Below are 58,258 nucleotides of genomic sequence, written 5' to 3'. Positions count from 1 at the left end.
TGTTTATAAGGTGAAACGAAGATATCTTTTGTTGGGCTGATGTTGAGAAGACCCACAGTAAGAGGTAGTCCAGTGGGCCTTGGTTGAGAAGTAGTCAAAACACCCGGACTTTGGATTTATTAAATTGAATATTATTTATGTACACAGGTTTTTCATGTGCAAGATGTTTTTAAATGAATAATGGGTATGAATGATGGAATGAATGCGCTAGCTTAGTTTTTAATGTGTCTACACAGGTGAGTGTGTTGTGATGTTTAATAAACGGTTATACATTATGTGATTGTGTGATCTCTCTGTTATGTGATATTATTATAAGTGAATCAGGGAGTATTTGTAATAGTTGCCCTCTGTATTAATTTACTATCTAAAAACAGAGCCGAATAATAATATAAAAAGATAAAATTCTAAAACCAATAAAAATATATTGCAAATTAATATTCATACAATGAAAAAATATCTAAAATCATAAAGATATAGGGATATAAACTCACATGTGTACAGACCCTCAAAAATACAAACATTGATATATAGAGGGTTGCTATAGGTGACTGATTTTATATTAAGAAATCTGACGTGGCCATATTTCGGCATTATAACTTCATCCAAATAGATTGAAACATTGCTAAATTCTCACAAAGTATCAGAAAGGGGTTCTTAGTTTCTTAAAAAGGCAGGGTCATCCTTCCTACTCATAGATCATGTAGACAAAGAAACAGGCCTGGATTTGCCAACAGACACACTAGAACTGTGCTTAGGATGGCAAACATTTGTGAGGGGGAGGGGGACAGCATTTTGGCTGAAGTTTTACTGCAGAACTTCCCAAACTCTGGGATGGGACCCCAGATGGAGTCACAAATACTTTAGTTGGGGGTCACAAGAGCCACAGACAGCAGCGCTCCTTAATAGCAGCAGTAGCATTAAAGTGGAAGTCAGCATGGGGCCTGTAAGCCCTGCAGTGGTCCTGCCCTCCCATGAATTTCTATATAACCGCAGGAATGGGGGCCATTGTGAGCTTGCACTGGCTTGGAGGATCCTTGCTGATTTTTGTTCCTTATGCGGCTGTTGCTTGGAGATCACCGTCGGGGCTTGGCACCAGTCATGAGGGGAGGGCACTGTTTCCTCGAAGCTGGTGTGTGCGGGGTCATGCACAGCTTATAAACTCCTCCCCACCCCCCAGCGCAGGGATAAACCAAACCCCTGCCTGTGGCATCACACCTCCTCCCAGGTAACAGGAGTCGGGTACATCCTAACGTCATCTCCTGCTGCCACAGGGCCGGTCTTGCAGCATGAGACCAGCCTGGCAGCAGCAGGAGATGTTCGGATAAACACGACTCCTGCTACCGCCCACCCCTCAATTCGGCAGGCTGCCGTAGAGCCAATGTTCTCTCTAAGGACTGGGTTGCTCGTGAGCAAACATTTTTTGTTTCATTACCCTGTGTGTACTACTTTCTTTCATGTTAAAAGCCTATCAATTTTATGCTCACAGCAACCCAGTCCTTAGACAGAACATTGGAGCAGCACGCACACAAACTTTCTTACATACACACACTTGCATATTCACTCTCATACTCTCACATATACACACACTCATTTTCACAAACACACACCCCCACTCTCATGCCTCTCATTCACTCCCCAGACTCTCATGTACACTCATTCAGTTCTCCTCCTCTTCCACACACACACACACATTCATCTCAGTAACTGCAAACCCTTCACTGCCAAACACTTTGAGAAGTAACACAAACCCCTGCAAAAAAAAAAAAAAAGACACCAGGACTCAGCCTTATCTATGACCTGGCAGCAATGCAAATATTAAACCATGCCCTAGAACACTAATACACCATCTACTGCTCCAAAGCCCCACAGAAAAACTACATGCCAGTAGCCATCGTGCACCTCAGTCACACATGCAGAACACAGACAGAGCCTTACCCAATACAGAATAAGAGACTACAAATTAGAAACAGAAACAGGCGGACAAAAATAAAATGGAAAGCCCGAGAAACCAGACTCTGAACAGTGGAATACTAAAGAAAGAACAAACTACAAACATGTAATGCACATTCCCAAAGATTATACATATGCCAATGAATAAAAATTCTAAAGAATTTTTTTTTACCTTTGTTGCCTGATCTTATTTCTCTAATTGGATGATCCCAGGCTTTTTTTTCCACGTTCCCTTTTTGGGTCTTTTCCCAATTCCTTTTACAGGATCTCTTTTTTCTCAGTTTCTTCTCTCTACCTTTTTCTTCCCTTCCTCCCTCAAACACACTTAGGTGCTCATTCTCACACATACAGGCTCCCACTCTCACATGCTGTGGCTTACACATGGCTCTCACTTTCACATGATCTCTCTCTCTCATACACACACACACACTGGTTCGCTCACATGCTGTCACACACACAGGCTCTCACTCTCACATGCTCTCTCACATGCACACACCCATACACCGAGGCAAGCTCCCATTCATTCTGTCACACATTCACCCAGGCAAGATCCCATAGACCCCAGACAGACTCCCATTCATTCTCACACTGCTCCCCCCACCTGTTGGAGATGAGCTAGTCACAGGTACTGGCACTGAAGCCTGTTCTACTGCCTCCACTGTGCAGGCCCCGCGCTGCACAGTGGAGGCTGAAACACTTCATCATATAGACATAAATTTGTAATAAAATATTTTTATTGCTTTTAGAATTGTGTCTTCTTATAAGAACATAAGAAATTGCCATGCTGGGTCAGACCAAGGGTCCATCAAGCCCAGCATCCTGTTTCCAACAGAGGCCAAAACCAGGCCACAAGAACCTGGCAATTACCCAAACACTAAGAAGATCCCATGCTACCGATGCAATTAATCAATTTTACTTAGGGAATAGCCACTGCTATTAATAGCCATTAATGGACTTCTCCTCCAAGAACTTATCCAAACCTTTTTTGAACCCAGCTACACTAACTGCACTAACCACACCCTCTGGCAACAAATTCCAGAGCTTTATTGTGCGTTGAGTGAAAAAGAATTTTCTCCAATTAGTCTTAAATGTGCTACTTGCTAACTTCATGGAATGCCCCCTAGTCCTTCTATTATTCGAAAATGAAAATAACCGAGTCACATCTACTCGTTCAAGACCTCTCATGATCTTAAAGACCTCTATCATATCCCCCTCAGCCGTCTCTTCTCCAAGCTGAACAGCCCTAACCTCTTCAGCCTTTTCTCATAGGGAAGCTGTTCCATCCCCTTTATCATTTTGGTTGCCCTTCTCTGTACCTTCTCCATTGCAATTATATCTTTTTTGAGATGCGGCGACCAGAATTGTACACAGTATTCAAGGTGTGGTCTCGCCATGGAATGATACAGAGGCATTATGACATTTTCCGTTCTATTAACCATTCCCTTCCTAATAATTCCTAACATTCTATTTGCTTTTTTGACTGCCGCAGCACACTGAGCCGACGATTTTAAAGTATTATCCACTTTGATGCCTAGATCTTTTTCCTGGGTGGTAGGCTCCTAATATGGAACCTAACATCGTGTAACTACAGCAAGGGTTATTTTTCCCTATGTGCAACACTTTGCACCTGTCCACATTAAATTTCATCTGCCATTTGGATGCCCAATCTTCCAGTCTCGCAAGGTCCTCCTGTAATGTATCACAATCCGCTTGTGATTTAACTACTCTGAATAATTTTGTATCATCTGCAAATTTGATAACCTCACTCGTCATATTCCTTTCCAGATCATTTATAATATATATATATATATTGAAAAGCACCGGTCCAAGTACAGATCCCTGAGGCACTCCACTGTTTACCCTTTTCCACTGAGAAAATTGACCATTTAATCCATGAAAGGACATCGCCTCCTATCCTATTCCCTCCCCTCCATTTTTGGATACGTTTGTGTTGTGGAAGATTTGTCTCTTTGTGTGGTTTACCAGTAATGATCTTCAAAAGCAATCTGCAGTACATCTCCACTAAGTGACTCGCTCATGGCTCACGGCAAGCAGTGATGGTGGCGGTGAGCGTCCAACCCATCTGCCTGACTCATTAAGGCTTTTCTCCCATTCTGTGTCTATGGGAAAATACCTTGATGAATCAGTCCCCAAGGTTCCTGGTTTCACATTTGTGCCAGCTCCTCTGGCTTGCTTGGGGCTTATCATGTGGTTTCCCTGCAGTTTTCCAGAAGCAGGCAGGTTATCCCTGTGTAAGAGCTTGGAGACCTGGAGAGCTCTGGGAAATGCAGAGTGAGGTTGCCCCAGGGAGACTGGGTGAGAAGGCCCCAGGGAAGAAGAATATGCCAGAAGCACGTCCAATTTGCAAGAAAGCCAGCAAACTGACAGGGCCGATACCATAAGAACTGCGGGAGAGCGGGCGCCTCGTGATGAGCGCCCGCTCTCCCGCCTTTCCTGGGCGCGCGATTCTGTATTTAAATGAGGGGGTCAGGCTAATAAAGGAGGCACTAGGGACAATAGCGCATCCCTAGCACCTCCTTATTAGCGTAGTGTGGGCTATGACAACAGACGCTTAATTTTATCAGCATCTGTTTCTGTTAGGAAATCAGATATCTGTAAAATTGAGCATCCATTTTTCTAACCTGCTGACTGGTGGGTAGATTTAAACTAATTTTTAATTTTTGGTTCCTCCGACTTAATATCGCTAGGATAGTTCAGTATCCCGGGTGAGTAATAGCCTCATCGTCATGTTGCGGCCTTGGCCGCACTAAATCCCTTCCAGTATAAAGGATTAATAGAAGCGTGTTGAAAACGTGTGCTAAACAATGCGCTCGGCCAAGTGCACCATACTGTATCGGCCTGTGAGACTGGCTGAGACCACACTAGAAACAGGGATGAGCAGGAAACAGAGAGCATGTGCAGCTGATAAGATAAGAGTACTGGGCTGGAAAGAAAGCACTTGGATTAAAAAAAAACCAAGCAAACCCCAGACCAATCCTCCCCACCCCCCAACCATAAATATATACACACATACACACGCGCTGTGAGATAGACAAGAAAAATACTAGCAAGATGCCAAGGCATTTGCCAAATTTCTGATTTATTATGAGATTGTAAAACTGCTGCAAAAGTGAAATCACAGGCCCAGCTGCAGGATATTTGATCAGTGTTAATATTGTCCATCTTATATGGTTTTTTTTTCTTTATTAAAATGTTTCCAGCTCAGCCTTCCAATTATTGCAAAGTTTGCTGCTGTACAGCACAAGGAAGAGCCAATACAGCCCCCCCCCCCTCCCCCCACATCCTGCTTGGTGGGTATCTCTGTTTCTTCTTCCACCTCGTCCCTCCCAGTATATTGTGGTTCGGGACCTTCGTTTTCAGTTTTTATTTTACCTGCGTTAATTACAACAAGAATTAAAACAGGAGAAACCAGTGAAAAAAAACCCCCAAAACTCATCTTGTTTCAGGTAAATACTTTTGTTCTTGTAATAAACACTGATAAATTCCAGGTACAGATAAAATAAAAACGAAAAACTAAGGACCCCAATTATGGGGTAGAGCTGGAAGGAATTTTTTTTTGTTGTTGTCTGGTGGGGAGGGGATGACTGCTGTACACCATTCAGGACACAACACCATGTCTGTGTCCCACTTGGACAAATGCCTCCACGCAGCGATCGATGTCCTCGTCACTGTGGGCAGCCGAGATCTGCACGCGGATCCGAGCCTTCCCTCTGGGCACAACCGGGTAGCTGAAGCCAATGACATAGATCCCTGTAATGCAAGGCACAAGCAATGTGAGCAAGCGGAAGAGGTGGGTGCGGGCGCCACCCGTGGTCAACCCGAGGGGAGAGGCACAGCCGCTACCCCCTCCTTCCTCTAGTATCTTCTGCATATAGATATCTGCGGTCAGCAAAAAAAAAACAAAACCCAAGAAGAAACTGGCATCGTGCCCAGCCAGAGAATGACAGGGAAGTTCTGGGAAACACTTAAAAATAATCTGTAGTTACAGAGAAGTTTTCATAATGCTCCTTCCCCGTGCAATATCGAAGAAATGCTGGCAGCACACTTCTGCGCTTAGACTATATGAGAGCTTTACAAGGGAGAATAAAACAAAAGGCCAGGTGTACCAAAAGGGGAAAAATGCTTAGTACATCTGGTCTAAAGTGGTGAGTATTACTACTGCCAGGGAGATACAGTGACTTATTTTATTTATTTAGCGTTTTTCTATACCGGCATTCATGATTAGAATCACATCATGCTGGTTTACATTTAACAGGGGGTGTAAATTAAAATAAATAACTGAACAGAACTGAAAAAAAAACACTGTAACAAGTGAAATGAAAAACTCTGAAGTTACAATAAAACAGGATGCTAAAACTGGGTGGAGGAAAGTCTAAAGGAACTTAACAGAAAGAGCCATTATTTACAGTATTCTAAGAATGTCTGATTGTGACTTACCCATGATATCACACACACACACACACACACTCAATATCAGAGGGGAACATGGCTTCCAGGATCTCAATTCTGTGACCCAGGGGTTAGTCATGAGCCACAAACAGGTCAGGTTTTCAAGACATCCATAAGAGCTATATTTTCTTACAATCGGGCCAATTCAGTAAAGTGCGCTCCGGTGGAGTGCACTGTTAGCCCGCGTTTGGCAGTGCGTTTTTGACGCATTATTTTTACCCCTTATACAGTAAGAGATTATAGCGCATCGAAAATGCACGGCCAATCCCCCCGAAACTAATAGCGCCCGCAACATGCAAATGCATGTCGATGGGCCTATTAGTCATTCCCGCGCAATCCAGAAAGCAAAATGTGCAGCCAAGCCGCACGTTTTACTTTCAGAAATTAACGCCTGCCCAAAGGTAGGCGCTTGTTTCGGCAGACACTGGGAAAGTGTACAGAAAAGCAGAAAAAACTGCTTTCCTGTACACCCTCCAACATAATATCATAGCGATATTAAGTCGGAGGTCCCAAAAGTAAAAAAAAAAAATGTAAATAAAAAAATTTAAAGTCTGCCTGCTGGTTGGAAGACGGACGCTCAATTTTGCCAGCATCCATTTTCTGAACCCGTGGCTGTTAGCGGGCTTGAGAACAGACACCGGAAAAATTGAGTGTCTGCTGTCAAACCCGCGGGCAGATTTTAAATTTTTTTTTTTTCTTTTGGGACCTCCGACTTAATATTGCTATGATAGTATGTCGGAGGGTATACAGAAAAGCAGTTTTTTCTGCTTTTCTGTACAATTTCCCGGTGTCGGCTGAAATTAACGCCGCTTCTGTCAAAAAGGAGGCGTTAGGGATGCGCTAGTGTCCCTAGCACCTCCTTTTGCCGTGGGCTCTCATTTCCATAAATTTATTTACTGGATCGCACGCCCAGGAGAGTGGCCTGGGCGCTTGTCCGCTCTCCCGCGAAGTTTTCTGTATCGGCCCGAATGGAAGCAGTTATGCAAATCTATCTCATGCCTATTTATTGAGGATATCCTGAAAAGCAGGTTTATTACTGGTTCTCAAGGACCACAGTTGGACATCCCCGAGCTAACCCCTAGACCAGGGGTGGGCAATTCCGGTCCTCGAGGGCCACAAACCAGTCTGGTTTTCAGGATATCCCTAATGACTATGCATGAGAGAGATTTGTATGCACTCTGCCTCAGTTGTATGCAAATCTATGTCATGCATATTCATTAGGATATCCTAAAACCTCGACAGGTTTGTGGCCCTCGAGGACTGGAATTGCCCACCCCTGCCCTAGACTAAGCATCCTTCCTTACACAAAGATACGGAAATAAGACATTGTGAAGGAATATGCGGAAAAGAGCCTCTGAACAACTTAAGGGACCAGCTCCAGGTATCTGGCCTGGTTCACCTTAAGGCACAGCCCAGATGAGAATTCTAGTCCCAGGACGTTCCCTTGAGCAGGGGGATAATGGAGCAAGACCAGGAGGGAACAAGGAGACCCCGGAAAAGAAAAGGAAGCAGGGAATACACTAAGATTGCTGCGACTTTACTTTGGAAGGTGGCTGAGGTAAGCAGGTCCTTTTCTGCTTGTGTGGTTTGTGTAAATAAAACATTTGTGAAGAACAGCCACAGTTCAGACTGCTCTGTCCTTTAGCACACAGGCCACTCACATGACTTTACAGACACACATGGGCACGGCCCAAATACAAAAGCAAGCATATACATGAACATAAACATGCATGCAAGTTTATACAAATACATGCATCTACAAATACGTGAAACCGAAGATCCCCCCCCCCCCCTTTCTCCCAGAGTTCCTCACATGCGATCAGGGTGGTGGAAGGGGATTAGGCGCCCTAGGCGAGTCTTCTCCCTTGCGCCCCCCCCCCGGTCTCGGCCCTGACTCCTACATCGTTCTCGATCACGCCCACCGACTGAGTGGTTTTCTGGGTCGTGAGCTGGTTGGGCACTGCTCGCGGCCGCCAAATCTCCGCTCCTCTTTGCCGTCGCTTGCAGCCTCATATGGCTCACACCCAGTGGCGCACCAAGGGTCTCCGGCGCCCGGGGCTAATGCATTTGTGTGCCTCTCCAGCATCCCCCCCCCCCTTAATCCTTCTTGTACTAATGCTTAAGGTCACAGAAAATCAGTGGCATCTCTAGACAGAAGAATTTTTTTTTTTTGGGGGGGGGCCAAAATGACATTTCTTCATCACACCCAACTCTACAGCATGGATCCTGCTTTAAAATTGGTTACAAAAAAAAAAAGTGTTAATAAAAAAAGTCCAGAGGGTCTTCTGCGTAATTTTAAAAAGCTGGCCAGTTTCACACTATAAAATTTGATAGCCTCATTCAAGTAATTCTATATGGCTATGAGAGTGAAGTCTGGAATTTATAGGAAGGGACAGAATGTCAATATAAATCCTGCACCTCCAGTTCTCTAACTCTGTGCATCCACTGAAATTCCCCCAAACAATGGAGCTTGGATGTTTCCCTTACAGCTCATCATACTAAAAGATATTTTCAAATTCTGGTGTCACCTCACAGTAACAGCAGCACAAACAGCTTCCACTGCCAGGCACATTGTGAACTAACACAAAACCCCGCAAAAAAGACACTCAAAATCTATACTGCAATCCCATCGTAACATAACAGTAATAACACCAAGGACTCAAACAACAATAACCCTACCTGTGAATAAGCAAGGGTAAATATTACACTGGGTCCTAGAATACCAATACACCACCTACTGAGGAAGCAAAACAAACCCGATTGCTATAGATCCCTATACAGACACTACATGCTAGCAGAATCTCTCATCACGGTCACACACACAGAGCAGAGACAGACTCTCACCAAATACAGAATACAAAATAAAGGAGCACAAATTAGACAAAAACTGAAATGGAAACTCCAAGAAGCCAGACTCTGTATTAGCAATGGAAAAACAGAACCACCATTCCTCATAAAACAAATAAAATAAAAAAACATAAAGCATCAGTTATAATAGTAAAACCACACTAATAAAAGAATATTTTAAAACTACTAATAGAATTTCTATTAATTAAAAATCATATACATTTTTTACAATTTCCCAAACACCAATAACATATTTCAAAACAGCACATATCAAACAACATCCAATAATTAAAATTAATAAGGATTTAAAAAAGCCCCTGCTGCCCATACGTGGGAGCTCTTGATTTCCAGTCACCCTGATATTGTCAAGGATTAGGAGGTTATCCTCTCTCTCTCACTTACTCACATGTCCATTCTCTCTCACACATACACTGTCACATACATACACATTCATGCTCTTATACCCACCATAACCTCTCGCTCTCACAGACTCTAACACTCTCTCCCCCTCCACACCCCCCCCCCCAACACACACAAACACTTACCCCCCTGGATTTTCTCATACACACTCATGCTCTCACTGGCTCCCTCACATACACACAAACACACATCCAGGCAAGCTCCCAATCATTCTCTCTCTCTCTCTCACACACACACACACACACACACACACACACACACACACACACACACACACTTCCCCCCAAGATAGGCACCGATTCATTCTCACACACACATACACCACACACAGGCAGGCACCTATTCTCACACATACAAACCCCAGGAAGACACCCATTCATACACACATACACCCCCAGGCTGACTCCCCTTCATACACATGCACACACTAAAGGCAGACCCCCCTCTCTTTTGCCAGCAACCTCTGAGCCTCTCTCATTCCTCTGCTGCCACTGTCACTGCTGCCACATGGCTATTGGGGAGGTGCCGATTGCTGCTACTGAAGCCCATTCTGCTGCCTCCTCTCTGCAGGCCCCGTGGGCTTCCACGTCCTCCATGCTGATCTCATACATTGTGAGATCCACATAGAGAAAGTGCTACTCTTGCACATTCCCAAAGATTACATGTGCCAATCACTAAAAAGTAATTTATTTTTTGTTTACCTTTGCTGTCTGATCTTAGTTTTCTAATCGGTTGGTCACAGGCTTTTTTGTTCCACCTTCCCTTTCTTATTTTTTTGCCAATTCCTTTTATATTGTCTTTTTTTTTCTATTTCTTTTCTCTCCATCTATCTTCTTCCCTCAAACACACTGTTACGCCAGTCGGCCACGGCCGACCGAGCTCACCTACTGCAGCAGCAGCAGCCCACTGCTCTCTGGGGCCCCGACGCTGGGTTCGAGGGTGCACCCGCTCTCTCTGGGTCCTGTTTCGGCATCGGGAGGCCTCTGTCCGTGGCAAGAACGCCGTCGCCGCTGAATCCCCGCCCCCCCAGTCTCTTAGACGCTTGCGGCGAAGCCAGCCCCTTTCTAGAAGGGGTCAGCGCGGGAAACTCGGGACAACGTGCAGAAGGGACTCCACCTCCAGGGGTATTTAAGTGCTCAACTCACCACCAACAGGTGAGTTAGCAAGGTGTTCAGTTTTAGCTACTCTGACCACTCTTAGACGCTGCTTCACTCCAAGGGCCTCGCTCCTGTAGCAGCTCTAGACACCCGCTCCTCGGGGGTCTCTCGCTTCCAACTACCCTTCGGGGTTTCTCTTTAACTAAGACAACCACTCCTTGGGGGTCTCTCTCTCTCTTCTACATTTCAGGATATCGGACCATCGGGTACTCGCTCCTCGAGGGCCTACCAGCCATTATATCCTGCACCACGGACCTTCGGTCCCACCTTTCCACCACCAGGAAGACGCCATCATTCCTGTGAGTACCTCTATGATCCGGTGCTCCAGCTCCACCCACCAGCAGCGATGTTCCCGCATCGCGGGCTTCCACCTATCGTGAACATCTGGGTGAGATTATACATCTGAGCCTGTTGAACGTACTGGCACTTCTTGGATCAGTGCCTTACCTTCCTGCTTTCATCATCTATCTACAGCAGTACAATAAAGCCTCTATCCATACTGTGTCTGCTATCTGAGTTCAGCCTATCGCAGTGGTTCCCCACGGGGCCCCTCCCCGTGGGCGGAGTCTTCTCCACTGCGACCAAGGGCCCACTATGCCACAAACACAACTCACACAGTCAGGTTCCCATTCTCACATGCTTTTTCTCTCTCTCTCTCTCTCTCACACACACACACACACACACAGGCTCTCACATGCTGTCTCTGCAAACATTCAGGTCCTCACCTCGTGTACACACACACACACACAGGCTCTCACATGCTGTCTCTCTGCAAACATTCAGGTCCTCACCTCGTGTACACACACACACAGGCTCTCACATGCTGTCTCTCTGCAAACATTCAGGTCCTCACCTCGTGTACACACACACACACACACACACACACACACACTCTACAGGCCCTCAGCCTCGCGGGTCACCGCAGGATGGGCTCTGCAGCGGCACTGATCTTCTCGGGCCGCCCGCAATGTGGGATCCGCAGCGGTGGCCCTGCTACTGGGCCTCCTTCTCTTCTCAGCCTGCTGCGACTTGAGATTCACGGATGACTATAAACACTGCTCCTCTTCTGCACGCAGCTGATGCTCCTCCTCGTTCCTGCCTGCACGGCTCCGGCAATGTTTTCTTCCAGGGCCGCGCGGGCAGGGAGGAGGAGGAGCACCTGCAGGTTTGGACGCAACTTTTTTCTTTGGGCCGTGGTGAAATGAGGTCCACCAGGGCCCTGCCGATCTTCCTGCTGCGTGTGTCTGGCACACAGCACAACACAGCAGTAGTTCACTGCTCAGCCGCCAGTGGGATGAGGTCCACCGGCGGCCGCATTGGCTCTCCCTGACCTCCCCTCGATATACCACTGCTCGGCGCCCCCTAATGCTCAGCACCCTAGGCCCAGGCCTAGTTCTCCTAGTGCTCCCACCGGCCCTGACTGCGATACCTTTTTCCAGCATGTCATCTGCTATGGCCGACGCCAGCTTGGCATCTCCAAGCATTACTGGGCAGATGGGGTGATTGTGGCCTGCAATGGTGAAGCCAGAGGTAGTCATCTTAGTTCGGAAACTGCACAGGAAGAGAAAGAAAAAAAGATTAATTCCCCAATAACTTCTTCATCTTTACTGTGGTTGACCAACAGCAACCAAACCCACCAACCCATTCCTACCCTAATGTCAGTATAACAAGGGTTGAATTATTGCCGACTACACCTGCTGAAGAGAACAAGATGGATGTGTTCAGTGGCTAAGGAGCAGCAATAGACATTAAGAGGGACCGCAAAATGTTTATTTCACTTTGGGTGAAACTAATTTCTGAAGAAGAGAGAGTGATAGTCTAATGTCAAGTATGCAAAGGCTGTGTGAGAGCACAACTGAACTTGTAATTGTTCATGTATCGAATTGGTAATTTTATGAAATCTGCTTTGTGCTCACTGGATGGAAACACGGAATATCAGAGAACTTCTCAGGGTACCTTTTACAATTTATTATTTATTTTTAAGGGAATCCCTCTCAGAAAAAATATCCCCCCAACATCCAGTCCAACACTTCCCACATTGCTTCTCTGTAAAGTCAAGCTCTGGCCATAGGGAACGTCAAAGAACACTAAAGATCAAAGTCCATGGAGATGAAAGGGAGAGATATGTTACACCCCAGCTTTGTAGAAACAGGACTATCTTCCTGGGGAAAAAAAAAAAAAAGTCTTTTTAGAATGCGTGGAGGTGGTATCTCCCAGCCACTTACCGCTGGGTCTTGGCAGCCATGGACTGAGCAATGGCGTTGCTCTCCATCAGCAGGTCCAGTGCTTTGGAGGCACAGCCAACAACAGCGGGAGGAAGGGTGTTGGAGAAGAGATATGGCCTAGATCGCTGGCGCAGGAGGTCAATCAAAGCTTTGGGACCAGTTGTGTAGCCACCTGCAGTGGGAGAAGAACCGTGCCAGCATGCAAGAATGAGGCAAGAATACACCACAGAACAAAGGAGAATCTGTTCTTACCTGCTAATTTTCGTTCCTGGAATACCATGGATCAGTCCAGACTCCTGGGGATTATGCCTCCCCCCCTTCCAGCAGATGGAGGCAGAGAAAGTTTCACTGGCACATAACCCAGAGTGCCACCTGCAGTCACTCAGTATTGACCTGTACCCAAGCCAAGATTCATTACATAACAATCCTAATGAAATGCAAACAACGTCCCACAAATGAGCAAGGGGAAAAAGGTAAACCCCACCCCCCCTTGAAAGAAAAACTCTTTGCTACATAACTCCAAACCAGGAGAACAAACTTGAAATCTTAAGCAGCTCTGCAGCCCAAATACAATAACCCCATGACAGAAGTATGAGCGGACTCTCCCCCACACCAGGCTGGGACTCTGGACTGATCCGTGGTATTCCAAGAATGAAAATTAGCAGGTAAGAACCAAATTTTCCTTTCCTGATCATGCCCGGATCAGTCCAGACTCCTGGGATGTACTCAAGCTTCTCTAAATTAGGGTAGGACTGCGAGAGTCCTGCTCGAAGAACACTCTCAAAGTCCATAGTCTCTGGGGCTTGGGCATCCAAACGATAATGTCTGGTGAAAGTGTGCAACGAGTTCCAGGTAGCCACTTGACAAATTTCTTGTGGAGACACCAGCTGACACTCAGCCCAAGAAGTCACCTGAGTTCGAACCGAGTGCGCCCTTAATCCCTCTGGGACCAGACGCCCCTTACAGATATAAGACGAGCTTATTGCCTCTTTCAACCATCTTGCTATCGTGGACTTTGAAGCCTTCTGCCCTTTCTTAGGGCTGCTCCCTAGCACAAAGAGATGGTTCGACACCCTGAAACTATTGGTGACTTTGAGGTAACTCAACAAAGCCCGCTTCACATCCAAAAAACGCAAGTCTCTAGCATGCGGAGTCAACACATCCAAATCAGGGAAAGCTGGAAGTTCCATAGTATGATTCAAATGAAATGCGGACATAACCTTCGGGAGCAAAGAGGGCACTGTGTCCTCAAAGATATCCCAAAATCCGAGATCTTCAGGAAAGGTTCGCTGCACAATAACACTTGAAGTTTCGAAATCCTGCGAGTGGAACAAATGGCTACCAGAAACCCTACCTTCAAAGTGAGATCTTTTACCATTGCCCTTTTTAAAGGTTCAAAAGAAGATACACACAACCCTCTAAGGACCAGACTGAGGTTCCAAGAGGGACATATTTTCCGCACAGGAGGCTGCAAATGGCTCTGCCCCTCGGAGGAAGCAAATCACATCCAGGTGAGCAGCCAACCATATTCTAGGCACCTTACCCCATAAACAGCCAAGGCCACAATCTGAACCATAAGAGAGTTAAAACCCAAGCCTTTAGCCAAACCTCTTTGCAAAAAAGCCAAGATGTCAGCTATCAAGGCCTGCGTTGCAATTATTCCTTGACCCGTGCACCAGGAATCAAAGACCTTCCAGACCCTTATATATGACAATGAAGTGGAAGTCTTTCTAGCCTGCAACAAGGTGGCAATGACATCCTCTGGATATCCTTTGTCTCTCAAATGCCTCCTCTCGAAAGCCAAGCCATGAGACAGAAGCAATCCGCCTGATCTGAAGATACTGGACTTTGTCGAAGAAGCTCCAGCAAATGTGTGAGTCACAGCGAACTGACCACCACCAGGTTGACCAGGTCTATGAACTACGGGCGCCTTGAATCACCTCTCTGTGATGATTTTCTATTCACCTCCAGAATCACCTCTGTATGATTTTCTATTCACCGTATCAATTTTCCCATAAGAGGCCATGGAGGAAACACGTAAAAAAAGAATCCCGAGAACTAGAGCTTTTACGCCCTCTGCTCCGTGCTCTCTTCTGCGACTGAAGAATTGAGGCACCTTGGAGTTAAGTCCAGGCGAGAAGTACCCCACCAGTGACATATCAGAGTCATCGCCTCGTCTGACAGCTCCCACTCCCTGGGGATCCAGCTTCTGGCGACTGAGAAAATCCACTTGCACATTGTCCACCCCGGCAATGTGAGATGCCGCTAGCATAGCTAGATGCTGCTCTGCCCCAAGAAACAACTCCTGAGCTTCCTGGGCTACTGCTTGACTCCTGGTTTCCCCTCGATGGTTGATATAAGCCACCGTGGTTGCGTTGTCTGACAGGATGCGCAACGAGCGGCCGCTCAACAGAAGCCAAAATGCAACCAAGGTGCACTGCACTGCCCTCGTCTCCAAACAATTGATAGACCAGGACTTCTCTTCCTTGGACCACTGTCCCTGGGCTGAATGTTTCTGGCATACCGCCCCCCCCCCCCCAGCTGGAGAGATTAGCATCAGTGGTAACCTCCACCCAGTCCAGAGCTTCCAAATCTACTCCATGTCTTAAATGTTCTTGACCAAACCACCATGAAAGACTGGACCTGGCAGGTTCTTCAAGTGACAGTGGAAAATTAAACTGTTCTGACAAAGGATCCCATCGGGAAAGAAGAGAACATTGTAGCGGCCTCATATGTGCAAAGTCCCAAGGGTCTAACTCCAAGGTCAAGGCCATGGAGCCCAACACTTGAAGGTAATCCCAGACCCTGGGAACTGCAACTTCCAATAGCCTGCACACCTGCTTCTGTAGCTTGAGAATATGCTCTTCCATATGGTGTCGAAGTGCGCTCCCAAGAACTCCAGAACCTGAGACGGAGAGAGATGACTCTTTGGCAGGTTCACTACCAATCCCATGGACCTCAATTGTTGCAGGACCTGAGCCACTGCCTGAGTACCAAGGACTTCTGACTTTGCCCAAATGAGCCAATCGACCAGATATGGATGAATCTAAATGCCCCCCTTTTTTGAGCACCGCCACCACAACCACCACTTTCGTGAATGTTCGGGGCGCTGTTTGCCAATCCAAACGGAAGGGCACAAAACTGAAAATGCTTCCAGAGGATCATGAAACACAGAAACTACTGGTGATCCGGATGGATTGGAATGTGCAGGTATGCTTCAGACAAATCCAGAGAAGCCAGGAACTCTCCCTTGCGTACAGCTGCAATCACCGAATGCAGGAGTTTCCATTTGAAAATGAGGACCCTTGAGAACCACATTCACTTTTCTTTAGATCCAAAATTGGACGGAAGGATCCCTCCTTTTTCAGTACCACAAAATATATGGAATACCTTCCTGTCCCTTGTTCCCCCACAGGAACGGAAACTACTACTCCCAGAGCTTGCAACCGGTCCATGGTTTCCTGAACCACCTTTCTCTTGCAAACGGAGCACAAAGGGAAACTATAAACTAGTCCCACAGTGGTTGCCAGAAATTTTATACATAAATCTTTTATTACGCTGAGAACCCACCAGCCTGACATGATCTTGGCCCATTCCTCATAAAAGAGAGCCAGAAGTCCTCCAATCAGAGGAAGAGATGAATGGATCAGCCTCGCTTCATTGAGAGGATTTGACTCCGCCAGAGCCCTGGCCGAGAAATTCTCTGCCTGATATTCTGTCCCCTTGAAAAGGCTGGTTCCAGGACTGCTGCCTCCCGGTGCCTTGCCTCTGAGCTCCCGCTGAAGGCCTACTTGGATGAAACCACCTTTGTTTCCTCTGGGCTTGTCCTCTGATAGTCTATGCCCTTTGGCCTCTCCGAGACGCTTCACAAGCTCCTTTAAGTCTTCCCCAAACAGAAAGGTTTCGCTCCCAAACGAAACAAACCAAACATTCACCGACCAGTTCCTCAACCAAAGGAGCCTTCTGGCCAGTACCACAGGCATCATGACTCTGGAAGATGTTCTAACGAGGTCATATAGAGCATCCACAACATAAGCTGCTGCTGCCTCCAGGCAGTCCGCCTGCTTAGCCTCAAACGGAGATAAGAACATAGCCATACTGGTTCAGACCAAGGGTCCCATCCTGCCCAGCATCCTATTTCCAACAGTGGCCAATCCAGGCTACAAGTACCTGGGGTAAATACCCAAAAACTAAGTATATCCCATGCTACTGATGCCAGTAATAGCAGTGGCTATTTTCTAAGTCAACTTGATTAATAGCAGGTAATGCACTTCTCCTCCAAGAACTTAACCAAACCTTTTTTAAACCCAGCTACACTTACTACACTAACCACATCCCCTGGCAACAAATTCTAGAGTTTAATTGTGCGTTGAGTGAAAAAGAACTTTCTCTGATTAGTTTTAAATGTGCCACATGCTAACTTCATGGAGTGTCCCCTAATCCTTCTATTATCCAAGGGAGTAAATAACCGATTCACATTTACCCGTTCTAGTCCTCTCATGATTTTAAACACCTCTATCATATCCCCCCCTCAGCCGTCTCTTCTCCAAGCTGAAAAGTCCTAACCTCTTCAGCCTTTTCTCATAGAGGAGCTGTTCCATTCCCTTTATCATTTTGGTCATTCTCTGTACCTTCTCCATCGCAACTATATCTTTTTTGAGATGCAGCGACCAGAAATGTACACAGTATTCAAGGTGCGGTCTCACCAGGGAGGGATATAGAGGCATTATGACATTTTCCATTTTATTCACCATTTCCTTTCTAATAATTCTTAACATTCTGTTTGCTTTTTTGACTGCCGCAGCACACTGAGCCGATAATTTCAATTTATTATCCACTATGATGCCTAGATCTCTTTCCTGGGTGGTAGCTCCTAATATGGAACCTAACATTGTGTAACTATAGCATGGGTTATTTTTCCCTATATGCATCACCTTGCACTTATCCACATTCAATTTCATCTGCCATTTGGATTCCCAATTTTCCAGTCTCACAAGGTCTTCCTGCAATTTATCACAATCTGCTTGTGAGTTAAACTATTCTGAATAATTTTGTATCATCTGCAAATTTGATTACCTTACTCGTCGTATTCCTTTCCAGATCATTTATAAATATATTTAAAAGCACGGATCCCAGTACAGATCCCTGAGGCACTCCACTGCCCACCCTCCTCCACTGAGAAAATTGTCCATTTAATCCTACTCTGTTTCCTGTCTTTTAGCCAGTTTGTAATCCATGAAAGGACATCGCCACCAATCCCATGACTTTTTACTTTTCCTAGAAGCCTCCCATGAGGAACTCTGTCAAGCGCCTTCTGAAAATCCAAATATACTACTTCTACCAGTTCAACTTTATCTACATATTTATTAAGCCGCTCAAAATAGTGAAGCAGATTTGTGAGGCAAGACTTAGCTTGGGTAAAACCATGCTGACTTAGTTCCATTAAACCATGTATTTCCATATGTTCTGGGAGTTTGATCTTTAGAACCCTTTCCACTATTTTTCCTGGCACTGAAGTCAGGCTAACTGGTCTGTAGTATCGCAGATCACCCCTGGAGCCCTTTTTAAATATTGGGGTTACATTAGCCACCCTCCAGTCTTCAGGTACAATGGATGATTTTAATGATAGGTTACAAATTTTTACTAATAGGTCTGAAATTTCATTTTTTACTTCCTTCAGAACTCTGGGGTGTATACCATCCGGTCCAGGTGATTTACTACTCTTCAGTTTGTCAATCAGGTCTACCACATCTTCTAGGTTCACCGTGATTTGGTTCAGTCCATCTGAATCATTACCCATGAAAACCTTCTCCAGTATGGGTACCTCCCCAACATCCTCTTCAGTAAACACCGAAGCAAAGAAATCATTTAATCTTTCCGCGATGGCCTTATCTTCTCTAAGTGCCCCATTAACCCCTCGATCATCTAATGGTCCAACTGACTCCCTCACAGGCTTTCTGCTTCGGATATATTTTAAAAAGTTTTTACTGTGAGTTTTTGCCTCTACGGACAACTTCTTTTCAAATTCTCTCTTAGCCTGTCTTATCAATAATGTCTTACATTTAACTTGCCAACGTTTATGCATTATCCTATTTTCTTCTGTTGGATCCTTCTTCCAGTTTTTGAATGAAGATCTTTTGGCTAAAATAGCCTCTTTCACCTCACCTTTTAGCCATGCCGGTAATCGTTTTGCCTTCCTTCCACTTTTCTTAATGTGTGGAATACATCTGGACTGGGCTTCTAGGATGGGTTTTTTTTTGTTTTTTTTTTTAACAATGATCACGCCTCTTGCACACATTTTACCTTTGTAACTGCTCCTGTCAGTTTTTTTTCTAACTTTTTTCATTTTATCAAAGTTTTCTTTTTGAAAGTTTAGCACTAGAGCTGTAGATTTGCTTACAGTCCCCCTTCCATTATTAATTCAAATTTGATCATATTATGATCACTATTGCCAAGTGGCTCTACCAAAGTTACCTCTCTCACCAAATCTTGTGCTCCACTGAGAATTAGATCTAAAATTGCTCCCTCTCTCATCAGTTCCTGAACCAATTGCTCCATAAAGCTATCATTTATTCCATCCAGTAACGTTATCTCTCTAGCATGTCCCAATGTTACATTTACCCAGTCAATATTGGGGTAATTGAAATCTCCCATTATTACTGCACTACCAATTTGGTTAGCTTCCCTAATTTCTCTTAGCATTTCACTGTCCATCTCACCATCTTGGCCAGGTGGACAGTAGTATACCCCTATCACTATAGTCTTCCCCAACACACAAGGGATTTCTACCCATAAAGATTTGATTGTGCATTTAGTCTCATGCAGGATCTTTATCCTGTTGGACTCTATGCCATCCCGGTCTTATATCCTGCAATTGCTAAACCCAGTGCAAACTGGACCGCTGCATAAAGCTACTGCACATAGCAACCCGAATGCCAAGCGCTGACACCTCAAATATCTTCCTGAGACGAATTTCCAATTTTCTATCCTGCATGTCCTTCAGTGCTATTGAACCAGCCACAGGTATGGTGGTCTTCTTAGTGACTGCAGACACCAAATCATCCACCTTAGGAATCGCCAACAGCTCGAGTGTGTCCTTCGGCAACGGATATAACTTCGCCATCGTTATCTGGAATAACCGCACCACCTTAGGTTCGTCACCTTCAGCCACCAGCACCTGATCCAACCCTCCATCCACATCCAGAGCATCCCGGCTATTGTTGGGTACAGCTGGATCGCTGCTGAGCCCAGGTGGGTACGGAAAAGCAGGAACCCGCAGAGCTCTGTCTGACTCATCGGAGTTGATATCTGGACTGCCTATAACTGTCCTCATCCAGAGGACCCTGGGCGCTGTCCGTGGTACCAAACCACAAAGCCTCTGAGTGCGGTTCGCCTGCTTCCCAGCAGCCTTTCGCACCAAATATGCTTCATGTGAAAGCAGGATGAATTCTGAGGAGAAAGGAGTGGGAGTCCTCTATCCTGATTCCAGAGGGATCCCTCTCCCTGTCCGAATCGGGGTTTCTTCAGTGGGTAACACCCTGGCCCACTGGAGATAGTAGGGGGGGGGGGGGGGGGGGAGAAGGAGGAAGATAGTCACACCCCCGAAAAAGACCCAATGGGATTTCAGCCCCGAACCAGGCCACCTTTCCTGCACCTGGCGGGGGAGGGGAAGCAGATTTAACAGGCACTCCTGCACCTGTTTTCGATCTAGGCTGCCTCTCCGACTTGGCCTCTGACAACCCCGACCCGCCCTCTGCACAAGAGAGGCAGATGGAGTACAGTCTGGCGCATGACAATTGTGGGCATCGCCACACGAATGGCATGCACTGCCGCGCACCATCCTGACCACAAGGCACGCCGACTAAAACCAGGCTCAACCGCGCAGCACAGCCTCACAGGAACCAATCTCGCAGCCTTGTCAAGGTCCGCTGCAGCTTTAATGGCCACTAAAAAATCTTGCTGATCCTCTGCTCTAAATCTTTTTTTTCCTTTAAACTTTGAGACAGAAGAAAGGCAAAATGTACTTCCCTGACAGAAGAACTGCCAGACTCCAATTTGTTCTCCTAGTGGGCAGGGAACTGGCCCCACCAGCTATAACCCCCCCCCCCCCCCCCCGCAACAGATTGAGCCAAACGAGGGTCCCTAACCCCCTGCTCGTACTCCTCAACACCAGGAGGGATTGCCCCACTAGGGCCTAACAACCTCCTGGGAGGGTAACTCCACAAATTTTTAATTCTCTATCCCTTTTTTTTTTTTTCTTCAGACTGCAGGGATTGTACCTCTACCATGTGTTGGAGATAGGGAAACACGGAGGGACTGCAGGTGGCACTCTGGGTTATATGCCAGTGCAACTTTCTCCGTCTGCATCTGCTGGAAAGGAGGCACAATCCCCAGGAGTCTGGACCGATTCGGGTATGAACAGGAATACATATAATATCCTTAGGTCTATGGCAGCCATATTGAAATCTCTCATGTATTTGGGACTAGAGCATGCATGTAAAGTTGTGCTCTAAATATTGAGATGAATATTCTGCAGCGCAGCGAACAGATGATTTATCCAGCTAATATTAGCTGGATAAAGTGTCATAGATATTCAGCAAAGTGCTGTGGATTAAGTGCTCTGCTGAATATATCCCAATAAAGTCCTAGTTAGCTGGATGCTTATTGGCTAACCTTAGGACTGCTCTCTGGCACAACCAGACTTAGGTCTGGATTCACTAATGCCGCAAAGCTTAGTGAATCCCGGCGCTAAGGGGGGGGGCGGTCCTGCTCTAGTTGGCAGCGATCGCACCTCCACGAAATAGGCAGCAAAAAGGTTCTTGCTGTCTTCGTGGATGTAGCTAGTGCACGCCTGCGCTAAGCTTTCCAGCTATCGCACACTTGCGCTGGTAGCGCAAGCGTGCAATAGCCTTAGAAAATAAGGTTCTTAGCCAGATAAGTTATCCAGCTAACTTAACTCTGCACCAGAACATCTTATCCAGCCAACCTTTATCCTGCTAAACAGTTAGCCAGATAAATCAGAGCCATTCAGAGCGGTGGGACATTTAAAACCCATGGTTGTCGGTTATATCCTGAACTTAGCCGGACAAACTGTCTGAATATTGATCCCATTTAAAAAAAAAAAAGCAGTTCTACCAGTACATTTTTAAATAAATCAATAAGCAGTTAGAAAAAATATAACAATAACCATGCAATTTAATTTTACATGGCAGCTTTTATACAAATATTTTTCAAAACACTTTATAGTAACGGAGTCATTAAGACACCCCCATTTTCTGCTTTCTAACATAAGAAATGTTGGAAAGAATTATATAAAAAGGGATCAATGTCCATCTGTAGACAGAATAAGTCTCAAACAAATGGATGGAAATTCACCAAATTTGGCATGCAAAAAGCAAATAAGAGTATCTCTGAAGAGTTTGATAACCAGAAACATCCGGTCAGTATTTTCAAAGACCTAAGCTTCTACAAATATCCCCCACCACACATACACACACACACTTAGAGACAGGAAAAATAACTAATGCAGCTGATGAATGATGATGCCGAAAAGTACTTTTCAAGTCACCTCCCCCAACACTTCTTAAACACACCCCACATATACACCCACCTGCCCCACCCAGACATATCTCCCAAAAGCACCCCATACACACAACTCCCTGCAACACACAATCCTTACCCAAACAAATAATCACATCCATCTCACCATTTCCCCCAAACGTACCTCCATGAATATAACTCCCACAGCCACATCCCATACACACTCTCAAAACCAGCGACATATCCCAAAAAAACATCCCCTGCAACCACCCATACACAACCCCCTACAAACCCACCACGTATCCGAATTCTAAATGCACACCCCTCCCCCCCCCCCCAACGTATACCTCATTAACCCCAAACACCAACACATACCCCTACAATCTGTGCTAGAAAGCATTCCCAAAGCCAAGCTTCTGCATGCTTTTCCTACTTGCTTATTGCACTCTGGAGGGGAGATGGCTTTTAGTCCATAACATTGAGGGCTTCTTGAGTAGGCAGCTCTGAGAGGACTCTGACGGGGCAGCTTGGCAGCGCCTACCAGAAAAGGGATCAAGAGAAAATATCCTCCTGTGGTTTTCTCCTGTGAGAGATAATTAGAAATATATCTTAAGTGCCAGACAATCAGAGGGAGTGGGAACGGGGATGTTGGCACGTCTGAGAATGGGAGACAAGCTGGTGACACAGACTGCTGCTGCTACTGGGTACCAGAGAGATGCTACCAGCAGCTGCAGAGGGATTTTCAAAGCTAGATGTCCCAGCACGACAGGTAGGTTGTAACTAGCATTCTTCACAGAAGACGGTCTCTCCTTGATGGGCATGAAATCTTGCCCTTTTCCATCGGCTGGATGGATTGTGTTGCTGCTTCACTCGCTTACACGTGCAGATTTCATTCCTGCCACACACAGCAGATAGCTGCACCATCACATTCCTTGTGAAGGGGCAGCTCCATCTCCAGACTCTCCAGCACAGCTGCTCTGTACTGCTGACCCCCCTGCGCACTTGGCTTTTGATGTCTTGTACCGCTAGTTTACGGATCTCACACAGACCATGAATAAAATGTTTGCCAATAACTAAGAGGGAGTCACTTTTAAAGTCTAAATAAAATTTAAAAAAAAAAAAAAAAAGTTAATGAACACCACATGGAGTCAAAAGCAAACCTTTTCACTAAATAGTCCTGACCGGACACTCAGCCCTTCTTCAAAGCCTCTGCTATTTCATGATAGGTAGGAAGGAGAGGGAAGAAAAAGATGTGGGGAGAAGTAAGAGGGAGAAGTGATGAAAGTTTTAGAGGGAGAGAAGAGGGAAGGATAAGGAGCAGGGAGGTTGAGTGGGGTAGAGGAGGAGTGTTAAGGAAGGTAGGGGCTGGTGTGGAAGCAGGGATAAGAGGAGAGGATGGAGTAAGAGAAGGGGATCGGAGGAAGCACCAAGTTAGGAGGAGGGAGGGGAAAGAGGATGGTGGACTGACCTGCAGCACCGCCAAGAGCCTTCCCCAGCGTGGAGTTGACAATGGCCACTTGATCCATGACTCCTAGCAGCTCATCCGTCCCCCTGCAATGAGAGGAGATGCCATTAGCACATTTGTACAGATATGAAGCATGGGTCTGTCCTCTTCTCTACACCCGCCTTCCCAGTACCACACCAGCAGAGACACGGAAGATGTTGGCAAGAGCATTTATATTCACTGCTGCTCAGTCTGTGCCCATTATACATCCTAGTGCCAGGCAAAAAAAATGACCAATGCAGAGTTCAATTTTCAAAGGCTTTAGATCCCTAACTTTTGGAGTTAGGCTCCTAGATTGGTTCTTTTGAAAAATTTACTAGGGCTGAGTTCCTAAATATATGCTCCTACTTTCACTGGGTTCCTGAATTTTGAATCCTAAAATGTGGGTGGCTACTGGGGCAGAGTTAGGATGGAGCAACAAAGTTAAGTGCTTAGCAATGATTTTCTGAATTAGTTATCTAGCTTAGGAGCCTAAATCTAGGCAACTGAATAGCAGCTCTAAATTTATGGGCCTAAGTTTTGGGATTCCATATTTTCAGCCAAACATTTAGGCTCCTAACTATTACTGAAAATAGGAGCTGAACTTAGGTACCTAAATTCAGGGGTGCAGTTTTTTAATATTGTCCTCACAATCATTTTTAAACAGGATAACCATACAGCTCCATGACAAAAGACAGAGATTAAGGCAGTCCTGGTATTACACAAGTGTGGCAAAACAGGTTTTGGGATTTATTTTTTGCTCTCTGACTGTTTTTTTCCCCAGAGAGCTAATTTCCTCTGAGCTGGCCTGCAGCTGGTATTTGACCTCTGCACTGTAGTTCAGAGGTTTTGGGATGCTGGCTTGACCAACATACATATCCCCGTATACTTAGGGAATTATAAGACTATCATCCTGCAGCGCCATTGGCCAGAAAACTATTACTAGACAGAAGGCCATTGATCAGAGAGCTGATGCCCTGGTTGGCCCTTCAGAAACACAGAGAACTAGTCTTGATGCAGCTAGGATTCTTTAGTCTTTGCTGGGAGTACAGAGGGAACAGATCTCTGTGCTGAGGCCATCTTCAGTTCATAAGAACATAAATTGCCATCCTGGGTCAGACCAAGGGTCCATCAAGCCCAGCATCCTGTTTCCAACAGAAGCCAAACCAGGCCACAAGAACCTGGCAATTACCCAAACACCAAGAAGATCCCAAGCTACTGATGCAATTAATAGCAGTGGCTATTCCCTAAGTAAACTTGATTAATAGCAGTTAATTGACTTCTCCTCCAAGAACTTATCCAAACCTTTTTTAAACCCAGCTACACTAACTGCACTAACCACATCCTCTGGCAACAAATTCCAGAGCTTAATTGTATGTTGAGTGAAAAATAATTTTCTCCGATTAGTCTTAAATGTGCTACTTGCTAACTTCATAGAGTGCCCCCTAGTCCTATTATTTGAAAGTGTAAATAACAGATTCACATCTGAATGTAAACAGCATATTTTTCTGACCTCCTCAGGCACTAATATGCAGTGCAATGTGTTTAACTAGCTTTTACTGTTCCTGTTTGCAGATTTAATTTTTTTCCATTCACTGTTCCTACGTTTTGTTAATAAACTCATTAGTTTATTAGCTCTGCCTCTCTTGGACTGATTAACGATTTCAGTATTTTGTGTATTTGGTCTGTGAGTGCATTTCTATAAACTGTGTGACCCCTGGGTTGTGTGGGGTCCCAGTGTCTCTAGAATCCACCAGGGGATAGTTTGCAGGCAGGGTACTTGCCCAGAGGCAAGCAGGAACCCAGTCAGCAAAGAAGCCCGTAAACAGGTGCAGATGAGCCTGGGCAGCATTTGGTAGGACCCTCCAAGTGGCCACCAAGTTAACCCTGAGTGGTGATAGGGGTAGCGCTGAGGCGTTACCCGACACCAAGCATTGCAGGGAAATAGTCTTAAAGAAATCAGAACCATCATGATGACATCTTCTGGCATTCAGTAGAATAAAACTGAGAATAACTCAGTCTGTTCCTGTTGATGTAGGTCACCTTAGATTTTAATAAAAGGTTAGTCCTCATTAATACAGTGAATGAAACACTTATGTAATGAGAACAAGTTTAGCAACTCACAAAAGCTTTCCGGACTCAAACACAGGGCTGTAAACTCTCCAGCAGAGCGACAGACAATTCAGCACGCATGGCACTACCCACATGGACTATATGGCTGGGCATGATGACTTACCGTCCATTGGGTCCCAGAAAACCAGTAGCATGGCACTCATCGATGAAAACCAAAGCATTATATCGTTGGGCCAATGCGCAGATTTCCCGCAAGGGTGCAATATCACCGTCCATGGAGAATACGCCGTCTGTAGCGATGAGACGCAGGCGGTGTTTCTGGGGAAGGAGGGAAAATGAATCCTGATCATTTGCAAGTGAAGGTCTGCTGGCAGGGAGCTTGCTTGGCAAACCTATGGATGCAGCATGGGGTTCAAAAAGTAATACACATGGAATATCACCCAGGGGAGGAGTGACCCTCGCGTTGGGCATGCTCTGAGGAATGAGGGCAAACCTCAAGTGCCTTCTGCCCCTAAGAAATGTGGATACAACTAAAAAGCAGCACAGCCTAGAGAGTATAATTCCACATACAGAATGGTTATGATATCCTTGTCATGTGTTTTAGGCTTTTGGCCCCTCCTCTTTCTACAATTCTAATTTGCTCGTCTCCTGCACTTTCTCCCCCCCCCCGGGCACCCTAAGTCTCTGGAGAGAGGGGGCCAAAAGATAGGGCAGAGTTTGGCACCAGCACTTACACTGGTGGAAGGGAGGGGGGCACCACTCATTCTCCTCCGTATCCCCCATCCCTTCTCAGTCTTGCGCGTTACCTCCGGTGCCCAAGTTTGCGAATGGAGAGAAGATGCTGGAAGTGCAGAAGCAGAACAGTGCCACCTGAGAACACGGCAGAGAAAGAACAAGCAAAGAGAGAGAGCGGCAGATCTGGTAAGAGAACAGAAGAAGAAACACAAAAAACATTGGAGGAAAGGAGGCAAAACACTGAACTGAGGGAGACAAAAATGGAGTAACAAAATGTAAGGAGGACTGGAAAGAAAGAGAAAGTGGAAGAGAATGACAAGGGCATATGGAGAAGGGCAGAACCTTTAAACCAGCAATAATGACTTAGAAAACAGTTTTCTTCTGGGTGAATCCTCCAGTGCCTTCCTTCCTAAGCAGTACAAGAATTTCTGATTCTTAATTCTATTGAATTTTTCTGTTTGTATTTAACTTCTCTTTTCTGAAATTCTTTAGGTCTTTTCACGCCATCACAAATTTTGGTCAGGTTTGGGGTGCTGGAGGAAGTGACTTTGTGTTTTTAAAGTTTTGGGTTTTTTTGCTGGCTGCAGCTTGTTTTGTATCTGAAATAGCAAAGAAGTAGAAAAAGCTCTTCCAGGGAGTAAGGTATGTAAAGAAATGCAATCTAAGATCCCAAACTACCCAGAAAACAAAGGTTATTTTCAGTCAGTTTTGTGTAAACAAAGATGGCTCCCCCATCTGGCATTCTAATATGAAGGTCACAGCATTATAAATCTGTAACAGGAATCAACAGTAGACAAATGCTGAAGCTACACGCTTAAAAAGGCCACCTGTCCTTTGCTTGGAAAAAAAACAAAAACACCCCAAAATGCTTTTTTTTTCTGTCCAAAGAAGCATGTTTGGCGAAGGATCACCATCTTGGCGTCTTTTTGAACTGCAAAAAATTCTCTTTTCACAAATTTGCCACACTTCAAGGGTCCAGAGACGTATAAAACCTTCATGTGCTAGGCACCATGAGAACTGTCAAAACTCACCGGCCGACATTTCCTGGCTGCTGATCTCGTGCATTACAAAAGTCAGCAGGCAGGAAGTCACCAGCTGGCAAGTTTTAAAAACGCAGGCAGCACCGGTACACATAGTTGACGGATACACCTTGTCAGCTGCCAAAATGAAGGAAAAAAAAGGGGCCCAGGACGGCTTGCAGAGCCCATCTCACCAACTGCTAAAGCATGAAGGAGGGAGCTCTGGGTGGCTGGCGGAGCCCAACCACTAACTGCCGAAGAGAGAAGGAGATATCGGTGGCGTCTGGCAGAGCCCATCCTGCCAAACTACCAAAGAATGAATCATGAGGCCCACAGTGGCTCTTGCAGGAAAGGATGTGGCGGCACACCTCCCTCCCAAGCAGCTAGTGTGGGTAAGGGAGATGGGAAGAGAGGACATTATGAGGGAAGGACACAAAGGGGGGGCAGTAGACATCATCATGAGGGAAGAAAGGTCTAGTTGGGGAAGGGAGAGAGAAAGGGAAGGTTAGAACAGGTATAATTCCTGCACCTCTCTACCTTGACACCCTCCATCTCACCACCAACCAGCCCTGTACCTTTCCTTTTAGATAATTATAACTGATGTTTGGGACAGATAGGGATGGTGGCAGAAAAGGGGTAAGAGCAGAAAATGACTGGAGCTTGGCTAGGACTGGGATGACACTGCCAGCCGGGGCATCGGGGCAGACTTGGGGGTGGGGTGAGAGGCCCTTACCTGCCAACAATTACTTTGTTCATTCACTCAATAGACTTTATAACAAAGGCATCATTCGTGCCACATGGCTCAAAATAGTTTCTGAAGGTCGGCCACTCTCTGCAGTGCTTTCCCACTGCCTAGTCAGGTTTATGTCAAGCGATAGTTTTCCCATTACAACACTGTATCTATCACCTAGCACTATGGAAAGTACCTGTCAAAAAGTGACACAAAAGAGCACCCTTCTGAAAAGTGTGAAAAGGTTGTATTTTGTGGTCCAGCTTGCAAACCGCAGAGAGGCAGGGCAGGATGGCATTGTACAATCAGGAGTGGAGATTTGAAGTCTGCCCATTCAGAAATCAGGAATTAGCTTGAAGACAGTGACCGGGCCCATACAAAGTTTATATACCATTTACTGAGTGCTCAAGCAACAAAAGTGTATTTATCTGTGAATCCCTTTTTTAGGAATTGGTTGGTTCTATTACAATATGATGGATATTATACAAGTACATTCCAGAAAAGAACATTCCCAAAAAATACCTAATCGATACCAGCATGTCTGAATTGTGAGACCTTTTCCAAAATGGCCACCCACAGAGGAGCTGAGGAATTTCCTAAAGTAGCATTGCATACAGATCTCTCATATGTAGGTTCATTAGGAATATCCTGAAAACCAGATAGGATTATGGTCTTCAAGGACCAGAACTGTCAATCACGGACCTAGAGGATCCCTGCTGGGGTTGAAAAAAAATTGGGAAAGTCAAAATCTCTCAATTCAGAAAAATCTCGTTATCCTACCATTTGGAGATGTATATTTAGTTATGCCTGTCATCTCTTTGAGCCATTAGACTGTTTTTCTACTTTTTAATAAAAACAGGGCATTTTTAGGTCCACGGTGTGGTGCACTGCCAGGATCAATGTTTGTTTACACCCATGGTGCAGAAGGAAAGATGGAAAAACTAATGCAATGACGAGCGGGGTGGGACAGTTTTTTGGCTTTGATTTGCTGCGCCCTGGTTGTGAACAAAATTCCCCTTGTACCAGCCCCAAACAGCATCTCTTTAAACAAATTACAATAGGACAGCACGGGAACAGAATGCACAATGTGTGCAGCCCGGCACGATGATCCACCTGGTGGCCTTTAAGAATACTGCAACCGCTCGCTAGAACAGAGCAGAAAAGAGGTCCCTGCTGGCCACACAGGCTGTGAGGGCGGAGCCTGCCCTTCCCCTACCTGCGCATCCTTTAGCTTGGTCTCCAGGTCCTCCATGTCCATGTGTTTGTAGCGATACTTGTTGGCCTTGCACAGACGGATCCCATCAATGATAGAGGCATGGTTTAGCTCGTCTGAGAGTACCGCATCTTCTGGGCTCAGCAACACCTAAGTGAAGTCACAGAAAGAGAACGAGTCATTTGGGAGGGTGCAAGAGGTATTTGCAGACTCTGTGCAGCAATGTGGACAGGCAGGATATAATACATTAATGTTCCTGTGCGGTCTGTAGAAAGGAAAAGTGGCACTACGCCAGCATCCTTAATACTGCTTAGCCAGTCGGGGCATCAGTTATTGCAAAACTGTACAGTCCACATGGACAGTAGAAGGGTGCAGAGCACCTCTTCCCTCTGAGTCTGGCACTCCCTGCACAGCACCAAAGCATGCTTTGCCACTTAAGCCAAACGCATCGTGCACTGTGTAAAAACCTGGCTGTATCAACAGCTATTTACATAAGGGTAGATTTTATAAATGTACGCTCTTTTGGCTAAAATAGCTATTTCACCTCCCCTTTTAACCATGCCGGTAATCGTTTTGCCTTCCTTCTACCTTTCTTAATGTGTGGAATATATCTGGTCTGTGCTTCTAGGATGGTATTTTTTAACAATGTCCACGCCTCTTGCACACTTTTTACCTTTGTAGCTGCTCCTTTCAATTTTTCTCTAAAATTGGAAGAAGGATCCAACAGAAGAAAATAGGATAAGGCATAAGCATTGGTAAGTTAAATGTAAGACATTGATAAAACAGGCTAAGAGAGAATTTGAAAAGAAGTTGGCCATAGAGGCAAAAACTCACAGTAAAAACTTTTTAAAATATATCCGAAACAGAAAGCCTGTGAGGGAGTCAGTTGGACCGTTAGATGATTGAGGGGTTAAAGGGGCACTTAGAGTAGCTAAGGCTATCACAGAAAGCTTAAACGATTTCTTTGCTTCGGTGTTTACTGAAGAGGATGTTGGGGAGATACCCATTCCAGAGAAGGTTTTCATGGGTAATGATTCAGATGGACTGAACCAAATCATGGTGAACCTAGAAGATGTGGTAGGCCTGATTGACAAACTGAAGAATAGTAAATCACCTGGACCAGATGGTATATACCCCAGGGTTCTGAAGGAACTAAAAAATGAATTTCAGATCTATTAGCAAAAATTTGTAACCTATCATTAAAATCATCCATTGTACCTGAAGACTGGAGGGTGGCTAATGTAACCCCAATATTTAAAAAGGGCTCCAGAGGCGATCCAGGAAACTACAGATCAGTTAGCCTGACTTCAGTGCCAGGGAAAATAGTGGAAAGTGTTTTAAATATCAAAATCACAGAACATATAGAAAGACATGGTTTAACTGAACAAAGTCAGCATGGCTTTACCCAAGGCAAGTCTTGCCTCACAATTCTGCTTCACTTTTTTGAAGGCGTTAATAACATGTAGATAACTGGTAGATGTAATGTATTTGGATTTTCAGAAGACATTTGACAAAGTTCCTCATGAGAAGCTTCTAGGAAAAGTAAAAAGTCATGGGATAGGTGGTGATGTCCTTTCGTGGATTACAAACTGGCTAAAAGACAGGAAACAGAGAGTAGGATTAAATAGACAATTTTCTCAGTGGAAGGGAGTGGGCAGTGGAGTGCCTCAGGGATCTGTATTGGGACCCATGCTTTTCAATATATTTAAACATGATCTGGAAAGAAATACGAGTGAGGTAACCAAATTTGCAGATGATACAAAATTATTCAGAGTAGTTACATCACAAGTGGATGTTGATAAATTGCAGGAGTTTGAGAGACTGGAAGACTGGGCATCCAAATGGCAGATGAAATTTAATGTGGATAAATGCAAGGTGATGCATTTAGGGAAAAATAACCCATGTTAGGTTCCATATTAGAAGCTACCACCCAAGAAAGATCTAGGAGTCATAGTGGATAACACATTGAAATAGTCAGTTCAGTGTGCTGCGGCAGTCAAAAAAGCAAACAATGTTGGGAATTATTAGAAAGGGAATGGTGAATAAAACGGAAAATGTCATAATGCCTCTGTATCACTCCATGGTGAGACCGCACCTTGAATACTGTGTATAATTCCGCTCGCCGCATCTCAAAAATGCATCTCACTGCATTCCACTGGAGAAGGTACAGAGAAGGGCGACCAAAATGATAAAGGGAATGGAACAGCTCCTTATGAGGAAAGAATAAAGAGGTTAGGACTGTTCAGCTTGGAGAAGACACGGCTGAGGGTGGATATGGTAGAGGTGTTTAAAATCATGAGAGGTCTAGAACGGGTAAATGTGAATCGGTTATTTACTCTTTCGGATAATAGAAAGACTAAGGGGCACTCCATGAAGTTAGCATGTGGCACATTTAAAACTAATCGGAGAAATTAAACTCTGGAATTCGTTGGCAGAGGATGTGGTTAGTGCAGTTAGTGTAGCTGGGTTTAAAAAAAGGATTGGATAAGTTCTTGGAGGAGAATTCCATTACCTGCTATTAATTAAGTTGACTTAGAAAATAGCCACTGCTATTGCTAGCAACGATAACATGGAATAGACTTAGTTTTTGGGTTTTTTGCCAGGTTAGGCCACTGTTGGAGACAGGATGCTGGGCTTGATGGACTATTGGTCTGACCCAGTATGGCATGTTCTTATGTTCTTATCTAGTCTCTCATGTTTCCACTGGCCCTGCTTATAATCCTTTCCCTGGTTCTCGTGTATCTCTTAGTAGACTGTGTGTCTTCTCAAGGTGCTTCTAGTCATAAGTCTTGCTGTATTGGGTCAGACCAAAGGTCCATCAAGCCCAGTATCCTGTCTCCAATAGTGGCCAAGCCAGGCCACAAGTACCTGGTAGGATCCCAAGGGGTAGATAGATTCCAAGCTGCGTATCCCAGGGATAAACAATGGTTTTCTGCAACTCCACCTTAATAATGGTTTATGGACTTTTCTTCCAGGAACCTGTCCAAATCTTTTTTTAAGCGCAGCTACACTAATAGCTTTCACCACATCCTCTGGCAACGAATTCCAGAACTTAATTATGCATTGAGTAAAAAAATATTTTTTTTTTTTATTAGTGTTAAATGTATAACCTGGTAACTTCATTCTGTGTCCCCTAGTCCTCATACTTTTTGATATAGTAAACAACTGATTAACATTTACTTATTCCATTCCACTCATTTTATAAACCTCTATCATATTTCCCCTCAACCGTATATTCTCCAAGCTGAAAAGTCCTAACCTCCTTAGCCTTTCCTCATAGGGGAATCTATCTATCCCCTTTATCATTTTGATTAAATTTCTCTGTACCTTTACTAATTCTGCTACATATTTTTTGCGATGTGGTGACAGTGCTGCACACAATACTCCAGATATATTGAGTCCACCTCACTTTTTAGCGTAGCTGTGGTCTTCACATTGTTGAGGCCTAAGTTGAGCCCCATGCTCCCAAGCTGGTCCTTGTCTTCCTGTACAGGCCTACTCTGATGTCTTGGTGTTCACTCTGGTCTTTCTTCACTCTGTTTCTTGGCATCCAAACCTCAAATCCTCTCCAGCTTTCTCAGAGTCAATACATTCTCTCTTTTATCTTGGTATAACTTTGTTGACACGTTTCCTCTCTCTTACCTTTCCATCCCTGGTGTTCTGGCTAGTGGTTCTCTCCAAGAACTTAAATTCCATCATAGAACACCATCCCCCAAGCCCACCCTATCACACACATCTTACAACCTCCACTTCATCCCCCAAACACCCTGTCATCCCAGCCATGTGCTCTACCAACCTCAAAGATCCCAGCATTAGCATCAAAGCAGCTGATATACAGGATGGCATCTTCTCGATGGTGGAACTGAGCAACCTTCTTCTCCAGGTCTTTGTGGATGCTCTGTAGAGACCGAGAAAAGTGATCAAAACAGAAAAAAAGGTAGGAAGAAAAAGATAGAGGGAAAAAGTGACTAGGAGAAAAAGAGAAATATGTTTTATCATTAACACCACCAAAGGGCTCCAGATTTCTCCCAGCTTGAAAAGGTGCACATCATAGAATCACAAGGCACATTATGAACAGCAATGAACAATGTCAGAAGAGTATGAAGATAAACCATACTGTTAAGCCACAATCCCAGCAAACCAGTAAAGAAACCAGACACTCAATGGGCATCAGGCTGTGCCTTCCCTGGGCAGCCTAGCTTCTTTCCCCTCCCGAACACTACCAGCAGGTTTGACAACACACCTGAGTTCCACAAATGAAGCGCACGGAGCTGAGGCCAGCCCCATACTGGTCCAAGGCTTGCAGGCCGGAGCGGATCACCTCTGGGTGGCTGGACAGCCCCAGGTAGTTATTTGCGCAGAAATTCAGAATTCCTGGTAGGGGAGAGTAAAAGAGCATAACATCAGCAATGTGGGGTTAAAGGAAAAACTTCTAGATTAATGTACATAATCTCATTCCTGTGAAAAAAAAACAAAAAAACAGAACAGCCAAAAATGTTCAGACAGAATTTACAAAGTGCTTGAACTTTTAAAAAAGGCTCCTCCAGTACTAAATGTCCCCATGCAAATACTCGTCCTTTAGCTTGTGTTTGTCTGACTTATGGCATTCGAGCATTATTTGTTTAATTTACTGATTAAAAACGTATTTGCCCATCTGGGTACCAGAATAACTGGGTCAGGAGGCTTAGGCCAGGTCCTTTCAGGAGCCAGCCCTCATTAGACAACGGCTGAAGCCCCCAGTTTGCTATGGTCCTACAGTACCAGCAACCGCATTTTGCACTACTTCAGCAAGACTTGAGGTAATAAGCACCCTGCACCAATTAAAAAGGCTACTTTTAAGCTATTGATTAACTCCTTTAAGCAGCTGCCCTGCAATTCCACACACAGTGCCTTGCAGAGCAGCTTTATTTCAGTCGGGAGTGTTGCATATTACTTCCCATGCACTGGATTCCAGGGGGCTCGTCTCTGGAAAGCTCCCAGGCCCTTGCTTAACAAATGCCAAAACTCACACAGCTATAGCTGCTGCTACCTGGCTTGCAGTTATCATGGCCATTTATTTATTTTGCATCTATCTTCTTAGATGATGTTCTGCCTTCTTGCTATGTGCCTCAAAGAAGATTACAATAAAATAATCTCCAATACTGTAAATAATTTAATGTCATATCCCCGCCCCCAAAATGCTGTCCCCCTTTGTTTCTCCTCCAACCCGAATAAGCAACAATCCCCCCACCTCCCACCCTTCACTCTAATTAATGCCAACCCTCCCTACCGATCCAATCTAATTAATGTCAAGCATAATATAAACTCTTCAAAAGTCGGCTGTCCCCGTTACCCATCCTTGCCAGCCTTCCACCTCAACAATCCCATGACAGAGCAGCTAATATTACATTGATCGTTCTCCAGCTAGGAGCAGATCAAACTAGGGAAAGGCCGGAGTAAACAGCCAAGCTCTTAACTTTCTGGTGACACGAGAACTAAACGCCTAACTTCTTGTCCTTTATATGCCACTATTCCTAAAAGGCTTGAGGCAGAACACAGGAACATACAACACCACAATAGCTCTAACAAACTGGCACAACAAATGTAGACAGAGCAATTTATAATTCCCGATTCTCGTTCCCGGGAAGAAGAAGACGACACTAATTCAGCTTGATTTCTGCATGCCTGTTCTTGTGGCCTAAATGCAGGACCCACCATTTGTTCCCAGTCCAGATCTCATCTGCTACCCATCTGGCTCCTGCACTGGAATATCACCACTCCCTACACTTTGGATGGCTGTACCCCGAACAGTGTTTACAATCCAACATATCTCATACTTGCTGGATAGTTATCACCCCCCCACACCCCTTCCAAATTCTCTTTTCCACTTACGTAGAGTTTGCAACAGGAAAATACCAGGTGACATAACTTGAAGAGACACCTCAGAAAGTTTAATTTCAGACCCATATTCAGTAAGCTGGCAATCAGAAAAGTTACTCTGCTAAAGTTAGCAGGTGTTCAACGGGACAAATCTCCCACTGAATATACTTGCCTAAAGTTAACCCAGCTAATTTTAGTCAGATACCTTTAAACTTTCCAGATATATTCTGAATACTACACGAGAAAGAGCATTTTCCATTGCCTCCCCCAAAATTTGGAACACCCTACCCAAAGAACTGAGGACCCAGCACATCCTGAAAACATTTAAAAAAGACCTAAAAACATTTTATTCCGCAAACTCTATTCTAACTTGACACCTGATCATCCCAGCCCTCAACAGAACTCGCAAGCATAATCCTCCTCTTCATGCTCTGATGTACCCTCCTTTTCCACCCCTCCCTGCTCTCTCACTTGATTAAGTTTATTGAAAATGTTCTCCTCACTATTCTGTTATTCAACTACTAAGAAAAAATGTTTACTGTTCACAATACTCTACTGTTCCCAACTACCATGTTAACTCCATTTGATTGTATGCTAATTGCATATTTTGTAAACCGTTATGATGGCTCTACCGAATATCGGTATATAAAACTCTACAAATAAATAAATAAATATAGCTGGGTAGGTTTAAAGGTATTCGGGTAGTTTATCCAGATAAGTTTAACCCTATCTGCATGTATTGAAAATAAATAGATCCTCCCCACTGACAACCAAGTTTAGCCTGGTAAGTCAAAATTTAATCTAATTAAAAAAAAAAAAAAAAAATGAGATGTGGCGGGGGCAGCATTATCCAGCTAACTTAGCCAATATTTAAAACTATCCAGATAAGTTAGCCGGATAACTCTAGGATTGCCTCATAACAGTCCTGAGGTTATGCAGGTGCGTGTACCTGGATAATTTAGTACTTAAATCGGCTAAACTTGGAGCAACACTGAAAGGAGCCAGGAGCATGTAAGATTGTACCAAACTCCCAGCTGGTGTTTGGGGAGGGTTCAGGAGGGGGAGGTTGAGGGGGTTGGGAACAAGAGGGGGGCTTGATGAATTTGCGTGTGATATTGTAGGGGGAGGGGAGCTGGCCTCAGGATGCTATGACCCCCCCCCTTTTTTTTTTGCAGTTAGAGGGGGCTGGGAGGAGGATTAGGTGCTAGCCCATAGTACTTTCAAGTAATTTGGGGGTGGAGAGGATGGATGGACTGGGCCTGAAAATTCAGAAGGATTTTTGTGGTTTTGATTTTTTTTTTTTTTTTTTTTTTTTTTAAACTGTGTCCAGCTATAAACCCCAGGTTTGTCCAGCTAATTCTGAGACTTAGCCAGACAAATCCTCAGTGATTTAAAGAAATAATTATACTGTGGGGATGACCAACTTACGGACCCTTCTCTTCGCAATGAGGTTGTGCACACCCAAGTCTGGGCACTTTTAAGAGCAAATCTGATATGAAATATATTTTAAAAAATGCAGTACTGGGAAGGCATGATGGTGTCTTCCATATAAAATGCTCTGCCGCCTTTTTTTTTTTGTGGCGATATTGTTTTTGCATGTGAAAACACAAGGGAAGGACGCCTGTCTATGCTGTAATTGCCCTTCTGCTTCTGGCCCCATATATAACTTCATTATTCACGGAGGACACAGCACAGATCTTGTTAGGGCTTAGATGCTGGTGCCAGAGCTGGCCTCCAATCCCAAACGGACCATAAGTTCGGGTAGACTTCCTCCAGAAAAATGCCCAAAGAGCTCCCAGTGTTTAGCAGCTTCAGAATCTCTGGATAGGAATGGAAAATAAACAGATGATATCATAATGCCTCTGTATCTGTCCATGGTGAGTCTTCACCTTGAGATTTGTTTGTGTTTCTGGTCGCCCCATCTTAAAAAGATACAGTAGAATTAGAAAAGGTAGAGAGAAGGGTGACCAAAATGATAAGAGGGGATGGAAAAGCTCCCCAATATGGAAAGGCTAAACTAGATAGGGCTCTTCAGCCTGAAGAAGAGACGGTTGAGAGGAATTATTGTAGAGGTGTATAAAATCTTGAGTGGGGTGGAATGGGTAAACAGAAATGGTTATTTACCCTTTCAAATAGGACTAGGTGACAAGCCACAAAGCTAATAACACATTTAAAACAAATTGGAGAAAGTATTTTTCACTCAATACACAATTAGATTGTGGAATTCGTTGCCAGAGGATGTGGTGAAAGCAGTAAGTATAGCTGGGTTTAACAAAGTTTTAGACAAGTTCCTGGAAAAAAAGTCTAAACACCATAATTAGCCACATAGAGTTGGGAAAGCCACTGGTTATGAGTAAGAAGGACTGGATCTATTCTTTGGGATCCTGCTGGGTACTTTTGACCTGGGTTGGTCACTGTTGGAGTCAGGATGTTGGACTTGATGGAGCCTTTGGTCTGGCCCAGTGAGGCATTTTCTAATAAGCCAGTTGACTAGGTAGTAGTGGACCAATATGCCCCATTTGCATAGTGCTGTGGCCACCACTACCATCACCTTAATGAAAGTTTTTGGGGTGGTCACCAGACTGAAAAGTAGGGCTTGGAATGTTTGTCCAGCACACAGAAGTGCAGAAAATTTTGATGGGAGTCCCATATTGGGATATGAAAATAGGCCTCTGTCAAATCAAGGGATGCTAAGAATTCTTCTTTCCTTACCAACATGAGGACAGTGGAGTGCATCCATACCAAAGCATGGTACTCTGAGACACTTGTTGACCCCTTGGAGGTCTAGAACAGGACAAAAGGAGCCAAAGTAAGTACACTGCTCCTGATCTGCTAAGGGAACTGGAACGATAGCTTGCAGATCCTGCAGTCTTGCCAGTTTGGCTATTACTACCTTCCTCTTGGGGAAACTATATAGGCTTGGGGGATCAAGGTTGTACGTCCTTCGAATTGTGTCTAAAACCCATTGGTCTGACATGATGTGGGTCCATTCCATGTAGAATTGCCAAAGGAGTTTGCCTACCAAAACTATCATGGAAGGGACCCTCTGAATATCCGTGAGGTGGGCGAACCAAGCCTGAGGCTGCAGAGGAGTCACACTTGGCTTTTCTTGCCCCTTCAAAGGAATGGTATTTAGCCTTAGTGGCTTGCTAAGGCATATACTTACTTGTTTTCAATTTTCAGTATTCTCTGAAGCACTGGCATCTTGGGCCCCAAGTGCCTGATCGAGGCTTATTTACCTTTGGGGAGCCTTTGAGGTTTGGATTCTCCTAAGTCTTTGATTAGTTTCTTCATTTCCTCCCCAAACAGCAGTTTGCAAAGGTAAACCTTAGATATGGCATCTGCTGCCCAGTTTCGAAGCCAAAGCAGCCTCCTGACTGCCATACCTGGTGCAACCACTTGGGGTGCCATCCTAATAAGATCATACATGGTGTCTGCTAGAAAGGCCATGCCAGACTCTGGGAGCCGTTGGACTGAGTGCACTGCTGCTTGTGCTATGTAGCCTCCACAAATAGCGGCTTGTAGGGACATGCAAGGCTTGTTTTAACACAGCCTCAATCTGTCTGTTCTGGAGGTCCCTTAAGGCCGCCCCACCTTTGACTGGAAGAGTTTTTAGGGTAACTCCTGAAATCAGGGCGTTTACCATAGGAATCCTGAGTAGGCCGTTTCTAGCTTCTAGTGGTAGGGGATAGATCTTACTCATAAGCTTGCCACCCTATTAACCTCCTGGGGGGGGGGGGGGTACTATTCAGTTAACACCATGTTCTTCAGAGCTGGGGGATAGAATTGGGTCCCCTTCTATCTGGTTGTCTCCCTTGGCTGCTCTCACAATTTCTGGCTCCATCACATTAGTGTTCAATGCAGAGAGTTCTTCCCTACGAAATAACCTCACAACTGAGGACTCTTCTTCTTCGGACAGAGTGCTCAGAGCTTTTGCCACACATCAAGCCCTCCAACGACTCCTGTATCATAGTGTGAGCGGGGAGCCTGGGGTCTTCATGGCCACCTTAAGCCACTTATGGGCTGGAGCCCTATAGTCAAAAACATTAGAAGATCTGGGTAGGGAAGGAACTGCGTCTCATAGTGCAAAAGACCTGGTGCATAAAGAGCACAAACTTGGGAGAAAATGCCCCATGAAGCCCCTGAGGGGATCCCCCTTGAGGGTCCTGGGGATCTGGGTCTACTCCAGATTGAGACTTCATGCCCTGCTTTCCAACCAAGGAGGAATCAGAAGAGGGGGCCCATGAGCCTGAAAGCATGCAGGACCTGAAGGCTTTCTAAATCTGGAGAGCCCAATTCTGGAGCCACTGCTGAGGTTGCGCCTGCTCCTCTTGTTCGTCCTGAGGGAGGAAATTAGCAGCTCCCACATCCTGCAATGCTGGCTCTGTGTCCAGAGGGAGCCAGCTACTGTAGGGAGCCTCCTAGTGCCACACATCACGCACCTGAAGCCTGTGTTCATGGCATTTTTCTTCTTTTTAAATCTACTTCTACTGAGCAGCACGACTGCCTGCTCTGGGAGGTGCCAGCTCTGTAGTGAGGAAGCTGCCGTGGGCCCCATCAAAGTCAACGTGCACGAAAACACAAACTTCCTTCATTCCGAGCCCTGCTCATCACTCCCCACAAGGGAAAACAACATTACTCACTACTTCCAGGGGCTTGGAACCGTGCCTTGGAGTTGGGACACGGCAGTAAGTCCTTGTTTTTGTTCCCCTCTGTGGTTCCTCCCCCTCCTTTTTTTTTTACTCAGCTTTATGTTGCTTGGAAAAAAAGATACAAAGCAGGAAGTAAAGCAACATTTATTACAACTTCCGCTGCAAGCAGACCACTGAGAATGGGGAGGATTGCCATGCGCAGAAGTGCAAATGACTTGCTGGTATATTGCTGATTTCATGCCATCACTAGACTGAGCCACACCGTTCCTCCGCTGGTATCTGAGCTGCGCTGTGCTGCCATCGTCTTTTCCACTGAAACTATGCTTGCCACCCATATTACAATTACGGGGCGAGCTCCAAGAGCCTCACAGATTTCTCCAAAGAGCCGCGTACATCTCATGAGATGCCAATTGGCTACCCCTGGACTACAGACTTGTCCTCACTAAGCCACAGCTGCTGGACACAGAGACTACTGGCAACTGCCAAATGCCACACCCCCTTATAGCTGGACATAATGTCACAAGGAAAAAAAAGGTGTGTCCTCTGTCTCCAGCTGCTGTGGAGGGGGGAAAATGTCATAAGTAAGGACTGGTCTAGCAGGAAGATAAGGAATAACCATTCAGTCCTACTTTGTTTCCTAACCTCCTATCCCATAACTTTTAATTTTCTGATGAATCTGTCATGAGAGACTAAATTAACACCTTCTGAAAATCCAGAAATATTATATCAACCTGCTCATTCTTGTTTGTTAACGCTTTCAAAAAAATCTCTTCAATTCTTTATTTATTGCTTTCTCATAATTAACAATAAACATTTACACAAGAAACAATCATGGTGGCAGCATCTAAGGCAATCAATTTTTCTTCATAAAAATACCTTTATCTTAATAAACATCTGTCACTAATGATTATACAAAGAAATATAAGCGAAATCCTTACATATTGAACGGTCATAAGGAAAAAATAACAACTTCTAGGCATTTTTACATTTTTGTAGGACCCAAACTTTTAATACCGGTCTATTTTCCCTCGAGGAGATCTTTAAGACCCATTGGATCCACAAAAGAATATATGTTTTACCCTCTAATTTCACAATACATTTACATGGATATTTTAAACTAAAATATCCCCCTTTATCCATTACCTCCTTTCTATATTGTAAGAAATTCTTCCTACGAATCTGTGTAGGTCGAGTGAGATCAGGGAAAATCAACCCTTTCAAAAAAAAATCTAATAAATACTTAAGGTAAGACTTCACTTTGTTAAATTCATGTTGGCTCTGCCCCATTAGTCTTTGTCTATCTGGATGATCAATAGTTTTGTTTTCTAGGATAGCTTCTACCATTTTTCCCAGCACTGATATCAAGTTAATCAGTCTGTAGTTTCCTGGATCACCCCGGAGCCCTTTTAAAAAAAAAAAAAATGGGGGTTACATTAGCCATCCTCCAATTTTCAGGTAGCATAGCTAATCTGAATGAGTAGTTAAAAGATTACTAGTAATAGGTCTGCAATGTCATTTTTTTAGTTCTTTCAGAACTTTGGGTATTTAACCATCTGGTCCTGGTGATTTGCTACTCTTTAGTTTGTTGATTTCCTCTCTTTCTGTTCACTGTGATTTGATTCAGTTCCTCCGAATCATCACCCTTGAGTGTTTCTGGTATAGGTATCTCCCAACACCCTCCTGAGTAAAGACCAAAGCAAAATATTAAATTTAGTTTTTCAGTTATGGCCTTTTTTTCTTTGAGCGCCCTTTTTACCCCTCAGGTTCAACTGACTTCCTTATAGGCTTCTTGCTTTGAATATACTTGAAAATGTTTTTAATGTTTTTATTTTGAGTTTTTGCCTCTCTGGCAAGCTTATTTCAAATTCTCTTTTGGCCTGCCTTATTAATGCTTTCCATCTAACTTGCCAGTGCTTATGCTCTTCCCTATTTTCTTCACTTGGATTCACCTTCCAGCTTTTGACAGATGTGCTTTTGGCTTTAATAGCTTCTTTAACTTCACCATTTAATCATGCTGGCAGTCATTTGGTCTTCTTTCTACCTTTCTTGACGCACAGAATAAATATAGTCTGGGCCACCAAGATGGTGTTTTTAAAAATCATTCACACCACAGGCAAACTCTGAACCTTTGCAATCACTCCTTTTACTTTTTTTTCTAAATTTCCTCATTTTATCACATTTTCCCTTTTTATTTTTTTTAATTAGATATTTTTAATTGGATGAAAATACAATGCAAATACATCATCCAACTCAAACATACATCTGTTTATCCCATAATTCCCTACCCCACCCCTCCCCGATCCCAGGAAAATCTAAGCAAAACAGCACATACAAAAATAATGTAAAAAACTGTCATGCAGAGTAATAGATATACATCCTTGTCCTGAGCACCTATATCAAATGATAAAACATTGTACAGAACCCTTGAAAGAAAAATTCACCTGTAGGGCTCCCACAGCCTACTAATTCAAGTGCCATGATATAGGTGGAGAAATATGACCAAGGATAAAACAATGGCTGAGAGTTCTATAGTTTTAAGCAACTATTCCCTGGGACTTCCTCCAGTTAACAAAAGGGACCCCAAATTTTCTCAAAGGGTGCTAATCTATTATGATGTAAGGCAGTAAGGTGGGCCAAATGATAATAAGTAGACAGTCTGCATAATACCAACTGAAAGGAGGGAACATCTGTTTGCTTTCAAAATTTGGCCAATTCACAGCAAGCTGCAATAAACACCTGTTGACAGAACCGCTGCCGTGATTTAACAATGCCCACTACTGTATGTTAAGCAAAATGTACCAGGCGTCATAAACATCTCTCACTCTCAAAAGATTGAATACCCAATCGGTGATTTGCTTCCAATACGGCATAACCACCTTACAGTGCCACCAAATATGTATAACAGTTCCGTATAACCACAATTTCTCCAGCTGATATCAACATCAAGGGATATATACGGTGAAACAAAAATTTATAACAATTCTCCTGTAAAGTAGCAGAGATAGAGCATTTACCGGCACAACTATAAGTGGAGTCCCATTCTTCTGTTCTCAAAGCCTCCCAAGTTCAATTCCCACGCTTTTAAATGCTTGAATGGGTCAGTTTTGCGGTCATTGAGAAGACAAACTTTTGATAACAGACCTCTTAACTTATCTACCTGATCACAGTAGGTCCCAAACATTGATTTACTCTGTCTCAAGGTAGAAACTCTCCTTTGAGATGGTATAAAATGCCAAATTTGAGCATAGGCCACGAAATCCACCCACTCCCTATGATAGATGTCAGCAATAGCACCATGGAGCATGAGTGCGTTTTGAGATAACAGATGATCTAAACAGGAGATACCATGTCTTTTCCAAGGTTCAAATGTTTTGGATTGCAAACACATTGGAAAGGTCATATTATGTAAAAGATGGGAAAGAAAAAAATAAAAGCAATTACAAATCAGTTTTGATTTCCATTGAGACCGTACTCACAAAGTAGTACATAAGACAAAAGAGAAACAATTCAAAGGACGCCATGTGTACCTCAGCTGCCATGGAAGGGTGGATAAAGGCATCGCCCCCACCAACGCTTGTTCAAGCAAAACCCACTGTTTCATAGAATGCATCCTATGAATATCCAGAAGTGCTCGAGTTGGGATGCAGCAAAGTACCAAGCCAGGTTGGAAACCCCCTAACCAGAGGTTGAAACAAAATCATCCGGGAGACCCTTGGAGGGTGTCACCTCCAAATAAAATCAAAGATCTGGCAAGAGCGTAAAATAGCAGCAGAGATGAAAATCGAAAGAGTTAAGAACAAGTATAGAAAACTAGGAAGGATATTCATCTTAATAATGGCTATACAACCCAACCAAGAAAAATTCTCTGTTTCCCTTCTCTAAATTCTTATCTACGGCCTTCACTAGTAGGACATAATTCAAAGTAAATAAGTCTATTACAGAAGGACCTGAGTGAACACCCAGATATTTAAGAGAATGCTTGGCCCATCGGAAAGGAAACTCCTGTTTAAGAATATTAATATGAGGCTCTGTAAGAATGATATTTAGAATATCAGATCTATCAAAGTTATCATTAAAACCAGAGACTGCACTGAACTGACCCAATTCAGTCATCACACCCGTTAGCAAATAAGGGTCAGTTGGGTGTAACCTGCACAGAGTGGCAGTTACTACCTTGGGAAGCTTGCTGGGCAGACTATTTGGGTCTTTTTCTGCCGTCTTTACTATAAAACATCATCAGCAAATAGAGGCAGCTTAAAATGTAAGTCACCCAAATGGACTCCCATGATCTTAACTGATAATCGCACTCTGGTAGTAAGGGGCTCTAAGAAGAAAGCAAACAGTAGTAGAGACAGAGGGCATCCCTGCCTTGTTCCTCGTCCAATCCCAAAGTTATCCCCATAACCTCCATTAACTTTAACTCGAGTTTTTGATGTTTCATACAATTTCCCAATCCATTGAAGAAAAAAAGGCCCAAAGTGCATCTTTTCCAGAGACTTAAATAGAAAGGACCAATGCACTAAATTGTCAATATGAGAGTACGACACATGAGGAGAAGAGAAAAAGGTATAGGTACAAGAAGTAGGGCACCTCTGCCTCTATATATCCACAAAACTCCATTGAGCCATCAGGGCTGACAATGTTTTCCTTGTCCCTTGCAAATACAGAGGCCTGGTGCAAGTTATCCTGAATTGGATTTCTAGTTAAATTAAAATCCTCACCAAGAATTAAGAGTCCCTGTGAATGAGAAAGAAATATTCTGTCTAAGGCTTTCAAAAAAGAACCTTGATCAGAATTAGGAACATATAAGTTGACTATCATAAGGAGATCCCGACTTACTCGAATTTTTACCAAAAGAGATCGCTCATAGGGATCAAGAAGCTGAAAAAGCATCTCATGAGCGAAATGGCAAGAAAAAAGTATGCCCATCCCAGTATGTTTGGCTCCCTTGATACTTGCCGCTAAAAACTTATGTGGATAATCCTTAAGGTAAAGAACTTGTTCATGCCTTTTCTGTAGATGTGTTTCCTGCAGCAATACAATAGGGGGCTTTTGATAAGTTAACTCCTGAGCCAAAAGCCGACTTCCTAAAAGTATTAAGGCTCTTGACATTAAGAGAAAATATCCAGGTTGACATAATTAAGTATATAACAGAAAATCCCTACATATAGGATAGCGTTCAGGTTACTGAAAAAAAGGATGACAAACCATCTCAGTAAAGTCGGTATAAAGAGAACAATTATCATAGAACACTCCCCCACAAATTCTCCAGTACCCAAAAAAATGATCTGCCTTACCCCTTTGGCAGATCCCTCTTTTCCTTGGAGACATAAGTAGTAAACTAAGATGGGCTCCCAACAAACCTTCGCCGATTGAACAAATTATGTCACGAGAAAAGAAAAATAAGAAATTTCCATCACACAGACAGAAAATGGTAGCACAGAAAAACATTATGAAGTTAGAACAACCAGAGCCTCAAAAATAAAACTGAAGCAGTTATTAATGAAGCTAGGGGTTAAACATCTAGAAACCCAAAGGGGTTAATTGCATTAGGCCTGATCAGATAAAGCCTAACAAGAGCCCTCCAACTGTTGGTGTAGCCTCCTGCCTCCCTTTCCTGCCCGATGCCATCTTGGGTGTGTGTCCATCTTTGGTGCGCTGGGCACCATTTTAGGCACTGCAAAATTGACCAGTGTATTGGCTTCTTGAAAAGCCTCCACAGCCTCAGATACAGTTTTCACATGATACGAAGTACCTTTAAGCGAGAACTGCAGACCAAAAGGAAAAGTCCAGTGATTTCTGCTTCATCTGACCATCCTTTGACCCTCTCCTCGTCTAGACCTCAGCCTTGCTTGCCACTGCTTCCAGCCTGCCGCCAGTCCTGAACCCAGCTTGCATAAAGACGCCTATTCAGCCTTTGTCCTGGACGTGGTTCATTCAGGCTTCGGCCTGCTCTTGCTCGGGTGCCCTCTGTCAGACTGTGTTCCTATTGGCGCCCGGGTCTCCGGGACTCCGCCTCGTCCAGTACAGACTGTTACCTACACTAGTTGCTGCCTCTGGGCTGACCTTGATCCACCCATCGATGACTACTGACTAAGTCCAGCCGGCCCCGGCACCCAAAGGCTCAACCTGTCAGCCCTCTCTGCCTGCCAATGGTGGGGACCTGTAGGATCCTTCCTACGGGTAGCGTCAACCCCACCTCGGCCCAAGGGTCCACCTCCAGCGCAAAAGTAGTTTTCCTTAATGTCCTCCCTTCGGCGATTATGTCAAATTTGATTATATTATGATATTTATTGCCAAGCAGCTCCACCACTTATTTCTCACACCAGATCCTGCATTGCATAGATCTAGAGTAGTTCCCTTCTTGTTGGTTCCAGGACCACAAGCCCTAAGAAGCAGTCATTTATAGCATCTAGAAACTTTACCTCCCTAGCATGTTCTGATGAGACATTTATCCAATCAATATTATGGTAATTGAAATCTCCTAATTATTACTGTGTTGTCTAATCTGTTAGCTTTCCTAATTTCTGTTAGCATTTCACCATTTGTCTTGTCATCCTGGCCAGGCAGATGGTAGTATACCCCCACTCCTATACTGTTCCCTGTCACACACAGAATTTCTATCCATAGAGATTCCATAGTTGTTGTTCCTGCAGGACTTTTATCCTGCAGGACTTTTATCCTGACCCTATGCCAGGATTGGGGAAAACTACAGCCCATGGGCCAAATCCAGTCCATTACAACTTTTTTTTTACAGCCCACCTTCCTCTATCATGAGCTCTATTAGATTGGGCCACTGATGCTCTGAGGGAGCAGAGGGCAGGCGGTGTGATGTGCCACAGAAGACTGGCAGCATTGTGAAGAATACTATCTCTGCAGCGCAGAAGTGACGCAAGAGTGACAGGATGGCAGCCTAAAGAGGAGTCAGATTGATGCGAAAACATGAGGTAGCCAGAGCAGGAGAGCTAGCAGAGCCAGGAGGAAGATGGAGCCTGAGGTGAAAGGAGCAGCGGGAGAGAGAAAAAGTCATCACTGACTCTCACAGTCCCATCAGGTGCATGAGCTGTCTATTGGTGCAGAGCAGGAGTTTCTATCCCAGTTAGACACAGAAAGAGCTGTGTGTTGTGTGCTGGTGAAGGCCTGCTCTTAAAGAGACCATACCAGAGGTAAGTGGAACTCCACTGAAGATTCTCCCTGCCCTGTTCCTCTCAAATTTGAAAAATACCTGAGACTAGGGCACAAGAACTCCATGACTACTGACTTGACAGCATATCTCAACCATGTACATTTTAGGCTCAAGGAGCTTGAAGGCACCCCACTCCTCCAACTGGAGCTGCTATAAGGGGACCCCTGTCGGCAACCCTCCTCCCCTCTACAGATCCTGGTGCCAGTAAGAACCAAAAATGTGGCCATGTCTAAGAAACGTTTGCTCACCTCTGCCTTAGGCCATCCTTAACATATAGTACACTATCCCTCCACGAATTTGACCTGGCCTATCATTTCAATATAAATTGTATCCTGGTATCAGTGTCCCACCGATTATCCTCCTTTCACAGGTCTCTGAGATGTCAATTATATCTGCCTGTTCATTCCGTATACATTCTCCCATAAGAACATAAGATTTGCCACACTGGGCCAATCCAGGTCACAAGTACCTGGCAGGATCCCAAGGGATAGATAGATTCCAGGGGTAAATAGTGCATTTCTGCAACTTCACCTTAATAATGGTGTATGGACTTTTACCTTCAGGACCTTTCGAAACATTTTTAAAATACAGCTACACCACTGTCAATGAATTCCAGATCTTAATTATACGTTGAGTAAAACAATATTTTCTCTTATTAGTTTTAAATGCACCACCTAGTAACTTCATTTTGTATCCCCTGGTGTTTGTACTTTTTGAAAGAGTAAAGAACCGATTAACATTTACTTGTTCCACTCATTATTTTATAAACCTCTATCATATCCCCCCTCAGCCGTCTCTTCTCCAAGCTGAACAGCCCTAACCTCGTTAGCCTTTCCCCATAGGGGAGTTGTTCCATCTCCTTTATCATTTTGGTCGCTCTTCTCTGAACTTTTTCTAATTCTGCTATATCTTTTTTGAGATGTGGAGACCAGGACTGCACACAGTACTCAAGATAAGGTTGTACCATATAGAGTGATAGTCTGACATTATGATATTTCCTGTTTTATTCTCCTTTCCTAATAATCCCTAGCATTCTATTTGCTTTCTTGGCTGCTGCTGCACACTGAGCAGAAGATTTCAATGTATTATATCAATGATGACACCTAGATCCTTTTTCTGAGTGGTGACTCCTAATGTGGAACCTTGCATTATGTAGCTATAATTTGGGTCACTCTTTCCTAAGTAGATCACTTTCAACTTGTCCACATTAAATTTCATTTGCCATTTGCTTGCCCAGTCTCCCAGTTTTGCAAGGACCTCTTGCAATTTCTCACAATTCTCTTGTGTTTTAATTTTGAATACTTTTGTGCCATCAACAAATTTGATCACCTCACTCATTGTTCCCATCTTATATCTTAGCCTGTTTTTATCCAAAAAACAGATGAAACTAAACAAAGAAATGAAATTAAAAAAAAAGTAACACAAAACAAAAACATGCTCAGTGCATCCCCCAACCCTCTTATTGCAGGGGTAAGCCAGTCACCCTAAAAAGGAGCTTGCAACTGAACCAAACTTTGCAGGCCTGAGGAACACAAGATGGAAGTCCGGCCATGTGATGGCCCCTGCAGTTTTAATGAGAATGCCTGCGAGAATTACGCTAAGGAGAAGCTGCTATTGTTCTTCATATTGTGCAATCTGTCTTCACCTTACCAGAAGGAGGAGTTGCAATTACCAAAAGTCCTGCCGGCAGTCCCCAGTCCCAAGGTTACTCTGTTGCTGAAATGAGACATGGAGTAGGGCCAGTAGAAGTACTAGGGCTGCCACATCCTGAGCTTGCCGTCCTCTGGGCGGTTGCCTAGTCCTTCCACTGGCCCTGCTAACTGGGAGGGAACATAAATGTTTACATTCCATGAAACCGACTGGGACCTGTCTAAAAGGAAAGATGGGAATCACTGAGCAATGCTGCCTCAAACACCAGAATCATCTAACCTAGTGAGTAAACTTTCATGATCTATTGTGTCGAAAGCAGCAGTCAAATCTAACAAAAATTTGGAGACCCACATCCTCGGGACCTGCAGACCCAGGCCGCTGGGCCCTGATTCCAAACCCCCCCCCCAACACCTGGGCAGCCTGAGTCCAGGATACCCAGACCCTCTAATCTACTCCCCAGTATTCCCTCCAATACATCCCCCCCACCCCACCGCCTACTAAGCTCATCCACCAGCTTATTTCCCCAATGGCCCCTCAAAGGAATTCTTCAGTTGAAGAAAACAAAGGGGATTCAGGGGGCTAGACATGCTGTCACAAAGTTAGTCCAGAAACATGCTATTGTATCTATTGCCGCCTTGGCCTATGGTGGGAAAAGTGCTGAGGAGGATCACAGGTCCCTGGGGTCAGGCCGCTCAGATTGGATCAGGGAAAGGGTCTTCTGCACCAAGGGCTGGTAACCATGGAGGAGCTAGCATAGTTGTTGTCCTACAGCATGGATAGTGAAAGGAAGAAACTCAACAAAAGTAGTTACTCAAGCCAGGTAATATCATTAACATACATTACAATTTGGAAGATCTTTGAAGGATGGTGTAGACCGAGGAAGGTGCAGCCACAGAAGGCTCAGTTAGCCACAAAACTGAATAACCCTGCCAAATAATCTCCAGGACCCTTCTGTCGTGGTAATGTGGATCCACTCCATGTAAAACTGTGCCAAAACAGACGCCGACTGGTGGAAAAGAGATGTGAACTATTGCAGCCTCATTTTGCACTTCAGTTCCGTGCGGCACCCTCGGCTCTTATTTTTTTGCTCTCCCAAAAGGAGTGGGCTGATATCTCCAGCCTAGCTTTCTGAGGGGTGACATATCTCCCGGGTCTATACTGCCTATCCTCCCGATACTGAACACCAGAGCCTCTCACCCCTCCTCTGATTCTGCCTTCTGGTTAGTCTCAAGAGGCCTGAACGCCTCTAGATCCTTTTCCTGTTTTTTTGAGCGCTTCCTCAAACAACAACAACTTCCCTCTGAAGGGCAGCCTACACAGACAGACTTTGGAAGCAGAATCTGCTGCCCAGTTCCTCAGATGTATCATCAACCCAGCTGACACCGCTATCGCTACTTCTTTGGTCAATTTTCTCAGCAAGTCATGCAATTTGTCCGCTAAGGCAGCCATCCCTGATTCTAGCTTAGTCTGTGTCCAGTCGCAGATGATGGACCCTCCAGATCAATGTTCTAGCCACATACCCCCTCCCCAGACTGTCACCCTGTAGGGACAAACTGGCAATTTCATAAAATCTTTTCAGAGTCATTTCAGTCTTCCTAACGTAGGGGGGCTTTCAAGGCTGTGCCCCCTTCCTCCCGGATTGTCATCTTTCATTTAAATGCAGCCACTAGTGTATCCACCTTTGGCATACAAAACACATGGTCCACGTCTGCCCGTTGGATTGGATAAAATACCCCCCCCCCCCGACCCCCATTGCAATAGCATTCCTCCTTACTAGTCATGGCTCCAGATATCTCCTCTCTCCTTCAGCATCAGCCTACTGAGTCTCCTGCACTCTGCAGCACTGCACTTCTACTTTTGTGGGAGGCCAGGGAACCTGCTGGAAGGTGTTGCTGGTGGGAATGGCCTGCTTCAAATGCTGCACTGGTGGTACCAAGCAGCAGGTGCTCTGGCTGCTTGGTGGGAGGGAGAGGTGGGACTTGAAACAGCAGATCAACCAAGAGGTGATTACAGATTGACTAGATTCTTTGGACCTATTACTTTGACTGGGTGACCAGCGTTAGAGCAGGCCCCCCTCCCCCCTTTTCAAATGCAGTATCCAGGGCAGGTCTGTGACTTGGTGCTCTTGCCCAAAGTCCTGGTTCAGTCACTGAGTCGGGCCTTTCCTACGCTGGGTTAGCAAGGGCTGCGAAAAGAGGGAGTCATGAGCATTGCTCAAGGGTGACATTTAGTGGCCAGGTTCTGGACCCATGATTGCAGGGCTCCAAAAGGGTTCTTTTTTGTTTTAACATTTTTAATAACAGACATTTTTGACTAAAGTAATAAAGGACTGTAGACAAATGATCATATCTGCAGTTAAGCTTATTAAAAAAAAACAAAAAACCCACCTCTTGTTTTTTTTGCTGTATATAAAGCAGCAAATTAGATTTATTCTCACATAAAAAGTTTCAAACAGTGGCCAATTCAGGTTACAAATACCTGGCAAGTACCCAAACATTAAACAGATCCCATGATACTGATGATGGTAATAAGCTGTGGCTATTCCTCAAATCAGCTTGATTAATAGTTTATAGACATCTGCTCCAGGTACTTAGCCAAACCTTTTTTAAACCCAGCTACGGTAACTGCCTTAACCACATCCTCTGTAAAAGAATTCCAGAGCTTAATTGTGTGTTGAGTGAAAAGGAATTTTCTCTGATATGTTTTAAATGTGCTACTTGCTAACTTCAGGGAGTGCCCCCTAATATTTGTATTATCTGAAAGAGTAAATAACCAATTCCTCTCATGATTTTATAGACCTCTATCATATCCCCCTCAGTTGTATCTTCTCCACTTTTTCTGCTGTTTCATTCTGACCTAAGGCCATCCTGATTTTTAACATCTTTCTTGTTTGTCATTATTTACAGTTTCGTCTCCTTTGGCTTCCTCCCTGATAAACTGAACACATCTTCCCCTGGTTATTTTGCCTTTCTTATGCCTGCTCTGCCCATGAACGGTCAACCGCAGTCCAGCTAAGCTCCTTGCTACTGCCAACACGGCAGCAATGTACAACCTCGGACTTTCTCAGATCAGAGTGAGGCTCTGCTCCACTGTCTGGTCACAAATATGCAAATAGCTGGGAATGCCTGCGACTGCCGCGAACAGCAGTGCCACAAAGACGCCTCAAGAAAAATAAAAGAAAGAAAAATCACCGCTCAACAAAAAGCTGAGAAATACCATCATTTTAAACAGTACTCTACAGACTGGATTGCATGAGCCGCAACACGTGCAAAGAGGAGATGGCATCCCTTTCAGATCAGTCAAGTTAGTCCAATAAAAAGGTTTCATCTACTTGTTTGTAGACCCTTAATTCTACATGCCCAAGTGGACTAATACAGCAACCACAATTCTTTGCTTAAGATCAGCCTAGAGAAAGATTTTTTTTCTTACCACAGAATTTACAGTCAGGTTGCCAGGTGGCCCAAAGTCGTTAAATTCATATCCTATCCTACGACTGTTCTCCTTTGCTTGAGAAACAGGAAGAACGAACGCGGCAAAAAACCCAAACCCGAGAAACCCAGTCGCATCGCACGAGCAGAACTGAAGCTGCACGATCTACCTTCCTTTCTGCCTTCCACCTGGATGTGTGGCCCTTGCTTGGAAGTGATGATTCTCTCACTCTTCCACGTCCCAGCCCCCTTGATGCTCTCCAGCTCCCCATCCAAGATGTGTCTGAGCTGAGACAGGACAGACAGATGCCTGCGGCTAGGGCTGATCTTCCCCAAGGAGAAGGGGAATCTCAGGACTTTCCTGCACCACATGCTGCACTCCTCTCCCCTCACCCAGCCCCGCCTCCAGCGGCCGCGTGACGTTAAGCCCTCACGCTCCCAGAACGCGTTCAGAGGTGTGGCGGGAGCCAACCAATCAGGAGTCGGCCAACATCACCTGCCCTCAAATACCAATCAGCGGCTGAGTTCATTTAAAGGGGCAGAGGGAGGGGCACGATCAGCAGTAGGATCCCAACGTAGCTGATTCCGAGTGGAATTTTAGCACACGCCTCTGTATCGCAAGGCGAAAGGAAAAAAAGCTAAATTGGATGCCTTTTAAGAAACGGGCAAGGAATAACTGTCAGCTAAGCTACTGGACCCCCCTCCCCCCCCATGTGATTCAGGATCAGTTTCGGTGTTTGTGTCTCAGAATCTCACTACAAACTAGTATTCTGGGGCTTGTAGTTCTACTTTTTGAAAACGAGATAACTAGGACTAAAAGCTGCAGAAGCTATAAGCCTAAGACTTGGTAAAAACAAAATAAAAATAACAGGCGATCTGTACTCTGTCGCTAGATGTAGAACCTTGGACAAACAAGTGCATGATCACTGCAAGAAGTTCAGTTTAGTTCTACTATTCTGTATTGTTAACCACAAAACAAAAAACTTCAACAAAAGAAACCCAAACAAAAGACTACATTAGGAAAATTGGTACATACGTCTGCCAGCCACACTATAATTTACAAGAAAGCAGCACACCAGTTGAAAGACTCGGATCAGATGAAAACAAAAAGTCTGAGACATTAAGGTAGATGAAGAAAACAGGCTTCACCATAACTGTTAGCATGTAGATAGTATGAAAAACATGGCGTGGTCATATTGCAGGAACCTGATTAGGCAAAGACTCAATTACACATTGCCCTACAGGCTTCAAAGAGCGCTTAATTCCTTTTACAAGAAAGGAAAAAAAAGAAAAGAAAAGAAAAAAAGACAGGAACTCGAGAAGGGGAGGGCTCCTACACATATTAAAAAAAAAGAAAAAGAAAAGGGAAACATTTGTGGGTTAAAATATCAGACGATGTCACAAGATACATACCTCTTTGCTCTCTACATATCTCTCCCCAATTCAGTTTTTTACCCTGAATATTTTACAGCCATTCAATCTGAAACTGCTACTTTACAAACAAAATATAAAATCAACATATCTGGGGACCTAAATGCACGCACAGGAAACGAATTAGGCTTTATTTCCAACCAGGGGAACAAACACATATTTACTTTAGTATATCACGAAAACAAAAGAACAACTCTGACAGCAGTAATTAACACAAATTGAAAGAGGCTTCTTAATTTATGTAAACTTCTACAACTACACATCTTGAATGGCTGAGTAATGTGAAAGTGCCTGGCTAGATTTACTTTTTACTCAATATGGGGATAAGATGTCATTGACCTGGACATCAAAGAGATTAATGCTTTGACTGTCAGATCCCCATCTTCCCTATCCGACCATATCATACACATAAAAAATACCAGTACAGAATGCCCCCACCTCAAAATCTTCATAGACTCCTACAAAGAATATATGGGGACACCAAAGTAATGTAAATTATCAGACATCCTTAGAAAAGCCAGCAATAAAACCACATATTAACACTTTCCTGACTAACAACTACAGTCACACCCAACAGGACACAGATCAAGCAGTTATAGATATAAATGCAATTTTCCACAGAATAAAACAAAAAAAAAAATCAATATATACAGAAAAAATTGTCTGAAATAGAGGAGGCTACAGATATTCCATTGTGGGACATATGGAAGTGACAAATCCAAAATCAAACTAAAATTACCAATCCAAAATGAAAAAATGTGAACTGAGCACTTAAAAATCAAACCTGAACATCACACACATGATCAAACCCACAACCAAGAGAAATTAAACCTTCTGAAAGGACAAGTGAAGAATATCAAACACTTCTTGACACCCACTTCTTGAAAGGAAACCAAAGAAAGCCCAGAGATACTCAAAGCCAGAAAAGAAAGTGGCTCTGATATGATACTAAACGATATGTACAAATCCAAAAAGCTAACTATTTAGCCTGATTCTACATTCTTACCGGTTACCTACAATATGGTCAGAAAGATTAATTACATCAATCTATAAACATGAACAGTAATATTAGCAAATTTGCTCTGTAATGTCCTCAACAAACGAATACTAAAAATCCTAATCAAGAACAGAGGCCTGCAGAGATGTCAGATTTGGTTCTTTCCAAAACACAGAACCATTGACCACATTGTTACCCTACAGACACTGATTAACAAACATGTAAAGAAAACCCACTCAGGGAGAAATTTTATATGTTTAGTTGACTTTATAAAAGCCTTTGATTCTATCTGGCATTCTGGCCTCAACCTTAAACTACTACAAACTGGAATTGGGAGAAGACCCTATGATATAATTAAATCCATGTATTCATCCATCAAAAATAAACATCATGCAGAGCAGACAGACAGCTTCAAACAAGAGGGAGGAGTGAGACAGACATATAGCCTGAGCTCCACTCTCTCTTCAATGTCATTCCACAGTACTGCAGAAAGGGGTCCTCATCTGCAGGATTAAAACTAAAAAACTAAGAATTAAATGCCTGTTGTATGCAGATGATCTAATCATTTCTCTCAACCTAGCTTGATGGACTCTCTACCTGGGTAACATCAAGCTAGGTTGAGAGAACCTTGCCCAAATCTCATCTTGGAGTGAGTTTCCTCACTCCGAAGGCCAGCAAATCTTCACAAGAGACCACTGTTCTGTTCGTAGGTATCACTAGAATGTCAAAGTGGCCCCTAACCCCCTACACTCTTACATAATCCCCACCTCGAGTTACTAGGTGGGCCTATTATAGGGATAATACCTACCTATGGGCCATGATATTATGGCCAGTCTCTCTCTCTCCCTCCTATTGCAGGGCTTGCATGTGAAAACACCGATCTGGGGCCTATTATTAACTCTAAACAATGTAAAATGGGACAGAAATCCTATACCTCCAATTCTGCAGACACTCCTAGGATGCTTCCCCTTATTTATTTTTATTTTAGATTTTTTTTTTTATTCTGCTTTTCACATTTTTGTTTTGGCACTTTAAAGCAGATTACATTCAGGTACTGTAGGTATTTCCCTATCCCCAGAAGGCTTACAATCTATGGCTAGGATTCATCATTCTGTGCGGAATGATGAACCCTGCATTACAAAGGGGCAGGGGGCAGTCGGGCGATAGCCTGCAGCCGGCCACACCATGGTGGTGCAGTTTTGCCTGCTGCAGTGCGGCCGGCTGTAGGCTATCGCGGGCATAGTGCCACCGTAAAAGGTGGTGCTATTCCCCGTGTTACTGCCGGCGATAATGTTCAAAACATTATAGCCGCGATAAGGGCCTATCGCGGCTTGGAAAATAACCCCCTTTGTTTGTACCCGAGGCAATGGAGAGTAAAGTGACTTGCCCAAGGTCATAAGGCAAGGAGCGACAGTGGGACTTGAACCCTGATCACCATGGAAAAAAAAAAATCAAATTCGGGTATCATTTCACTAACAGCATCACAAACTCCCTCCACTACCAGGCTCTCTGTGAAGTAACACAAAATCTTGGAAAAAAACCACACTCAGCACCTATGTAGCAAATCTGTCATACCAAACCAGCATTAACACCCAAACACAAAAATTGCAATCTAGTCTACAAAAAGGCAGCCATGCATATATTGCAACATGCCCTAAGTCACAAATACACCTCCTATTGAGGCCAATATAATAAGTACTTTGATCTTAGTGTGGATTTTAACCTGAGTTTGGCATATAATTTTGCAGCACAAACTTAATCCTAGTTTTTAACAGATTGTTTGGGTGAAAAACCATGGACTATAATGTGAGTTAAAACTCGTACTACGGTTAGTGCTCCTACATGCATATCCAATGCCTCTGAACAAAACAGACATTGCCCTCCCTAATTGCAATGTAGGAAAGCTCAGACTGTTTAGCGCACCTTTTTGTAATGCAGAAAAATTAACTCCTGGGTCAGAGGTAGTATAGAACTGCCTGAGCTAGAAGAGTGACTGGATTCTGTCAACTGCATGAATTCTCTCCACGATCACTAAACTGTTCAGGGGTAAGTTGTTATATTAACACCTTTTTTTTTTTTTTTTTACTTGAAATACCTCTATTTATTAAAGGCAGAGCCTACTCTAATGTTTTCCCTTAAAAAAGGCATTATTTATTGATGTAATTAGGCGGTTTATATACAGTCGTTCCAAAAGAAGATCACAACAGTTTACAAAACCAGCATTCATATTCTGGGTCAACATTCATATTCTAGGTCAACACAACAGCAAATACATATTCTAGGACAACATATCAACATCAAGTACAGCTGTTACAGGTGCTATGGTAGTGGTTTGTAATCCATAATTTCCATTTCATTATCATTCACATATTAATCAGTAAGTTGTCATGTTACACTTTACATCACTCAGTACTTATTGCTCATTCTACTAACATTATCTATGGTTTTGACCAAAAAGTTAACGGCATATTGGCATTTTACATTAAATCATATGCATTTCTAAAGAGCCATGTTTTCAGTTCAAATTTGAAACTCTTTCCTTCTGTTGTCGGACGTAATGATTCTGGAAGAATGTTCCACAACTTGGGTCCCGCTATAGAAAACATTTGGTCTCTTATTTGTGTTAGATGTGTGCTCCGTGTTGTAGGCACATTCAGAAGTCTTTTGTTTTGCGATCTTAGGGCTCTCTGCAGTGTGTATGGTTGAAGTGTCACTCCTGCTAAGCTTGGGTTAATTTTGTTTATGATATTACAAATTAGAGTTAATACTTTATAATGAATTCTGGATTGAACAGGAAGCCAGTGCAGTGCTATCAGCGAGGGGGTGATGTGGTCAAATTTCCTTATCCCTAGTAAGAGTCTAGCTGTTATGCTTCCGGGATGTGAACCCTTGGTTCAGTGAAGAATGAATGTTCAATCGCTGATTGGTGAGGCCTAGACCAGGACTCTCACGGAGATCTGGATGCAGGTGCCTCCAGCAGGTCATGGACTCAAAGGTGGATGTCCTCAGCAGGTCGTGGAAAGTAAAGCTGAGCTGGCGCCTCCAGCAGGTCGTGGACTCAAAGGTGGATGTCCTCAGCAGGTCATGGAAAGTAGCTGAGCTGGCGCCTCCAGCAGGTCGTGGACAAAAAGGTGAATGTCCTCAGCAGGTCGAGGAAAGTAAAGCTGAGCTGGCGCCTCCAGCAGGTCGTGGG

General features: G+C 44.2%; 1 protein-coding gene across 1 annotated transcript; it reads right to left on the bottom strand.

The window, feature by feature from the left end:
* Positions 1–5,031: 5,031 nt before the first annotated feature.
* GCAT (glycine C-acetyltransferase) lies at positions 5,032–53,058 on the bottom strand. The gene is made up of 9 exons (XM_029590119.1): positions 52,808–53,058; positions 34,106–34,236; positions 33,659–33,760; positions 29,866–30,012; positions 26,329–26,483; positions 24,078–24,160; positions 13,070–13,241; positions 12,274–12,395; positions 5,032–5,721 (listed from the first exon to the last, which is right to left on the bottom strand). Exons 1-9 carry the CDS (start codon positions 53,007–53,009, stop codon positions 5,570–5,572), a joined length of 1,266 nt encoding a protein of 421 aa, XP_029445979.1. The 5' UTR covers positions 53,010–53,058; the 3' UTR covers positions 5,032–5,569.
* Positions 53,059–58,258: the final 5,200 nt, after the last annotated feature.

This window comes from Rhinatrema bivittatum, chromosome 2 (assembly GCF_901001135.1).
Source record: "Rhinatrema bivittatum chromosome 2, aRhiBiv1.1, whole genome shotgun sequence".
Classification (NCBI taxonomy): domain Eukaryota; kingdom Metazoa; phylum Chordata; class Amphibia; order Gymnophiona; family Rhinatrematidae; genus Rhinatrema; species Rhinatrema bivittatum.
The sequence above is the reverse complement of the archived record's forward strand: the minus strand, read 5'-3'. Positions and strand labels throughout refer to the sequence as shown.

Bases quoted from the DNA above. Each gene is read 5' to 3' on its own strand.
- GCAT (XM_029590119.1), bottom strand. From the start codon at position 53,009: ATGTGGTGCAGGAAAGTCCTGAGATTCCCCTTCTCCTTGGGGAAGATC. The intron at 33,761-34,105 runs GTGTGTTGTCAA...CGGTCTCTACAG, and splicing joins GCTTCATTTGTGGAACTCAG to AGCATCCACAAAGACCTGGA. The intron at 26,484-29,865 runs GTAGGGGAAGGG...CTCCTTCCCCAG, and splicing joins CCAAGCTAAAGGATGCGCAG to AAACACCGCCTGCGTCTCAT.